General features: G+C 37.8%; 3 protein-coding genes and 1 pseudogene across 11 annotated transcripts; 2 read left to right on the top strand and 2 right to left on the bottom strand.

Annotated features, from left to right (window-relative positions):
• Nucleotides 1–1,275: 1,275 nt before the first annotated feature.
• LOC103703855 (transcription factor BHLH3-like) lies at nt 1,276–3,416 on the bottom strand (annotated as a pseudogene). Its single transcript, XR_015987801.2, has 4 exons — nt 2,383–3,416; nt 2,027–2,200; nt 1,777–1,944; nt 1,276–1,696 (listed from the first exon to the last, which is right to left on the bottom strand). The product of XR_015987801.2 is annotated as a transcription factor BHLH3-like (transcript).
• A 4,057-nt stretch (nt 3,417–7,473) lies between these two features.
• On the top strand, nt 7,474–21,129 carry LOC103703831 (exosome complex component RRP4 homolog). 2 transcript variants are annotated; one of them, XM_039126867.3, is made up of 8 exons: nt 7,474–7,611; nt 12,307–12,494; nt 13,116–13,217; nt 13,744–13,789; nt 13,963–14,052; nt 15,559–15,624; nt 16,689–16,757; nt 20,576–21,129. In XM_039126867.3, exons 2-8 carry the CDS (start codon nt 12,340–12,342, stop codon nt 21,026–21,028), a joined length of 981 nt encoding a protein of 326 aa, XP_038982795.3. In that variant the 5' UTR covers nt 7,474–7,611; nt 12,307–12,339; the 3' UTR covers nt 21,029–21,129. The 2 variants fall into 2 exon arrangements, with proteins under 2 accessions (XP_038982795.3, XP_088579296.2); XM_088723170.2 differs by lacking the exon at nt 16,689–16,757.
• A 5,027-nt stretch (nt 21,130–26,156) lies between these two features.
• LOC103703854 (Zn-dependent exopeptidases superfamily protein) lies at nt 26,157–47,637 on the top strand. 3 transcript variants are annotated; one of them, XM_039126868.3, is made up of 14 exons: nt 26,157–26,402; nt 27,959–28,271; nt 32,991–33,229; nt 35,423–35,579; nt 36,474–36,551; nt 36,762–36,836; nt 37,638–37,757; nt 41,574–41,738; nt 42,511–43,036; nt 43,119–43,275; nt 43,490–43,599; nt 44,295–44,407; nt 45,972–46,329; nt 47,050–47,637. In XM_039126868.3, exons 2-14 carry the CDS (start codon nt 27,960–27,962, stop codon nt 47,373–47,375), a joined length of 2,736 nt encoding a protein of 911 aa, XP_038982796.3. In that variant the 5' UTR covers nt 26,157–26,402; nt 27,959; the 3' UTR covers nt 47,376–47,637. The 3 variants fall into 3 exon arrangements, with proteins under 3 accessions (XP_038982796.3, XP_088579291.2, XP_088579290.2); XM_088723165.2 differs by having other exon boundaries at nt 26,210–26,402; nt 32,991–33,188; XM_088723164.2 differs by lacking the exon at nt 32,991–33,229 and having other exon boundaries at nt 26,210–26,402.
• A 745-nt stretch (nt 47,638–48,382) lies between these two features.
• Nucleotides 48,383–71,032, bottom strand: LOC120110893 (uncharacterized). 5 transcript variants are annotated; one of them, XM_088723166.2, is made up of 18 exons: nt 70,766–70,898; nt 68,974–69,198; nt 68,627–68,693; nt 66,775–66,958; nt 66,067–66,119; nt 65,677–65,765; nt 62,864–63,100; nt 62,440–62,504; nt 59,149–59,209; nt 58,936–59,053; nt 58,778–58,859; nt 58,616–58,688; nt 58,480–58,541; nt 51,344–51,502; nt 50,646–50,800; nt 50,067–50,163; nt 48,966–49,043; nt 48,383–48,885 (listed from the first exon to the last, which is right to left on the bottom strand). In XM_088723166.2, the coding sequence occupies exons 1-18, from the start codon at nt 70,773–70,775 to the stop codon at nt 48,778–48,780; spliced, it is 1,923 nt and encodes a 640-aa protein (XP_088579292.1). In that variant the 5' UTR covers nt 70,776–70,898; the 3' UTR covers nt 48,383–48,777. The 5 variants fall into 5 exon arrangements, with proteins under 5 accessions (XP_088579292.1, XP_038982764.1, XP_088579294.1 ...); XM_039126836.3 differs by having other exon boundaries at nt 51,344–51,439; XM_088723168.2 differs by having other exon boundaries at nt 68,948–69,198; nt 70,766–70,853.
• Nucleotides 71,033–71,812: the final 780 nt, after the last annotated feature.

The following is a 71,812-nucleotide window of genomic DNA, read 5'->3' as shown; positions in this document are numbered from 1 at the left end:
GGTGAATTTAAAATTTCAAGATGTTTCTTGAGAAACTTTATTACCTTTAGTAATTCCTGAGAATACACCAACATTCCAGGAGTCAAAGGTTAAAATTTCCTAGTAACTTGGCTACAAGAAGCAGAACAAATTATGTTCATAACCTATAACAATAGTAGAAATTCAAGGTCATAGTACTTTTCAGAATTTTGTAGTGTTCAACAAACATACAAGTAAGTTGGCTTAATCTATTATCTATTCCTTTAATTAATTCAAAGCAACTTGACTCCATGGTGTATTTAAGAAATACTAAAGATGTTGGAAGTTGCGCAGAAGCTTAATGTTGATGTAATGAATGTAACCTCTCTAAGATCTACTGTACATAATATGGACAAAGACTATAAGTTGTGCTACCAAAGAAAGAGAACCTTGAAACATAAAAAATTTGTACGTCTTTCAATTTAAGCCATGTTATGTCCAAAAGGTTGAAGATGTCAAGAAAATCCATTGTAGAGTAATACAACTAGGAGTTCCCTTACAACTTGCTAACTCAACTAAAACAATAAACTAACTTCATTATTCAAGAAGAATCTCCTCTCAGCACAGGAATCAGGCAATAAAACAGCAGAATCCTGTTAGAAAAGTAACTTTTGATGGTCTACTCAAAAGAATTAAATGCCTAAAAGTAAACAATCATCTATCTGTTTTCTTGTTCATTAACTTGCATATCAATGCCTACCACTGGATTCTCATTTCTTTTCATGCTCCAGTTACTAGCAAGCACTTAACTTATCTCACATCTATGTTGTATAGGCCTCAAGAAACCACACTGTTTGAGTAAAAAAAATCTTTGCTTACTTCCAAACACACTAGAGTACATGTCTATATGACTGGAATTTCATATATTTGTAGCATCATATTCCCATATGGTTACTTCAAAACACCTATTCGACACCGATATACAACTGTCATAGATCTAATGTTTTCATGTCAGTTTCCGATCAATTAGCACATGATGGTTGGATTTAAATGGTGAATCAAGTACAAAACATTTGGCTCTTGTGTTTTACAGATTCAAGCCCACATGTTCCCAACCATACCTGTAAGAGCAAGCAAATGATAGATTGGTGTGAGAGAATGATCAGATAAGAACTCCTTCAGTCTTCTGCTTCTTTACTCTGCAAATCTATTACCCTTGCTTGATTAAAAGGTGATGAAGGTGAATGCATAGTAGTTGGCTTGCACCAATGTGTAGTTTATGGATTCTTAATGAATGAATGGACTTGCAATCAGCCATTTCATGAAACTTGAAGTTCTTTTGATTTAAGAAGAATATAAACTGAAAGCATTTGTTGACCAAAATAAACAGGAAGCATCTTACATTTTTGCATGTCTTGATGAAACTCTATGTTCAACTACGGTCATTATTGGTTGCTAGAGCCTGGAGGCTTTTTAACTACACACATAACTCTAACCATCCCAAATGACAATCTTATCAGTAGTCTTCCACTCACTGAAGCAAAGATGTCAATCTTTAATGTAATACCTCTCAAACTCATCAACTTCCGGCTCGAAATCTTCTTAAAATCATCGAAATGGTGGAATATGTCCCACATATTGTCCCTCTCTCCTAAACACACTTCCCTCCATAGCCAGCAGTCCTGAGCAATGCTTGCTTAATCTCTTCAGAGCCTATGATTGCCCTCTTCTCCTTGTCCTAACCAATCACAAGAGAAATAGACAGATTAGTCATAGTATACTAGCTTAACAGAAACAATCTGATGTTAGCCCTCTTACTTCTGAGCAACAAGCATGCATTCCAAAATCATTGAAGCAGCTGGCAACACACCGTCGGATCTCTAGCCCCAGAGCCTCCAAAGTATTCATTGTAGACAGCAACAAACCCGGCTTTGCCGCACAGCAAATCTCTATCCGAGTGTTCCCTTCTCTCCGTTCGACATCGAACTGCACATGCATTCATACTTCAAACACAGAGCCAGGGCTCAGACTAAATTGCACAGAAGATCAGTTTAAAAGACTGGTTAACTTGGGACTTAGGAGAGTTTCTTTGCAACATCTCATTGGGGTTGATCCCATTGAAGGTGTCCAGTAGATTCAGCTGATCGCTACCAACTTTAATCACTTCTTGCAAGCTCTTGATCCTTTCCAAAAGCTCTTTCACATAGTCAATGGTGTCTCCAAGGATGGATGTCCTGTCCATCTAGCAACATACGCTAGTATAAGCATGCATCAAAGTTCTTGCAGAATTAGAAGACTAGGAAAACAAACAAAGTCGGAGAGATCTAACCAAAAATAAAAAATAAAATAAAGATAAGAAAACTATATTGTGATGTTCAAATTAAATTTCTATTGGATAGAGAAACAAGGGTCTCAATGCCACACCTAGCTGATCTTAGGAACAATGGATCTTAGCAGTGAAAGCCGGTCATTAAGTCGCTTCCTTCGTCGCCTCTCTGCAATTAGATTCTTCGACAGCAAGCCCGCCACCTTCTTCAGCCGGCCATGCTTCCTCCCCACACAAGGTCCTGCACCACCAAAGACTGAAGAAGTATGGACAGTTTGCCTTGGCTCTACCTTGCAGATGCTCTGCTCCCCGTACAAAGTGCTATGGTTTTCTTCATGGATCACACCAATCTCTTCATTATCTTGAGCTGAGAGAGAAATGGGGCTATGTGTCATCATGGTGCATGAAGGCTGAAAATCTGGTGCTGATGGCAAAAAGCCACTACCAAATGGGCAGTAGACTTCACTCAGGCAATCGAAGTTTGGCTCAGCTTGAAAGGATAGCCCTTCGAATGGAGCGCAATTTGGTGAAGCTGGGCTTGAGGATTCTGGGAAGCAATCAGTTCCCCCTTCAGTGGAGAAGAGGAGCTCATGTAATTCCTGGGAGAGGTGTCCCATGTCTCCCTCCTTGGAGCAAAAAGCTCTTCTAAGAGACTTTGCTCATCAAGCCCCATCTCTTCCACCCTCTCTCGCCTCAAACACAGCAAAGGAAGGATGATAGCATGAAGTTGCACCAACCTAAGGAATAATAAATAAAACCTCAAGGAACAATTATTCCTTATAATGAATAAAATAAAGAATGTATCAAGGTATGTTGGATGCATTAGAAGCTATAGAGCCAGAGATGGGAATGGAATCTCCTCTTTCTTTAATCTCTCTCTCTCTCTCTCTCTCTCTCTCTCTCTCTCTCTCTCTCTCTTCTTCTCTCTCTCTATACCTCCCTATGTCAATGATTCGATATCTTTTCTCGCTGATATGAGCACTCCTAAGGCCACCATATTTAATTCCCATGCCCTGAAAGCTTTGTCCCACAAATCTGTCGGAACTCAGAAGGACGGGGCAAGAATATGCTTAAAAGTTTAATCAATAGTTGTCACGGCAGCCTAAATAGAGTACTGCTGAGAGGAAGGAGCCTCTTGTCTTGGTTGGCTCTGGGACCACTTCTCATTCCTCAATGCAAGCTCTCTCGGCCTTGTTCCTTGGCTTAGCTTAAAAGGGAAGTAGATGACAATTGCTATAGTGCTCTAAGTCTTATCTTCGATTGTGCCCATTAAATAAAACTATATGCTTTCTGATTTCTCAGGGTCTCTATCTTGCAAGAAACAGAATTAATTCATGGCTGCTAGATGCATAGGCCCACTGAGATATTCGAATCTCGGTGTCGAATATACTTACAGCATTGCACTCACACTACGTATAAGCAGGTACTTGGTAGATGAAGATGGATGACTATTTGGCTCATATTGATGTTATAACTGAGATACATGCTGTAATGTTACTGATCCTTCTTGATAGCAGGTCGCATCATGGACGTACTCTATAGTTTCTGCTGAACATTAACAAGAAAAAAATAGATAACATGCCGTACCCTGCCTTATCCCATAATCTATTCTTCATCTTCACACACTTTTTATTTGTTTATTTGTTGCTAGTTAAGGCCCTTAGGTCACAATGCATTAAATAAACCTACTTGCGGCACATTATGTGGAGTTTTCAGCTATCAATTAACACAATTCCTGTGAATGTTTGAACCACTCAATGAATGTAACCAATTGTAATTTCAGCATTTTCTTGGAATGCAGAGAAGTTGCTGTTTTAATATGACCAAAGGCAGGGCCAGTGAAAACATTATGAAGATGACCCAACAACCTTGATGGTCACTGACAATTTTTTGGACTTCTTGCTTGACCATTTCTGCTATTTTAGCCAGTAAAACGATGTTTTGGAAGTCTTGCTGGAACCAATAAAAGAACTACTGAATTTCACGGCAACAATTAATCATTTTGGCAAAAAGAATTAAGCAAAAGTTGAAGTAACCTGTCCACAATGAAAAGGTCCTACAGATACCATTTTACTTGTTCCATCTCCATTGTTTCTCGCTCCCGACTTGTTGGTTTTATTGTGTAATTCTGAGCCCTAAACAGTCTTCATAATCTCCTTGGGGTGCTGTAATGAGAACCACATCATCCACTTAAAAAAATATTTATAGTTCTGTTTGATGCATGAACACTCCATACTAGAAAAACCATAAACACAAGTCCATGAGCCCTACCAATCCCTTGCAAATATTTAATCTTTGCAAGTTTTTTTTTATACTTTTTAAACGACGTGCTACTCCGGCCATGTCCTGACACGACTGTCAATGCCTTACCGTTCCCAAGAACGGACTTCACCGCGCACCACAATCAATCTCTAGCTACGCGCCACTCCCTCTCATGATGAGAATGGGCTATACCCTGCCACGGCTGTCAAACGCCTTATTGTTTCCAAGAATGGACTCTGCCACGTGCCATAATCAAACTTTGGTTGTGCGCCACTCCCACTCATGAATCATGATGGGAACGGGCCATACCTCCGCCACCTAAGTACCCCTATCGGGACTATAAAGAACCCCAACAGGTAACGCCTATGGGATTTTTGGGCTGGATCTACAAAACTCCATACTAACTTGATCGTCGGAGGGCTCTCACCAGAAACACCGATGAGGCTTTGTGCAAGTACATTGTCGGTCGCAGGAGGTGGCTCTCTCTGTCTTCCTCTGCACTCTGGAAGCTTCCCCTACTCCTCCGGCGTGGTCACCCTCGGGCTAGATTTGAACCACAACACATACAAATAACCATTCTATTAAAAAGTGCTACAGCATAATCATCAAAATAACTATTCTATTTTCAAAATAACTTTAAACATAGAAAATAAAAATAATAACACCAAACATATATTCTACTCAATTTTATAGTTTTACTTTTAAAAGAAGAAAATAAATAAAAGTGATGCCAAATGACCCTAAGTTTTAAATTCTTCTTTTTGTACAATTACAAAGGCCTTCCATGTGGCTGATCATGGCAGCTTAGTGCATTGGGAGTCCTCCTCATATTTATTTTTAAAATATTATTTTAACAGATGCCAGTGGTTATATTTACTCTAGGGCTCTCTATAGCGGCCATTCAACCAAAAAAATAAAAAAAAATCAGTCATGCTCGAAATTAAAGATAAGAACAGTGCATCTGCATTTGCTAAACTACTTCATAAACTTGCTTGATGTATCTCAGTAATGTATTGTTGTCATCATCGTTTTTTTTTTTAATTCGGAATTAAGGAAATGTTACCATCAAGCTTATTTTTTATATTTTCAAATATCAGTGTCCAAAAATAGGATGCACTCATGAAAGCCAAGTTTTTTTCTTTGTTTTCTTGTCTCTATGATCACTCGAACGTGTGCATGGATGCTAAAGGTGAAACCTAGTGCTGGGCTCCTTAGGCTTCTTGGTGACCTTAAGATTCTATAAGTAACCAAAATTTATTCAGCGAATAATAGATGTGGAACTAAATACATGCCTGCATGAGTCCTCATATACTCTTCTCATTTAAGCCTTGGTGTTCTTATCAGGCTAAGAATTTAAATCGATTCAAATCTAATCACAAGCACTACAATCGGCCTGTGATCAGCCCTAATGGATCTTGTTTAAGCTCTGATGTCCTCGTCAGGATAATGATTCAATTTCATTCAAATCTAATCACAAGCACCACGATAGGTCTGTGGTCAGGTTCAATGGATCCATGCTGCAGTCCTAATGGACCAATGCTGCAGTATCCTCTAGTCCACATAGGTTATGGGCCGAGTCCGTTCTAATATCATTTGTCATAACTCGGGATTTTCTCAATCCTATATAAGTACCCAAGATCTACTCAGCGAATAATTAATGTGGGACTAAATACATGTCCGTATGAATCCTCACATAAATAGTTTGCAAGATTAGTGACAGCTTATGCCTAAAGATCTCAAATTTGTAATCCGACAGCGTTGGCTCTGCTAGGATTTACATGCAAGACTTAGGTGACATAAAATTAAAACACTACTAGATCAACAGGTTATTGACTCAAGACCTGGGATTTTAATGGCGATAAGGGCAAAAGGTCCTTTAACCCATAGGATTTGCTTTTCTCATGGGGTAGTTCTATATACACCCCCCCTATTGCTCAGGACACCCCCCAAAAACCAAAAAAAAAATACCCAAACTAACCTTTAGTGTAATTACCATATTGCCCTTGAAATTTTCTCATACACCCCCCTTCCTCCTCCTCCGTTTCGTTTTGAAAAGAAAAAAAAAAAAACCCCTCAAACCCCCCTTAAACCCCTCGATCCATTTACATCGTTTAGGCGATCTTTGAAGGAGATTTAAGCCCCATTCGAAGCATGGACAAGCAACTAGTGATTTGGGACGAAGAATCGGCCGCAAAGGTACGTGTTCCATCTTGTTTCGAATTTTTTTTTTTTTTTCACGGTTCGTGCTCCGTTCGGCACTGGATCGCCGAACAAAAGGCTTCTGTTCGGCTGAACAGTGCCGAACAGAAGCCTTCTGTTCGGCTGAACAGTGCCGAACAGAAGCCTTCTGTTCGGCAACCCTCAACCGAACAGATCTGTTCGGCTGCACAGTGCCGAACAGAAGGCTTCTGTCCGGCACTGTTCAGCCGAACAGAAGCCTTTTGTTCGGCGATCCAGTGCCGAACGGAGCACGAACCGTGAAAAAAAAAAAATTTCGGGAGAAGCCGGCGAGGTGGTTCTGGGAGAAGCCGGCGAGGTGGTCGGAGATCGGGAGAATGCCAGCGACGAGAGGGAGAAGGAGGAACGGGAGGGTTTTGGGCGTTGGCGAGGTGTTTTGGAGGGGAAGAGCGGGATGGGGGGGGGGTTTGGGGGGTGTAGAGAGCAATTTAGGTGAGGGGGTGGGGAGGGTGGGGGGTAATTTAGGAATTTTTAATTTTTTAGGGGTGTCCTTAGCAAATGGGGGGGTGTAGAGAGTATTTAATTTTTTTTTAATTTTTGGGGGGTGTCCTGAGCAATAGGGGGGTGTATATAGAACCACCCTTTCTCATGCTATTGAAAGCCCCAGTTAAAGGGGCCCGTTCGAACCCAGTTTTATTGCCCGAACAGGCTAGTTTTTTTTTTGAATATAAAAACAACGTCCATTTCACAGTGGGATCTCGATCGACTGCTTTCATTCTCTCTAGCTCCGACGCTGCGGCGCTCCTTCTTCCTTCACGGTGCGGAGGGAAGGCGGTCAACAAACGACCGCGGAAGACGGCCGGCGCCGCCCCGGCGCCATCCATCAGGTGTGCGCGCTCTCTCTCTCCCTCTCTCATATTTACTCATTTGCTTCATTCCCTCCACTCCTTTTGCTTCCCTTGTGAAGTCCCCGCTGCCGTCTTCCGATGCGTTGCTGGGAGGATGTCAACTTCCAATTCTTTTTCTTTTTTCTTTTTTTCTTTATCCGCTAAACTTCGTACCCAATCACAGGTTTGTCAGTCCTTCTTTCTTTTCAAATATTCTTCTTCTTCTTCTCTCCTTTGTTTTTTCGTCTCCCCCAAGCTTTCCCTGGTGGAATCGTAATACCCACCTGTTGCCCTGGAACTATAACGATGCATAGTGACGCCGTTTACATGTTGGTACAAATGACGAACTCTTTTCTTGCTTGAAAGCTGTCGACTTTTCCCTTTTTTCGGTGTTAGTTATTCTCTAAATGCCTCTGAGTTGATGCTTCAGTGACTTGAAGAACCCTAACATGCATTAACATGTCCCATGCCCCTTTTTTGTTTTAGTAAATGGCTAGCTCTCATCTTGCTCAGAATCATGACGTGGTCTGATTCTGACCTAATTGCAATTGGTTCTCACCATCGCTCGACTCTCCATGAATAACTCCGATTCTATCTCTTCCCACCTCCCTTATATATATTTAACTTGTTCAATGAATCAGTGCCGTTAGTTAAGTTTGTTTATTACCTTATTATGAATCAGCTCTTTAATTGATGAGTTATGATGTATGAGAGAAAACCCCAATGTAGTGTTTATTACCTTATTATGAATCAGCTCTTTAATTGATGAGTTATGATATATGAGAGAAAACCCCAATGTAGTTCAATGAATTGAAACTATTTTACCTAAACTAATTCGGTTAGGACTCTCCATTCACAGTGATGCAATGATATTTTTGCATTATTATAATACCATGTAATAATAAAGATTAAAGAGTAGTAAAAGTATATAAGAAAAATGCTAACAACTATCATTCTTTATATTTTTTCTGCATATATTTATAATCTTAATTTACTTTTCTCATATACAAATAATTAACAATTAATATATTTATTATGTCGTCATGATGTCGTGGTTCAATTCCAGGTGACCTAACGGTCGAATCGGTGACCTGTGACCCTGTTTCTTTCCAGGGTTTGATCAATGGCCTAGGTTTTAAAACATTGGATTATCAATAATAGGAGGGCCCATGATTGCACGGCTGATGTTAGAGTTTTGTATCATGCTGTTAAAAATGTTGATCTTGACGATATTAGTAGGATTTCGAAATCCAAATTTGTGTCTCCTGAAGCGGTATTTGGAATGCTTGATTATTGCTTTGTCAAAATCTCAAAGGGTTTGGTTGATAAGATTTTGAAGAGGTTTAGCGGTGACTGGATTCCAACATATGGTTTCTTCATATGTCCTGGTACTAAAATAGGCTATAGACATTCTTTTGACTCTTAGGACATGATGGTTGGCATCTAGAAAAATGAAAGTGCTTTGATGTGATGTGGGGATTGATTGTTGAGATGGTTTGGCTTGGGGTTTCATCTCACTATCAATGATGATAAAAGTGACAAGAAGGCTTGCTAGAGCCTTTAGATAGAATTAAGCCATAAAGACCTTTCATAACATAGAGAAATTCTGTGTTAAAAAAGATGCTTTAGCCATGAATGTAGTCTTGGATCCCTTGCGTATGGAGACGACTGTTAAGGACACGTATGATGCCTTTCTAGAGCTAAGGAATGAGATACATATCAATCCAGGTAGGTTTAATGCTGAGCGGTGCAAAGCACGAAAATCCGAAGAGGCTCAATGGACTATGGAGGAGATGAAAGAATTTTGTTTTTATCCTTGTGTGACCACATATACTAGTCTGATTGAATTGTGTTTCATGGAGAAAATTTTTTGAATGGATGATGCTATTCTTGATGAGATGCATGCCCTTGGATGTCCTCGGAATGTTGTGACTTATACCATAGTAACGCAAAGGAAACCCTCAAAACTTTTTGAAGGTTTTTGACAAGATGACGAGGGTTGGTTTCACACCCGAGGCTTCATTGATTCATATACTAGGTAGAGCAAGCTGATGCCAATCATATGTGAGGTGATCTGCAAGAGTGGAATTTCTCCAAACAGAACTAAATAGAAGACCCTGATTTCTGCTGCCCGTGTCACTCCCAAGAAGGGAGTGCTTTGAAGTTGCTTCTGAAAATGGAAGAAAGCTCATGCAAGCCTGACATTAAACACCCCCTACTGAAACTATGTTGTACTAAAAATTGGATGAGGATCCTCTTATATTTGTGGGCACATGTGTTTAAACAAGGACATTAGCCTTGACTTTGAGACCTATTGTTTAAAAAGGACAATAGCCTGCACTTCGAGACCTACCTTGTTTTGGCACATGGGCTATGTTAGAATAAAAAAAATTAGAGCATCCTGCTTGTTTTTTGAGATAATGGTGTCAAAATTCTTTCTTCCTAAATTTTAAAACAAATACAAAATTCAAAGTTGTTAAAGGTGCACCTAAGGTGCAAAGCGCACCAAGGCTGCAACCTTAGCACCTTGCCTTCCTTGAGGTGAGTGACTTTACTTAGACACAGAAAAAACACGTACTTTCTGTGCCTTGAAGTGAAGCCCTGGCGCAAAAAGCCATGCCTTTGTTCTTTTTAATCTCAGCAATCCATTATGTTGCTATGATTAAAATCATGGGGCTTACGTGGTCAAAAAGAGAGGAGGGGCAATAAAGTTATATGACTTAAGGAAATAAGCGAACGGGAGAGATATGCAAATGGAGACCAATATACAGATCTAAGCATAGATTTAGGATACTTGAAACAGAATATCTTAAGCATCAGGAAGGATATATATAGATGAAATCAATTATAAAGTATTTATATATTATTTCTGAACATCTTATCATGTATGAAAATGTACTCAATTTTTTCTTACCCCGTCATTAATGGTGAAAAAGAAGAGCTCAAAGGGGTTCCTCAAGCAGTGCTTGACTAGAAGTGCATATAAATTCACGGAAGCTAATAAAAGATTCCATGAGCTTTGCAAGATGACTGCTGCCACAAAATAGCTGCACCAAATAATGAAGGTCAATTCAGAAGTTAAGTAAACTCATTTATGATCATCTTTCTATTGGAAATTGCAATTGCTACCAAATCTACACATTGTAGTGAGAAGTGACCATTAATTTAATAGCTAAACTACATTAAACCATATTGAAGCAACAAATTTCTGGCATGAGATGAAATATGCAATTTCCAGTAAATGAAGTAATGAGAGTCTTATATAACAAGAGATGCTGAAGAATTTATTTTTATTTTCCAGCAAATGATAATTAAACTTAGGACGAAGAAAAAAGAGTAAAAGGACTAGTGACTTTTTTGAATGCTTAATATGTGAATTAAAAAAAACTTAGAATCAGAAAAATGATTCATCAAACCAAGACTACCACAGAGCTATCAATGCGTGGTAAAGGGTACCCAAGAAACCCAAGTTAGACTAGTTTCATGTTATACCGACCTATACCACTTGGTTTCTAATGATGATTGGGCAGGAGAAAAGGGTCTCCCGAACCTATGTCGGTACATGAGCTATACTGCATTTTTCTTGGCATACCATATCATATTGGCGGGGTACTGGTATGATACCTTGTATTGTTATAGCAAACCTTGGTTTGGTTGCAGGAAATTATTTGGAAAACTTTTTTTCCTTGAAAAATCTGAAAACATTTGAGTTAATTTTTTGTACAGTATTTGTATAACAGTTATAAAGGTTATTATAATTGATGTCAGTAGGCTTTGCTGTAATTGTTCTAACTATTTTACTTTTTCACTTGTACCACCCTTCACTGCTAATTTTTTTGAATAGATGTCACACATGTTCCTCCAACTAAATTTAGAGTTTGTACCAAAAAGCTAAATGTTGGGTTTTGCTAGGGTTTTCCTCCTCTCCCTTGGCTTCTGTTACTTTTAGGTTTTCACCTCCTTCCTCTTTCTTCCTTTTCTCTCTATAACTGGGATTTCTACAGCTGTCATGGGGCCTCTCCACATCCCTAGGTTGTTGATCCAAGAACTGGCTGACTTGAGGCTCCCCTTTCTGCTAAACTTCTCCGCTTCTTTTGCTATGAGTGGAAACCTTTCAGAATCCCCTGCTTCCGTTCTTTAAATTTTATTATCTTTTAACTGACTTTAATATAAAGCAGACATTATGAGCTTCTCACAAGCACCCCTTCCCTTGAATTCTTCATGGCCTTCTTTATCATTCTTCTCAAATATAAAAGAGATTAAATTGATTTTCTTTTCTTTTAGTATTCATATGTTTCCATTTATTGCATATGGTTGCTAATTTGTGCAAGATTTGCTAGCATCAATGCTAAGTATGTTTTATTGATTGAATAGTCTACATGGATTTGTGGTCTGTACTTTTTCCATTTTTTGAAACTTTCACATAATATGAGAAGCTAATCTCGCCAACACTTCCAGGGCAGTGTTTTGGTTATTACCATCAAAAGGCATGCTTCTTGCTAGCTAAGGAGCGAGTTATGAGCTTTACTTCTCCTTTGTTGTTTTGGCCTTCTTTTGTATTCTAGATGCTGTATCAACATCCTTCAAGTTAGAATTTATTATTAGCTGCACTTGGGATCTTAATGAGCAACCCTGTTAGCCATTTGAAGCAGTTTGCCTTACATATTGAAGGACTAAAGGTCTGTCATTGTGCAGAGGGAGTTGAAAGGAATCAAAGAATTTTTGAAAATGAGAGATTTGCAGCTGTCACTTAACCAAACCCAGAGGGTAAGGCTGCAGGTGGCTCTCCAGCAGCTTCAGGACCTTGCTTCTCAAGCTGCTGCTTATTCCTCGGTCACCATTGCTGACACAATCCTTGTCAACAATGAAGACGGTATTCTCAAGTAAGATAAGAAGCCACAATTTTCTTTTCTTTTCTTTCCTCCTTCTTACACCCAATGGTTTATTTTCATCCTCTTTTTAATTTCATTTTCATTATCTTTTGTTTTAGGAAAGAATTTTGTGAAGCAGGTTTCTGATATTAATTTTATACTTCTTCTACTGTTGTATCCTTTATGCTTCTATTTTTGCTTTTGTCTGTTATGATTTTCTTGGACATTTTTTGGTCCTTTTTCTTAGTCTTTATACAAACTAATGGAAACCAAGCAAGAGAAGTTTCTCCTCATGTTAGGTTTCTTGCATATGATCATTTTGTATATGTTGTTTGCGTTTTCTGGTGTGTTTGTATGACTATTTCTTGTGTTATTTTCTCTTTGCTCTATCTTTTGTCTTAATTCATTCTTGGAATGACTTGGCACACGATGTGGATCTTTTGTTATTAACTTAATATCTTTAATATGGGCAACCTGAATAGTATTTCCTTTCTTATCTTTCAACTTTTTTTACCTATCCGTACTGTTTTCCTTTTTAGTTCCACCTTGGTAGTGCTATCCGACTCACACTATTTTTTCTTAATATATTGACTTTAAATCTCATCGTTGCCTTCATCTCCATGATACGATCAGGGGGCATGGGACGTCAGAACTTGATGGTCAAGTGGTTGCCACTTTGTGTGGTGTGGTGGAGCGAGTAAATAAACTGGTTTATGTACGTGCTCTAAGAGCCAGGTACTCATACATCCATGCCCTTTAGTATCAGTTTCAAATATATTCTTTCTGTGTTTTCTAAAATTGGTTTAGGTTTCAAAATATGGAATGTGCACCAATCTCGGTGGTCAACATGTTCGAAAAAGCTACAAAATTACGTGATTTTTTTTTTCTTGAAGCTTCATATGCCTAAAGCTGAGTTCTTATTTGAATCTAATAATAGCTGCCGAACCACTTTATTAATTAGCTGATTTGATGACTTTGAGAGTTTCATCTCAAAATTTACTCAGCATATTGGCTGAGATAAGCTCCTTTCAATTTGTTGACTAAATTAATTTTCTTCTCAAAATTTGTGAGATATGTTGTTAAAATTCTCCCTAAACCAAATAATTCCAATAATCCTTAAGTGCTATCCTATCTCTCATTTTGAGTCATATACTTTGGGAACTAGTCGAATCATCTATCCCTTTTTATCTACATATATTATGATAACTCCGAACCTTGAAACTTCATTAGGCCTCATGAGACTGAATGCTTGTTTTTGCAGGTACAAGCCAGAGGTTGGAGATATTATCGTTGGCCGTGTCATTGAGGTCTCCTTTTTATGCTATTTCTAGTTTTCTCCCCTATTAATAAATTGAAACAATGTGCTGTTGATTTCTGTGTCATTGTTGTTGATTCATGCAAATTGCCTCCTAAGGTCTTTGTTGATTCATTATGTTCTGTTTATGCTTTGACTGATTGTTTCATTTTTTGCTTTTTCAAGATCGCTTTTAAACGTTGGAGATTGGAGATTAATTTCAGTCAAGATGCAGTATTGATGCTTTCATCTATGAATTTGCCAGATGGTATCCAGGTAAAAATGACATCTTATTTTATTTTTCATGAATCAAAAAATAAGCCTTTCTAAGAATGTCCATGTAAAATTCATGACATGGGACAGATGCTTTATAACAAGAAAGTTGGAAACTATTAGTTAAAAGTTTAGTCGCATTCGACATGTTTGAGAAATCAAACTCAAATATAGGTAATTCATGCTACTTAGTGTGATGATTTAGCTGATTTTATTAATTATTTTAAAGTCATGAAGTTAGAAACTCTGCAGACAACTCTTATTTTATCTTGCCCTTGATTTTCAAGTTCTGAGGTGGGTGAGAATTAGAAACTCTTATTTATTTTGGTGTATGACTTGCTGAAGATTCCTCTACCCTCAGAAGTAATAACAACGATATAACTCTCTCTAAAATTGTGTTTTCTCAAAAAAAAACTCTGAGAATGTTGACCAGCTTAACAATTCCTAACAGCTCCATACTTTTTCTGTCTACCCATGTTGTAGAATATAATTTATGGCTTGAGTTTATGGTGATTTCTCATGAGATATCTGTGGCAAGATTTATGTAATAATTTCGTATTAAAGGAAATGACAAACAAATTTGTTTTGTCGTGTTCTGTGCTTGTAGTGTGTTGTCCCTCCATTTCAGTATGTCTACATCATTAAAATTTTTAATCTGGAGCTCATGAACTGTTTAATAGCCTCACCTAGGAAAAATTCTAAATACAATTTTTGAACACTGAAGGTTGTGGAAAATGCTAATAAAGAAAAAAATTTGCAGATTAGAGTTGTTATATAAAAAGGAAGATTGAATTAAAGTCGGCCATCATGTTTTATGTTTGTTGTTTAAAAGATCATCCAAGATGGACATATTAATAGTTTTATCCTGTGGTTAGAATAATCAGGCAATTCAGTTGCCTACCAATATCACTGGCTTTTACAAGCCACAAAAAAGAATGCACAAATACACAAAAGTTCAAAACTTCTTAACCTGTAAGGAAAATTGTGTAAGTGCGTAAATTGTTGTCTGAAGATGAGACCTATTTTTCATCATTGTTATTATTTTCTTTTGGAGAAAAAGGATTAGAATCATTGAAATGAAATAATTATGAAGAGTACATGAATCTGATAATATATTTCAATATGATGACTCAATTATTAAGGAAATTTTAGGTCATTCTAGGTGAGTTGATGGATGTTGACTGCGATAACAATTGCTATATTTGCTAATCTTTTCTTATGAACGAGCTGTGTTTGCTCATTGGTGATGTATTGCAGAGTTCCAGGTAAGCAAATTGCATCTACCATGTCATTGCATTAAAGAGATGACTGTTGTTAGTTGATAATGAATTCCATCTTTATTTACCTTGTACTATTGCACTCTATGAGTTTTTCTTTTTCTGAGTCACTGCCTATTTTTTATTACTTCTTGAGGTCAGTTAGTCTTGTTGATTGCATTGAAATTATATCTGGCCTTTATGGTTGCCTGGTGCTGATATTTGTTATTATATTTTTGTGTGTAACTGCTAGAGGCGGAGAACTGCTGTTGATGAACTCAACATGCGTAGTATCTTTGAAGAAAATGACGTAATTTGTGTAAGTATTTATGCCCTTTGCTTGCTATGCAAATTTTGCAAAATTGTTTCTTTTAAGTTATTTTACAGCATTTTTATACAGAATTGTTCCATATGCTTGAAGAAAAGAAGCACACTTGGATCAATTATGTGATTGAGAACGTGATATTTTTGGATTGGTCTACGATGATATTTAGAGTGCTAGCATTGCTGAACAGTTGAGGTTTTGCTTTCTTTAGTATTTGATGCTATTATTTTTTCCCTACTGGGATATTAGCAACTTAAACAGAGTTTACTTCAATAGAATCAACCCTTTGATTTCATAAGTTACTTCTAATGCAAATATGCTAAAAAAGTCGAAACAAGACATTGCAATAATTAAGCCATTATGGTACTTTAGAATCATGCTGCTTTGATTATGGAGCAGTATCAAATACACTCAACCATCAGAAGACACTCTACTAGCACCATTCCGTGTCACCCATCCTACTATAGTTATATATTCTTTTGTTCATCTTAAAAGATGCATTGTACCAAAATGATCATCTCCTGGCTGTTAATTTTGACTAAGTTTTTATTTTCTCTTGTATTTCTAATAAAGTTACATCCCATATACTTCCTTTCATTATTAGAGAATTTAATACGTTTTAATTTTTGAAGGATTTATTTCTATAGTCAATGTGGCATTCAACTTGATTCTCTGTTGTGTAACAACCGTACACACACCATAGGACCTTCTCTTGCATGGGAACAAGGAAGCCTACAATATACAAATATAAGGTTGAACTTTATGGGTCAGAAAACTAGGAATGCAGGAGTGAACTAGCCTGATCTCATCTCTTAGCAGGTTACTATGTCTACATTCGGGTCCTGGATTTGAATGGGTTAATATCTAGATTCCTATATCCTAAGCCAACTGCATGAACTGCAACCATATGCACGGACATCTTACAGATGTTTCATTGCAGAATATTGTTGGACTATCAGTGTCAAGATTTGCTATTAGCTTTTGGTGTTGCTGGTAATCAGTATGATCAATGGTAGTTGATTGTTTGCTTTTTTTCATTGTTCATATATAACTCTCAGGCTGAAGTTCGTGGCTTCCAGCATGATGGAAGTTTGCACCTTCAAGCTAGAAGCCAAAAGTATGGAAAGGTATATTGTCCTTTAATATTCCTGTTTTCCCCTACAAAGCTTAAAAGTTTTAAATAGAAATACGTTTGGAATATGACCTAACTCTTTGAAAAATTAAATCACAACATCAGAAAAATGGCACATTCTTATTTGACCAGTGCAGAATGATTTACTATGTTCACATGTTTTGTGGGAAACACATGTTAAACAAGGATGGGTTATTGGTATATTTTCTTTTCTGAGACAGAATAATGCTTGTTGCGGTGTTGCTTTTGATATAAAGTTAAGGAGGATTCATAGAGCTTGTTCCATATAGTTATGAGGAGGCTGTTAATTATTTGTTTAATTATTTTTCTCTTAAGAATAAAAGAGATTAGGACTGACGAACTACTATGTTTGGTGAGAGAACTGGGTTAATTTGGTTAATGTGATTTTGAAGGGAAATGCTAATCAATCAGGATAGTGGCGGTACCCATTTACTAGAGTAAATGTGATGTATATAAATATATAATCACACTGATTATACATAGTTAATTTATGAGCCATATTATGTGGCTGAACAAAATGGATGATTTGACAATGATTCTAAAAATGACGGTAATCTCAGAGAACCTGTGGATTTATGCCAAGAAAGTTAATGATGCAGATTATCATCAACTTGAATGTTTGATACCAATACCAAACGTTGGGCACCAATGCCAAGTGAGGTTCAAGAACTTGGTTTTGGTTTAGTCTTCAGGTGATGCGCATTAACGTTTGAAACTTCTGTGGTTTCTATTGTTTCCAAAAATAAGAAAAGTTTACAAGACAATAAAGAAAACATCACACCATTTTTGAGTTGTTACATTGTTTGTGACATTTTGTGTATTTTCTGGTGGATTCATGCTAGCAAAAGAACTTTTGAAAATCAATACAATGAAAAAAATACTATGTTTCACATTATTGTTGAGTGTAACTTACCATTTTATTATTTGATAAATGACCATCTGCATGTCTATGAGATCTAGGGTCTGAGGTGTTCAATCTTGTGTGAAAAAGGTCTACTTTTATCTATATTCTTCTAGAACTCAACATCAAAATAATTCGAATATTCTCAAAACTTGCAAAACTGTGAGCTAAATCTTTAAAAAATGCTTACTACAATTCAAGGAAATGAAAAATAGCACAGTAGCCCATTTATAGATGTATTTGAACCTATAAGTCAGTTCTGGATGAAAAATACAAAACAATTAAGTTTTGGACTGGTTGTTGCCAAAACCAAAATGCTTGGTTTCAATTTCAAATTTACAACTAAACACTGAAAAGGGCCAGGTGTCTAGGTAACCTAAACTTTACTATTCTTCAACAACAACTAAAAGATGAGGTGAAGCACTGGGAAGATTATACAAATATATAAAAATGTATATCTCAATATAATCAAATTACTAGACTATGTTAACCATAGAAGATGCTTTTTATTAGATTAAATTTCACTTATGCTTTATAACGATAATGAAAGAAAAAAGTTGTGACACTTCACTATAAGTATCAAAATATTGAAATCAGTATTGTTACGCACAAGAAATTAACAATTTTTCATTGGAGTGCCCTTAAATAGGATACTCTAAAAAGCCAAGCCAAATGCCAAACTTCTTTCTGATATGAGTTGGATACTTCTGTTCTAGAGAACTTAGGATCCTTGTTCTTGTCCTGTCCAGGTGTCTAGAAATGTCAGCACTCCATACAATTCTAAAGATTGAAGTGTCTATATAAGACGGATGATGAGTAACAAGAAAGGATTTTGGTGGTCACTAAGAAAGGAAGGTGTGCATAGGTGGTGAATTTCAGTTGTTCATTACAGGGGTATTTGGATGCTCCAAGCTCTGCCTAATGCTTACCTATAATTTGTGCGGAGACGGTCCCAAGCCTGGATAAAGAAGGGTTGCGGTAGTGTTGACACCTAGTATAAAACTATAGCCACATCATATGAGATTGAATTCTAAGAAAACTATTGGGGCATTCTCTATTAGCAATATGCTCCATCGGATCCCGGGTTTGCTGAAAAGTGGGCAAGGGTTAACTAGGATATTCCTTAGAAGCGACATGTTAGTTACATCGGTACACGGATGTGATAAGAAGTAAGCAAGGGTTCTCACATTTTAATAGATAGATGTGGGTAAAGAAATTAGTCTAGGAAAGTAGGATATGTTTAGCAACTTGGAATATAGGATCCTTGATAAGAAAATTGTTGAAACTAGTAGGTACAATAGTTAGGAGGAGAGTTAGCATAGCTTGCTTGCAAGAGACAAAACGAAGGAAGTTGGTAAGGTAGGTGATAAACTTTGGATACAGGGAAAGATAGGAATAAAAATGGAGTAGAAATTATTGTAGATAAGAATAAAAGATGAGGTTATAGATATTAAGAGAGTAGGAGGTAGAATAATCTCGATAAAATTGGTGTTATTTGAGGAGTCTATTAATATCATTAATGCTTATTCTTCTCAAGTAGGACTGGATGACGCGACAAAGCAACGCTTTTGAGAGGACATGGATGGATTAGTTTAAGAGATTTCTAGTGGAGAAAAGATATTTATTGGAGGAAATTTGAATGGACATATGAGGAAATATAATGTAGGTTTTTAGAGGAAATTTGAATGGACATATGAGGAAATATAATGTAGGTTTTAAGAGGATGCATGGAGGGTACAACTTCGAAGATATAAACAAAGAATGAAATGCTATTTTGGAGTTTGCAATGGCATATGACTTAGTATTAGCTAACACCTGCTTTAACAAGGAATCTTATATGATAACTTTTAAAAATATGCATTATACTAGTCAGATAGATTTCTTCCTAACTAGAAAAATTAATTAAGTTTCATGTAAAGATTGTAAGGTTATAAAGGATAAGAGTTTGACCACCCAACATAGATTGGTAGTTTTGGATGTATATATTAGAAAATGGAAGAGAATAACTAAAGAAATAAGAATTCAAGGATAGATGATAGAATTTGCAAGGAGAGAAACAAATGGTTAAGGATAGAATGTTGAAGGAAGGAAAATAGAATCTATATGGAAAAATTAATACCATGTAGGAAGACATGACTAGCAGTATTAAGAAAGTGGTTCTAAAGATATTAGGAGAATCCAAGGGAAAAGAGGCATCCGATAAGGAATCTTGGTGGTGGAATGAGAAAGTTCAGTTGGCGGTTAAGGCTAAAAGAAAGTGTTATAGATGATTACTAATATGTAGAAATAGAGAAATGTATGAAAGCTATTAGATGGCTAAGAGAGAAGTTAAGAAGGCAGTACCAAAGGTTAGTTTTAAAGCAGATAAAGAGTTATATCATAGGTCAGAAACTGATGGGGAGAGATATTTATAAGATTGCAAGACTAAGAAAAAAGTAAACTGGAGATTTGACATAGGTTAAATACATCAAAAAAAAAATGTAATCATGGCGCAATTTGCAACACACGGGTCTATAATAATTGCGCACACCAAGGAATTCCCATTTTTCAATGAGTCTTGGTTTATTTTTCTAGTCTTTCATGTCTAGCATTGAAAAACTATACACTTCCTTTATGTTTGAGATCTCTAGATATGCTAGCATTACTATAGATACATGACATTGTTTCTGTCTGCCTTTGGATGCATGAAACTCTTGTACCATGTTTAGACAGTATTCTGCCAAGTTTGCTGAAAAGTTATTAATTTTACTTTAATCTAAGTAATCCATGATAATTCTAATAATTGTATCTTTATCACTTATTTTTCTTTTGGTTGAACACTGTGTTGTCAATAGATTCTCTTGGAATAAAATTTAATATCCAATGGTTTGGCGATGGCTTTCTTTTGGCAGCTTGAGAGGGGTCAATTGCTTACGGTCCCAGCATATTTAGTGAAGCGGCGTAAGCAACACTTCCACCATCTGGAGCAATATGGCGTCGACTTGATTCTTGGATGCAATGGCTTCGTTTGGGTGGGTGAGCACTTGAAAACTGGAGAGCATGACATGCTTGACGACCAAGAAAAGAGACCAGAAATTAGCAAATCCAATAAGATTGATGAAGAAGAGCAAGAGCGGACTTTCACTCCTCTGGAAGTAAGACAGCACATATGTGGGATTGCCAATGCTGTCCGTTTGCTATCTGCTCTGGGCTTCATTCTAACAGTTGAAGCAATCAAAGACACCACCGAAGCTGGTGTCTCTTCAAATATCGAGATAAAAGACATGCTAGGACCAGAATTTTATGTCCAGATTGTAGAGAGAGAGGTCCAACGCAGAATATCATTGTTAAGGAAGAAGGGCTGAGTGCAGGTTGAGACTCATGCACTGGATTTCAGCTGATTCCTCCCATAGGAAGGACACATTCCCTATAATAATGAATACATTCCCTACAGATCTTTTGCATGCAACTTTCCTTTCTCTAATTGTTTGTTATGATTCGGATAGCAGTTCCTTATGATTCGGAATAGAGATTCTTTCATCTCATACCCCTATAATAGTGGTAAAGGGCTTTGAGCACCTTCCATGAATGGGACGGAGAAAGAGACCTTTTCAACTTGAAGCTTTCTGCTCTATATGGAGTTCTATTGATAAGAAGTGCTTTGATGAAATTGAGAGAATTGGACATATTTCTTCACCATGGATTATGCATACTGGGGAGGGTGGGATGCTGTTGTTTTGTAGCATCAAATTTTACGCTGAAAACCAGAAGGCCAACAAATTAATCAACTTGAGTGAACAGGTGTTCTTGTCCCAACAATTATTTGGATTCATTGTCCATCTACCATTTTTGTCACAGCTACCATCCATTGATTATTAGCTAATGAATGCATTTAATTCTTACCAAAAAGAATTGAATGTGCTCTACATGGAGTTCTATTGGAAAAAAGTGCTTTGATGAAATGGAGAGAACTGGATAAGTTTCTTTTCACTATGGAATATCTATACTGGGGATGGTGGGATGCTGATGTTTTCTAGCATCAAATTTTAAGCTGAAATCCAGCAAGTCTGACTAATTTAACCAACCTGAGCGACCAGGTGGATTCTCCTCACAACTATTATCTGGATTCATGGTCCATGTACTATTTCTGTCTCAGCTACCATCCATGATCCATTAACGATTAGCTAATGAATGCATTTAATTCCTACCAAAAATAATAGCATGCATTTAATGTCGCACTATTACGCCCAATGGGACAGGTGGACGAGCATCTTTGGCAATGTGTCAAGTTTCGTGCCATGTGAATACTTTTATTTTAATAAATATACCTTTCTATTTCAAAAAAAAAAATGAATATCCTTCTATGCTCACCCACTTATGCACAAAATAAATAGAATCCTACAATGTTGAATTACCATGGGATATCATAGTACTCAAGATACAAGATGAAGTAGCATTCTGCAAACATCCTAGCATCTCGACCGGCATATTCTGAGAAGTCGTTTGTCTCAATTATTAAAATGGAGTGGCGCATCTCATTTTATAAAAAAATAGAATAGTCTTATCTCACGAGATTTAAAATTTTCTGCATTTGTTGCTTGACTCGTCAAGCCTTTGGTGTGGCAGTCAGTTCTCCTGCTCGGGTCATTACGGATTTGAAGAGGTCACTTGACTCGCTGAGCCTTCGGCATGATGGCTGGTTCTCCTCCTCGGGTCATTATGGATCTAAAAAGGTTGCTTGACTTACTGAGTTTTCGGCGTGGTGACCGGTTCTCCTGCTTGGATCATTATTGACTTGAAGAGGTCGCTTGATTCGCCGAGCCTTTGGTACAGCGGCTGATTTCCTGCTTGGGTCATTATGGACTCGAAAAGGTTGTTTGACTCGTCGAGCTTTCAGCGCAGTGGCTGATTCTCCTGTATGAGTCATTACGGACCTGAAAAGGTCGCTTGCTTGTTGAGCTTTCGACGCGGCGATCGGTTCTTCTACTCGGGTCATTATAGACCTAAAAAGATCGTTTGACTTGCCGAGCCTTCGAAATGGTGGCTGATTCTGCTGCTCGGGTCATTATGGACCTGAAAAGGTCACTTGACTCGCTGTGCCTTCGGTGCGGTGGTCGGTTTTTCTGCTCGGGTCATTATAAACCTGAAAAGGTAGCTTAACTCGTGGAGCCTTCGACGTAACGGCCGGTTCTTCTGCTTGGGTCATTATGAACTTGAAAACGTCGCTTGACTTATTGAGCCTTTGGCGTGGCAGCCGGTTCTTTTACTCAGGTCATTATGGACTTGAAGAGGTCGCTTAACTCGCTGAGTCTTTGGTGCGGCGGTCGGTTTCCTACTTGGGTTATTATGGACCTAAAGAAGTTGCGTGACTTGCCGAGCCTTAGGTGTGGTAGCCAGTACTCCTATTCGAATCATTATGGATATGAAAAGGTCGCTTGACTCGCCGAGCCTTTGGCGCTGTGGCCGATTCTCCTACTTGGGTAATTATGGACCTGAAAAGGTCGCTTGACTCACCGAGCTTTCCGTGTGACAGTCAGTTCTCCTCATCTTGATAGTATGCTCCCCCAGGTATCTCTAGGGTTGGCTCTTAGAGGAAATCTGAGTAGGCTCGGTCTTGAGAAGGCCCCGGGCGTCCTCTGGGTGTCTCTGTTTTTGGGGCACTAGCGTCCTCGGGGTGTTCCATGTTGAACTCAACTGTCTCAAAGACAAACAAAACGAGAGAATTTTTATTGATAATGAGTTCAGGCTACAATGAACCTTATTGATGATAGGAGCGAAGGTTGTCGTAGCTCTAAATCTGTGGGATTGGGGCACCATCGAGGTCCCCTAATTTTTACGCCGAAGGCTTCTAGTGGTTGGGTTCTGAGATTTGGAGTAAAGCACCTTATACTTGGTCACGTTACCCAAGGTGGAGAATTCATACTGGAGGGAGTACTCCGTGATTGCTCTGCTAGGGGTGCCAAGCGTGGGAGCAACCCCACTACTCCCCGGACTCAACGACCCATCCACACGCATGACTCATGGCCGCTCCATGGTCCTCCTATTGTGAAGTTTGGTTGCCCGAGGCACTGCTGATGATGGTGCTGATAACACCGGCCATCAGGCGGTTGTTGATTTGTTCTGGGGTCGGAGGATTAGAGCCAGGACGAGCGCCCCTTGGTCAACTAGGTGCGCATGTACTAGTCTAGCCACCCGCACCAGATAAGTGCTTCGATTTCATCCTTGAGCTGGGCATACTCCTCGGTGTCATGGTCGTGATCCTGGTGGAAGCGACATTGTTTCTTCTTGCCCATCTTGGTTACTAGGCTCCTCATCGGATACGAAGGGTGTAGGTAGCCTCGACCCGCGATCTCCATGAGATTTGGGCCCCCAGGGCGGTGATGGGGATATACTTCTCAATTTATGAGAAGAGCTCCTGGGCCGCCGTAGGCTCTTCTCGCGTCGAGGTGAGACACTTCGACACTCTTTTCGCCCCTCGTGATCCCGTTTGGCCCTTGGGGAGGTCTTCCGCCCGTAGATTTGTGGAGGAAAGCCATGGCTTCTTCAGCGTTGGCATACTTGTTGGCTTGTACCAATATTTTAGCGAAGTTGTCGGGGAAGCGCTTTTCTAGGGAGAAGAGGAAGGTCAATGGCTGGAGACCGCTCTTCATCGCAGACATTAAGACTGATTGGTCCAAGTTGTCGACCTCCAACATCGCCGCATTGAAGCAGCCGATGTATTTTTTGAGGGATTTCTCCTCTCTCTACTTGATGTCGAGCAGTGCGTTCGAGCCGCGGTGTCGTCTTCAATAGGAGACGAAGTGCGCTGTGAAGAGGTGGGCGAGATGGTGGATGGATTCGAGCCAAAGATCGAAGAATCAGAATTGGGCTGCTTTGTGGAGGGTCGCAGAGAATGCCTTGCAAAGTACGACGTCATTGGCTCCGTCCAGCATCATGAGAGCCTTGAAGCTCTCGAGGTAGTCTAAGAGATTCGAGGTGCCATCATATGGTTCCACCTGCGGCATCTTGAACCAAGGTAGGATTGGCTCCTCCATGATCTGCTGGAAAAAGGGGGACTTTGAGAAGAAGTTAAAATCGTTGCCGGCCCTCGGAGCCTGTTCTTTACGGGCTTGAATTTGCCGGCCCATTTACTTGATCCTCCTATAGAGGTCGGCTCCCTGTTGGGATGGGGACTCTACGAGGCGGGCGAGTAAGAGGCTCTGAACGGAATCCCAACCAAAATGGGGACTAGGAGCGCATCGTCTCCCATTTTGGCTAGGGATGCTTCGTCGAGAGTGTCGACTCTGACGTGACCGCTCGAGATTCTAGTCCTGGGGGCGATGGTTGATCAGACACGTGTGGCGCGCTGGTGACTTGGAGTGGGGGCCAGGCTGGTTGAATTCTGGTCGGGTTGGCCCCAATTATGCTACTGCCTGCTGCAGGCCCGAGACCGCCATGGTTAACGCCCGTACCTGCTAAGTGAGTAGGTTGAACTGCTCCTTGTCTACAAGCACAGGGAGATATTCCTGTGGAGCAAGTTTGGGGCTCTGTAACGACGATCGAAAAGTCGGAGCATGGCGTTGCGAAGCACGCGACACGCTACGGGTTCTCCGCGACTTCATGCCAGTCATTCTCCTTTTGATTAAGGTTGATGTGGCAGGCGGTAGGACCTTTCCTCTATTACCAATCTGTTGTTGTCGTATCCAGACCAAGATAGGAGCGCAGCTCAAATGGCCTTAAAGGTCGGCTGGAGACGGGTTGAGTAGGTTGGTTGAGGCATTGAGCGTTGAACTCCTTCGCTGGGTGGCCTGCAAGAAGTCCACTTTCTGAAGAATTTCTGGCAAGGATCCTCCGATGTCTAAGTCAGAACAACGAGACAATAGTAAAGAAGGAAGAGATTTTAGCAGAGTGAAGACTCAGTGAGAAGGGCAGCGTATTGCACACCTTAGGTCCCTTGGGTTGTTTTCCTTATATAGGAGAGCTAGCCTTGTCGTTATTTAGGTCGATGTGACGTGCATAATGCTAGGCAGCATAGGTCAGTCCATATGGACAAAGTGCGGTGCAGGTCTTACGCCGGACGTGGGGCTGCCATGATCACAAACTGTTAAGACTATCGGTTAGTTGGGCTGTTAATTGTTCTTCGCGGCCGGTGACTCCTCGGTTGGAGCCGAAGTCATTCACCAGGCTTTATGTCCGAGGATAGGAAGGTCGGTGAGGCTAGAGTCAGTAAGGCCCGAGATCGAGATATCCAATATTTTTTCTATCAATAATAATAATAATAATAATAATAGACTCAGAATTATAAATTTCAAAGCAAAATGGTGGAGAAGGTAACATGCATTTCCTCGGTAAACTTCTAGTTGTCCATAAAGGTCGATCGCTAAAATGATCGCTTTGATTGGCCCAAAACTGCGTACGTTGCACCATCTGCGGGCCATGGGCTGCCGGTAAGATATCGCATGGAACGTTTTTGTTTGTAATTATTAACCGGACAAGTGCCTGACCGACTGACCTAGGGAAGATCTCCGCACAAAAAGCCAGACGCGAATAAGGTCGTAACTTTTGGTGGTTGGGTCGGTTCGGAGGGTTTTTATTTATTATTTCTGTCGGGAGTTTCAGCATAGGAGAGGGAACACCTCTTAACTCTCGGCCCCTTTTGCTATCGGCCCCTTTTGGAGATTAGGGTATAAAACCATTAGAGCAGAGGCGACAAAGAAAGTGGCTGCTATTGCTGTTTGAGCGTCAGAGAGTGGAAAAAAGGTACGCACTCCGCCTCGTCTTGGCTCCAATTCTATTTTTCTTCTTTGTATTATACTCAATTCCGTTGTGATCGCAGCTTCTTTTCGTTTAATTTCTACGTATCATCTTTCTAATTCTGTCACCGTGACCATCGTTTCTGTTCTGTTTTGTTGTTACCGTTTTACAAGAAACGGATTTTCTTTGTTTCTTTTTTTTCTTTTCGCGATAAAAGGATTGTAGGGCTGCAACTTGATCTTGATTATGTGATGCTCTTCTTGATTTATTTGTCGTGCCAAAAAGTTTGTTGTTATTATGATGTTCTTCTTATTTATTTGGACTAAAGATTGTAGCCGTGTCTCAAATTAGCATACTTCACAGTTTATGCGACGCGATCCACAGGATAATTCTTGATAACATCGTCTTCTTCTTTTTCTTCTTCTTCTTTTCCTTAAGATTTTAGAAGGGTGAGGATGAAGATGAAGAATTCATTACTAGCTGTTTATATGTCCTTACTGTTTTAGTGTATTGAGTCAAGGCTTGATGGTTATATTTTATCTTTGAATAGTCAGGTTTAGTTGTCAAATAAGATATAGGCAGCAGGTTTCTTAACCCTCTTTACATAGTTTTGTTTTTCAGAAATGGTATGATCCTAAAAGCTTTCAATAGCTGAATGTAAGTTCAAAGCCTGTATAAATATTTAGTTAGGAAAATGTTTATAATTGTCATTTAGATCAAAAAGGATGAGAATTATATTGGAAGTCTAGATCTGAAATCATAAACACATGCATGCATTCATGCATGCATAAATACGTATACAGATAACCAGTGATTTTTACTCTTCTGCACAAGGTCTAATGATTTAAAAACAACGGTGTCCCATCTAAATTGAATATCCAAACCATTGAATGTGATCTACACCGTGAGAAAAAAATACGCAAAAACCAAAAATCATGTGTCTTGGTAGTTCTTAGCCGAACAATCAGATGGATGCAAAAGATGAACGATTTTAGTAGCATAATACTATGTTTTGCTATGAAGTAATCATCATGATCTCCCGAGTTCTGATTTACCTACATTTTGAGATGTTCAGATTGCCACTAATGAAGTAGATATTCATTTATTTGCCTCATCATGTATTTTAGCACATTAGCCCGATTGACACTGTTCATTTTTTACCCATTTGATACATTTGTTTTAGATCTCCAAGATATGTTTTTTATTTTTGCTTTCTAGGCATTTTTAGATGTGTAAATCTTCAATTTGGATGCTCCATTGTTGATTTTTGAATCTTTAAACCTTTTACTAAAGATTTAACTTTTAGTGTACGGTCTAACCTGGATATATATATATATATATTAACTTTCAAAAATTTACAGAACCTTACGCATTTGTTTTTTTTAGATAATCGGGTGCTTGATTATGTCAATTTTTACTCGATGTTTCATTCTATGCACCAATGATCCCTAGGCATCATTATAAAAATTTCATTATTCAAACACACATATATGCAACCGCAATGAATTTTGTGTAATGCCTATGCTTGATAATTGCTTTATTTCTCTGTATTTATTTTGTAGGATGCGTCGGAGACCCAACACCACTCTCTCGACAGCTAAACCATCTGGCAATGATGAAAAACCATCTTCAAGAGAAGTTGAAGATCAAAGACCGAAACGGTCAGCATTTTTGTGGCTGGCATTATTTGTCTTCCTCCTCAATGGCTCATGGGCAGTCTACCATTTTCAATTTGAGAAGCTCCCTTTGCCTCTCAGTACCGAGAAGGCAGGTAAACGTGGCTTCTCAGAAGCATCAGCAATGGAGCATGTCAAGTATTTGACAAAATTTGGTCCTCATCCTGTTGGTTCAGATGCTCTTGATCTTGCATTGCAGGTTCATATACACATTTTCATGTCTCTATATAGTTGCATTTTTTTCCCAGTTTTATGTTATTCTTTTTGCAGTCTTTATGGTTAATTGTCATACATCATGAATGCTCTGCATCTTTATATTTGTATCATATAATCCTGACTTTAAAACCTTCCTTTGATGGACTGATTTTGATGTTTCTTGATTGATTTTTGGTAGTTGTGAAACATCGCTGCACTAAAAATGTGATTTGCTGAGTGAAACGCATGCAAAGCACTTTGATTTTGTGTCTAGTGATAAATGGAAATTTGATTGAAAGTAATAGTAAATATTCTGTTTCTTTGGATGTTTAGGGCATATATCCATTTGCCCTTGTGCAAATGGATGCTGCTATTTAACATCAGGACAAAGTACATAAGTATATAAAACACAATTAATGGTTAAGCACCAGGCCAAAAATTTTGCATTTTAGAACATCTAGTGATGGCAGTCATAAAATTAAGAACTTGATGGTGACCAAAATCCAAGCAGGTAGGAGTCAGTGATAGCAGAATCTAATTCAAAATTCATGGCATGCTTTTGGATAGAAGTGTATTACTGTTCCAACTAACAGTGCTAGGGATTTGTCTGATGTATTAGTTGCTTGATCATGAAAATATCACGTTTGGGCATCAAATCAAGGGCATTGTGCATTGTTGGCAATTTAATGTAGCATGAGTACTTCTAAGAGGTCAAAGGTAATTAAGTAATTATATGTGTATTTGGATATTAATTTTTGAATTGGATTCTCAGCCTATTTTTAGGGGAATTTCTGATGAGTTTTATGTCATTACTGATTTTTGTAGATTTCCATAGAAATTTTGTCATGTAAAATAATTCTTTTGTTTGTTATTCCCTGAAGTCCAACTTGAGTGTCATAAACTTTTCAAAATATGCCATTTTTGTCTATATTTGGTGAAACAAATTCAGTTCAAAAAAGATCATATTTAGAGATGCTATGAAGGTGTTTTTGAACATATACAATCTCCTCGAGATCTAGGAGTTAAAAATTCGAACTTTAAAAAATTTCAAGCAATTTTTTCCATGGTACCAACTTTAGCATGGATGTATGGGAAATGAGAACATAAGGTTCAGTGGAAGGAATTATAAATTTAGGATAATTGTGCAAGTAAGGTCTGTCGGACTGACTGTACCGACGTACTGGTGGCATTGGTACGATACCGTTTGGAATCGGTACCGAACCGGAGACATATTGGGAAAAAAAAAGCGCGTTCGCGCGTGGAAGCGAAAAAAAAGAAAACAATGCGTCCCCGCGCGGGCTGCCAACCCGCATGGGTGCGCTACCCCATGCGGAGAATCGTGCGCGGGCGCGATTCCTTGTTGGGGAACGCAATTCCTTGCGCGGCGAATCGCGCGCCCGCTCTCGCGTCTGCGTACGATTTTCAAAAAAAAAAAAACTACGCGTCCGCGCGTGTCCGCGGACGCATTAAATGCCACTCTGTGGCATTAAATGGCCCACGCGCGCGCGGGGAAAATAAGTTTGGGCCGGTGCGAACCAAGCCGGTACGCACCAGGATAAGTACCATATCGGTACAAGCTGAACCGACTGGTTCCGGTCGGTTTAGAATACCTTCTGTGCAAGTCTAAAATTTTTGATGTTAACTTGACAACTTGATTTGGAACATATGATTCAGTTTACAATCAAGGGTGGAATATCTTCGATATCCAGCCTTGTCTTTGCTCCCGCTTTTTTCTCTATCCTTGACTTGACAACTTGATGCTAATTCCTCTATCCTTCTTTTTCTTGTGATTCCATTGTTGTTAACATGGCTGGCCTAATGGGGGAAGCAGTGATCCTTCCACACTATACAAATCTCATTTCTTTTCACTGCAATTTGGTATTGCTAACAAGGGCAATCAAAGTTGGCCATCGCTGACCCAACAGTTTGTCATCGCTAGATGAGTGTTATCAACAATTAAGATTGGAAGAACAAATCATGTGTGGCTTTCTTTTCAGTCTTCCTCTTCTTCTTCATTGAGTATCCACCTTCGGGATCTAGCCTCACGTTGGCTGACCCTGAGTACCCAATGCATCAGCACCTCTGCCAAGTTTTTAGACCAAAATCTTGGTGCAATAGTTGCATGGATATGAGATGGTCGGGGTTTTGACAATTTCTATGAATCATCGGGTATTTGGGATTTGGACAAAAGTATTCAGGACTCACTTGGTTCGTGGGAAGATTTTTTTGTTATTGAATGTTTTTCTTGGGAAGCTAATGCCTGGGTATATGATGGCTGGAAAAGTGATTTTTGCATGTTTGGTTGACCATGGGAAGACACATTCTAAAGTGGCTTATTTTTGGTTGAGTATCAACTTTCCTAAAAAAGTTGTATAAAATATCTATTATGCCCTTAATAAAGGGAAAGGCCTTACCCATTTTATCTAAATGCTTAAGGGCACTTTTGAAAAAAAAATACCCTAATTCTCAGCTCGTGGGACTTGACTTTTCCATGGCCCACATGGATTTTTTTCCCATAAAATATGGGAATCTTATTCTCGTGGGAAGACTACCTTCCTATCTCTCTTTTTTGCAAACTCCAACCAAACATGAGGTATTTCTCTATTTTTTAGTTGACCATACTTCCCCCCCTTCTTCTCGTGAACCAAACGAGTCCTTAAGAATTTTAAGAAAAGAAAATCTAAGGTGTAGTTTAACCATGATTGAATAGTTGACCTGAGGCCTGACCTTAAATGTTTGTTTTTATGATATGATGCGCCAAAGAATAATTCTATTGTCTATTCTTTTTTGTTTTTCCTTTTCATTCCTTTTTGCTCTAAATAATCAAGCTTATTCTTTGATAGTCTTTGAACATTGTAACTTGTTCTTTTTCCCCTTTCTTTCACATTATTTTGTATTACTATATGTAAGGGTGGACCTTGGTGCAATGGTAAGGGTATTTTATTATGATTTAGACGTCATGAATTTAGAACATGGAAACAACCTCTTCGCACGCCGGGGCAAGACTTTATACATTTGATCCTTCCTAGACCTCGTAGTGGCAAGAGTTGATGCACCGGTGCGCCTTTTTTCCTATATCGGTGCCCTCCACTCCCTTCCTTCCTCACTCTCTCTTAGAGTCAGTTATAATGTTACAACTTGCATTGACTAAAGAATAGCTTTGTTTGGATAAGTCTCTATATTGAATTGCTTACCATTTTAAAAATCAATGGAGAGTTTAGTCCTAGCTGTCAATTCCTTTCTTGATCTAAAGGTTTTAAGTTATAAATATTTTGTGGTGCTCTGGGTATCAATGACAATATGGCACTGCTACCACATAGTAGGAGCAAGGAAGGGCGAACCATGTTGAACCAGCCGGTTTGGAGCTTACTGAACTGGATCGGTTGGCTACTGACATGGTTCGAGCTATCCTTTCGGTTTGTCAATAGAAAGTCCTCGCCCGCTGCCTTTTCACTCGATTCACAACCCTTGCCGTGCTTGCGACCTCGCCTCTCTACCGTGCTAGCGAACGTCGCCTTCCCCTGCACTCAGATCTTAATGCTTCTCACCCTCCCCCCACCAATGACAAGGTGTACGCGTCTGCCCTTTCTCCCTCTCTCTCTCACACAAGGTTAGGGTTAGGGTTAGGGTTTCGAGCCCCCACCTCCAACGGAACCCTCTCTTTCTCCTTCTCTCCCTCCCTCTCCCTCCCCTCCCATCTCTTCTCAATCTCCCCCCTTCTCTTTCTACTGCTGTCTTTGTTTCAGAATAGGGGAGAGTGGTTTCATCGTCCTTTCAATCCACCTCGTTGGGTCTTTCTTTTTTGTTTTGGAAGGGTTCAAGATCTCGAAACAAATACCATACCATACCCAACAGCGGATCAAGAAGGGAATTCAAAAGTGGGGCCATACAAAAATAAAAAAGAAAATTCAAATTTTGAATTGAAGTCGGCAGACCATAAGCCGACTTCAATTCAAAATAAAAAAAGAGGCTGAAATGTCTCCGGCACAGTACGATACGAACCTGTATCGTATCATGTTGGTCGTCAATCGGTACGGAGAACCTTGATCAGGAGCTTATGAGGATTGGACTAGGTACCTAAGTCTATATGGCCTTGTATCCAAATAGGCCTGGGAGCTTTAACCCGCACACTCCGCACCCCTTCTCTCTCTCTCTCTCTCTGTTGTTTTTTTTTTTTTTTTGGGGGGGGGGGAGGGGTGGTGTGCTGTGTGTTTTGCATGAGTATGCTTCTGTGTGTCACAACATGCTCCATGTATGTCAAAACAAAGACAGAAATATAGATAAAGATGATTGGAAATTTTCTCTTTTTTTTTCCTTTAATTATATCTGAAGAGAAATTAGGGACATATTACATAGTACTACCCAGTATTAAATGCTGTTTTGTTCCTCTATCCTATTGTTTCCAAGTTAGTGTTACATTCTAATATCCACTAAAGCTTCATGTTCATTATGGATGTTGAGGATGGTATCCTTACTCAACTTTTGTATGTATCAATTTTTGAATGTCATTTGTCTTTTAGCAGTTGATGTATTGATATCACTAACAGTTTGTAGTGTCACAAGCCTCACATCCATGTCTACATTTAGTTATGCTGGGTTGACGTTAGCTGTACTAGGGAATAACCTACCCATGCCATTTGTTTTCTATATGTAAATCTGCTTTTATCTCATGCTCTTGCATTTCTCATCCATAAACTTTTCTTTTGACATGCTTTTGTCATAGTATGTGTTTGCAGCATCAGAAAAGATCAAGGAAACAGCTCACTGGGAGGTTGATGTTCGAGTGGATTTCTTCCATGCAAAGATTGGTGCAAGTCGTCTTGCCAGTGGTCTTTTTAAGGGCAAGACACATGTCTATTCAGATCTGAAACATGTAGTCTTGAGAATCTTGCCTAAGTATTTACCAGAAGCGGAAGAAAATGTGATTCTCGTTTCTTCTCATATTGACACAGTTTTTGCAACGTATGTTTCTAATCTATGTTTATTTTGGTAATTTTTACTTGTAAAACAATGATGAGATAAACCCCAGGTAGTAGGATAAGGAAAAGGGCAAATGACAAAATGGATAAAAGGAAAAGAAGGGCAGGAATAAATGAATGAGAAGTGCAGCATATTAGATGTAGAAGTGTTGTGTCATTGACATTCAAGATGGCATGTATGTATCTGTTTGGTCATTGTCAATATTGGCTAATTTTATGATCGAAAATTTCTATTATCTCTTTTCTTTTTTGAACTGCCAAGTTTGGACATATGTGTCTGAGATCAGTGACCTTCCATGTGAATAACTTTGAATTGTTACTACTTTTGAAGATAGTATTAGAAAGCTTTAGAATTCTGGTGAAAGTTGGGCAACCATGCTGTCACCAACATAGGGTGCTGAAGTGGTGATACTGGCTCCTCGCGAGTTTATTTGAAATGGCAATTAGTTTACTCTTTTTGGCATCCCCAAATCTTAGCATATACTAGCTTTCTTATGACGAAATTTGGTTAAGGTGTTATTTAAGCCAGGTGATGATGAATATTTTTGGCTTCTTTTAGTGCTCTTACCATCTTCTATTGGGTAAGATTATTTCACTTCATCTTGATGGTATCATCTTCTCTATTGGGAAAATTTCCTGATAACACTGCATCTATTATCTTCATCAGTCATTGTCATTGCCTATGTTGCATCGTGATATGTATCAAGGATAAGATTGTGCCAATGTATGCTTTCTTGAATTTTAAGCAACTCCCATCTACATATATTCTAAATGTCTGTCTGCATGAAAATTATGGACAGCAAGACTATATGCTTTATTTACTTGTGCAGGTACAAAGCAAAAAAAAAAAATAACAAACTTCCCATGTGAGGGTTTTCGTTTTTGCAATACTGTACCTGATTGATTGGCAGAGAACCTTTTTCGAGTTCCAGTGTTGTCAATTATGCAAACATTATTTGTTGTTCTACTCCTAACTCTTGCTTTATCCTTCAAAAATGTCACATTGCACCTGCACATCTGAGACGTATGGTCTTCCATATGAGGCAATAGTGATAATATTGTTAGACATTGCAAAATTGATGGTGCTGGAAGTTAGTGTAGAGCATCCTATTATTTACAATGTTGGATGCTCCTAAACCGGTGTAATTGGTCCCCTACAAGTATCTTCACAAAGTGGATATTCTATGTGCTTTTTGTGGTTGAAGTTCTCTGGATGCACTTCCTTTCATTCTTCCATACAAACGTTTGGTTAAAACAGTATATCAGCCATGTGCATGCAAATCGTCAGGCTTATGAAGTGTTTTTCTAAATCTCTAATATCCTTTTAAGTGTTTTTTTGGGTTAAATCATGATAATATCTGAATTTCCATTGTTGAAAATTCCTCATATCTCTATGAATTTTATCATGACCATCTTGCAAGATGATCTTTAACCACACTTGCCTATCTTGAATCATCATGTCTGTGCATGTGTGCACATGCATATGCAGTTTTTCATTAGTGTATGCTTCCTCTAGTTTTTTCAGTCTATGTCCATTTTTTCAAGAATGTTGCAAAACATTTATGCACATGTTTATGTGCTTGCATTACTTAAGCAGGTGGAAAGATACATATTTATAACTTTATCCTCTAGCAATTCTCTACTTAGCATTCATGCATTAAGTAATCATGCCTTCTTGGAGTAGATAATCATAATTTGGATGTTCTGGATTCATTTGAATAGATAATGTGAGTACTTCATGGGTACAAATTTCATCACGTTACGTGCAATATATAGATACAATTTTAGGAGTTTGAGAAACTATCAAGTTACCAGTAAATAACAGCCTAAAGAACATGTAAAGGGTATTTCTGCATTCATAAAACTGAGCAAGTAATGATTTATGCAAATTTTAGGCAAACATGGAAATCTTGCTTAAAGTCAAGTGTATGTGGAAGTTCCGAAATTATTTGATACATGTATGTATAAAGATGACTAATGAATCATATGGATCTGAACTGTATCTTTCACGTCAGACCTCGAGTCTATCTTAATAAGTTATCAATTGCTGTTAACAGGAGCCCACGCTGCATTGTTGGGAAGTCGCCATAAATACAAGAAAGATCACATTATTTATGCTTTCTTAATATGGTTTTCAAACATAAAAAATGGTTGTTATACATGTAATCATTTTTAGGGAAGGAGCCGGCGACTGCAGTTCATGTGTAGGTGTGATGTTGGAGCTTGCTCGAGGGATATCTCAATGGGCTCATGGATTTAAGAACGGTGTCATCTTCGTTTTTAATACTGGAGAGGAAGAAGGTCTTAATGGTGCTCACAGCTTTATTACACAGGTTTGCCAGCTAACTTAATATACTTCATGCGAATTCTCCAATTCTATGTACAAAGATACTAGGTTTGTTAGACCTTATTCTGTTATTCTTTTGCTTGCGGTACTCTGACCATGTTCCTGTCCAGATCAGATGTTATGCAGTCAGTAGCTTGCTGCCCTAATGGATGATTGCAGACTTTTTCCATTTTTGCTCACCCCAGAAACTATTGTAATCATCTATCTTTTAATGCTAAAGTTGATCCAGTATAGGTTGCTATTGTCAGCTTTAGAGAAATTGCTTTTACTCAATTATTAGTCAAGTCGTGTCTTGGAAATCAGCATCATCTCACTTCCATCACTGAAATAGTTAGTTTGGTGTCTCATATTGGTTCAAATTCAATCTTCCAAATTGTATGCAACTCCAGCATTTGACATGTTTTTAGTGTATCACTCTTCATCCAACATGTTTTTGTTTATCACTTTATATCCATGACTATGAGCTTTGATCCTTTTCCTGTTTATAGGAGATATGTGCTGGGAAAAGTTCATTCACAAAGAAGATTGTCACTAAAAGAATTCAAAGGACATCATTGACCTCTTCCATTGATCGCTTTTTTATATTTCCTTTTCTTTAGCTTTGGTTGGACTTAATGTTTTCTAGAGGCTCAAGCTAATTCGCTGCATCATGCTGATTTCTTGTAACAGTGATGGCTATACTATCAAACTTCTTTTCTGCATTCTGGTTTAACATCTTAATGCTGATGGGAACTTGTGAATCTTTTAGAAACATTAAGTATCAAAATTCTCACAAATGATTTGCTTGCGAACATTTTTTTTAAAAAACTTTTAATACTGTTGTTTTCTTTCTTAAACTACCTTATATATCACATTCTACAGCTAATGTATGTTGATGCAGCATCCATGGAGTAGAGCAATTCGTTTTGTAATTGATTTGGAGGCTATGGGGATTGGGGGGAAGTCTAGCTTATTTCAGGTATGGTAACTGAGAGTATGCTACTTATGAATTCATCATTTGGAAATCAATGCCACGTATCTTTTCTAGCTTATCATTTTGAACTATGAAATGCTGACTGCTCTCTGCTTATTCTCACCAACTGGTTAACTAGACTGAATTCTTTTAGATGTGTAATCTAGCATGGTTTTTGTTAGTTATTGATAGGATTATATCTGCTATCATTGATAGGGTGGCTCTGCTCCCTGGGCTATTGAAACTTTTGCCAAGGTAGCAAAATACCCATCTGGTCAAATCATCGCACAGGTTAGTTTTCTTGCTTTCCATATGTAGATGCCCTTTTTTCATCTTTTTTCCCTGATATGTATGGCTTATGATCTCTTTGCGAAATCATTATTTCCAAAATAGCCTTCTGATGCTCTGCTTTTAATAGGCTGCAGCTTGTAACATCATGATAGATGATTTTGAAGATCCCTCAGACTTGCCTACTTTGTTGTGTTAAACTATTTTTATAGGTTTGTGAATGGGTGTCACCAAATGTTGTCTTAGTAATATTATTCCTGTTTGATAGTGTGTTGGTTAATTAGCTAAAAATCCAGCACAATACATAGACTTGAAAAGCAGAAAGAACCTTTTGAGCATATGTTATTGCAAATATAAAAGGCTAATTTCAGAATAGCAACTGGAGAACTTAGTATTGATGTTGGCTTAATAATGCTTCCAGTAACTGAGATTAATAGATTTCCTACAAATTGTGAAAGGGCATAAGTGGAGCTCAAAGCATATGAAGTAATTCACTTAGGCTAGTAGTCCTAAGGTTTCACTGGCCATGCAATTAAAAACAGAACATGAAGAAAGAATGATTCATGGCCATGACCATTGCAAGACTTTAAGGCAAAATATATCTGAGAAATATAAGAATAAAAAGATTCAAACTATTTTAGATGAACAGGAAGATACTTTTCAGTGTATTCTTAAATTTTTCTTATTTTTCTTATCTAGAATGTTGTACTGTGAGAATATTTTCTTTGTCCCCCCTGTTTGGAACCTGCTATTTACTTCCCCTTTGCTTGTCCGAAGAAAATTGAAGTGATTATAGTTCTACAGGATCTCTTTCTCTCTGGAGCTGTAAAATCTGCAACAGATCTTCAAGTGTATCAAGAAGTTGCTGGTCTATCTGGACTTGATTTTGCATATTCAGATGCTACTGCAGTTTATCACACGAAGGTGTGTATTGGCCATGATACTGTATTTAACATTATTGACTCATAAGTCATAACCCAACTTCTGAAAAGTCAATTTTTTTTCTAGGAGTGCTGGAATAGAACTAACAATGACAAGTTATTTTTGATTGCATGGTCTACCTAGTAATAACAAAATTCCGGACATGGTATCAGGACATTGTCGTTATAATTAGATAAAAAGATGAGTACTCCTAAATTTCTTGGTGAACTTGGTAGGTCATTGTCGTTATAATTGTGCTTAATTATTTTTTTAACAATGTTGGATCTTATTCATTAAGGTCATTAGAAAGAGGTCAATATTAGCACCAATTTTCAATTCCATGCAAGTTACTTGCATTTGTTGTTTCTTTTCTTCTTCCACCAATGTGATTAGATTAGAAATGTGCAGCTGGAGATCTAATAAAATGCTCAGTAAGTTGTACATAATGTATCTTGCCTAATATGCAAGGTTTTATTACTTTGAACAAAGGATGATCCAAGTTGAATAGTTTTAAGCAGATATAGAATGTGTTGTTCAGTTATTCTACATAGGCTGGATGTGTACAATCAGTAACATGATCATCTGCATGCTTTCTTTTCTGAAATCATGCATGCAGTTTTTGGAATAATTTGGTCATGGAAACCATTATTAAGGCATGATGAGCATATGTTCCTAGCTGTGGGTTGACCAATTCACCCAGATCATGGCAAATGAATTAGTTGGAATTTTGAAGTATAAAGTGAAATATTTATATAGTGGAAATTAGAGCTAGAGAACATGGTGATCAATTTAAACACAAGCAAGATGATTGTTGATATTTAAAACAAATACTGATTGATTAAAAGAAAGGTGGAGGGTTGGAATCCCTGTCCTTGAAAAGAAGATAAAGAACATCCTATACCTTGCATGCCTTGAGCACCTCTTGTACTAGTCAATTGAAAATAAGATGGCCTGCAATCATGTAGTATAAGGTACTCAAATCTTGTGTCGGACAAAAGGCGGTCATTTATTCGTTGATCACATCACAGTTACATCTTCTGTGGGACACTACGATATATATGCGCCCTTTTTTCCTAAGACTCAAAAGGAGCATTTCAGTTTTCTCCACCCTTTTGAACACCACAGCATCAAGATGTGGGGCATGATGGCAGGCGTTTTGTGCCATTCTTTGTAACTTGAATACCTCAAGTAGTATTTAGGTTTTTTCCCCTCTTGACCACTTCAGTATCAGCTAGTAGAGTTTCTATACTTTTCCTGCTCATACTTTAGGTGTGACAGTCATACAAAGCAGGATGACTTTAAAGCACATCAGGATACAAGTAGCATGCGAAAAGGGAATAATTTTTAATCATTTTAGTGTTGATCCACAGACAGGTCTATATTGGGAATAAAGGAAAAATGAAAAATCTTATCGCACTTCATTTGAAGCTCAAGTCATGGGATTTCTGAAGCTATCGGTGTTCCAATCAGTGGCTTTGGGAAGTCTCTGTTCAATCTCTGGTTACTTGAAGCTTTTTTCCATGTATCCAATATGCATGAGCAGTTATGCGCTGCCTCCATTTGCTGGAATCGGGATAGTTGAGAACAAAATAGTGAAAAGGTATGTAACACTTGGGATCTGCCGAACAGGTAGGGCCAAATTCTGAAGAAAGCTCAAAAGCATTGTTTATGAGCCTGCATGGACCGAAGAACCACTAACAAAGTTCTTAGTGCCAATCAGCTGGTTCGGGACTTTCATCTTTACCTTGGTGCTGCCAAGGCTTGCCTCGAAGTAGACCTTCAGAAATCATGCAACTATTGAAAGATATATAAAGGGGAGTCCAGTTCTGAGGGCTCTCAAATCAATGAATTTTACCTTATTTTTGCATGCATACATGTATATATGTATATGTGTGTGTATGTGTGTGTCTATATGTATGTATGTATACACACACACACACAGAGAATATATATAGAGAGAAAGACTTGAATTACACACTAAATGTGCAAACATTTGACTCCAAAATTAATGATAGGCCATTTAAATTAAAGTTCAGGACTTTTATTTTTGCTCTACGCCATTAAGCCTAGAAATAAAATTTTTTACCTTTTGGATACGTCTCTATACTATGCAGCAGAAGGGTACAAAAACGGATGGTATCAATTATGCTAGTGTTTGAAATATGTAGTAGGGCATTTAATTTGAATTTTACTTTGTTAATCATATTCTGAATATTTTAGAACATGTATAGATGGGACATCACTAGGGTACAAACTACAATGCTTAGATCATAGCAACATGTTCTACTGTGTTATTAAAGCTATCTATTTTTTGCATCTGCTTGATGAATAGGTTAGAAACCATTAAAACATATGATTTTTGGTTTCTATGAATTTTGAATATTGTAGATCATTGTCAATGGTGTGGGTCTCTAATTTGGAGTGCCATCCATTGATTTTGATTTATTAAGTCTTCTTCCTAAGATTTAATGTTCTGTAGTCCAATGCCATATAGTGTTTGATTATATAGTAAACATTAGATGATTTAGATCTTTGGTAAATGATTTCCAAAACCAATGATGGTCATCCAAATCAGAGGTACACACTGATGATCTTGATCTATACATCTAAAATTGCTTACAAGTTAAAAATACATCTTTTAAGGATCTCTAACCCAAGGTTAAGTACCTACCGGCTGGTAGGGGCAAACTGTACTGACCCGATGCGGTATTTCTATGGTATGAGGGCTTGGTGTGCTCTGTACAAAGGTTTATGTTGTTTTTCTGACTGCACCAGTGTACCATATATCAGTATGGGGGCATTACGATTACCATACCATATTGGTGAGATGCTGGTATGGGGCCTATTATTGAGACTCAAAATATTGCTGCGGCCTATATGCACACACATAAGCACATATGATTGCTAGCTACTTGTGCATCCAGATTACAAGCTTGATGGAGCCAAACATGATGATCTTGGTGAAATCAAGCTTGGTTTGTTTATTGAGTCATCCTCTATCAAGTTGAATTTTGAGCTGAACACAAGTTGCTATGAATGTCTCCATGATTCATCATTCTGTGTATGCCTCAATGGAGGACGTTATGCTAGCTCTTTGCTCGCGCTTGCTGCCGATTCCCCAGCAGGGAATCACGCTTGCGTGCGGTTCCAGGGCAGCCCGCGTGGGCCATTTAATGCCACAGAGTGGCATTTTGTAGCATTTAACATGTCCGCGTGTTATTTTTTTCGCGTCCGCGGACTTCGCTGCTCTGTTGGCCGATTCCAATTAGTACCGTACCGGTACGGGTGCCCGCCGGTACGTTAGTATGGGCGGCATGGCAGACCTTGATCTGGCCATAAACATAACTTTTTCACAATTAATAAGTCCATGTCAATCTGGTAAGATTTTGGAATTATCACCTAGAACCTAGTGACCAGACTAATTGTAAACTCTCCAGGCATCAAATTTCTCAGTCAGTGCTATGTTTTCAACATTTTCAATTGATGAAAAGAAAGTTTAACTACTTCTGATCCAGTGTAATAATTATGGTAACTGTCAGATCTCTTATAGTTGCCTATCTAGCTTATAGACTAAATTTTCTTTTATATAATTCTTATTTAGCACTAGAACCTGTGTAGGTGTTGCAGTAGAAGATACAACAAAGCATTTTCTAGTAATATAATTCACAATAGAGTGCAAAGTTTATTAGGCGATTTCCTAATTATTGCAATGGTCTTTTTGGTAAAGTTTTTTTTTGGTATGCAAATAAATTATTTGTGGTGTATACATGGATAAGTAAGATTGAACTATTAACTAGCTTTAAGATGTTATCAATGCAGAATGACAAATTAAAACTTCTGAAGCCAGGATCTCTTCAACATCTTGGAGAAAATATGCTGGCATTTTTGCTTCATACTGCTAGGTCATCGAGATTTCAGAAAGAAGCAGAAGTGGAGAGGGAAGGAGGCACCGGTCAAACCCAGGCTATCTATTTTGATGTTCTGGTATTTTAAAAATGAAGACTTTACAAAGCTTTATCTTCTAGTATTTGACAGGAGTGTTCTTTAAGTGCATTCATTTTATGAAATTATGGCTTCAAGGCAAGGCTGACTGTTCTTCTATCTGAGCTTCACTTTGTTAGTTGCATAAACAATTATATTCTATTTAGCACAAACTATGAAGATGCTCAATGTAGGTAGGCTAGGAAAATTCTGCCATACATGAAAAAGAAACTCCTGCAATAATACCTCAGAAGATGCATAACCTCTTGAAAATCTAGGCATAGGAAAAACATTCTCAGACTGAAATTTTGGCATTGGTCCATAAATTATGCAGAGGGTGCCCGAATTAAAATTTCCGAAATACTAGTTAACTACTATCTAGACATTGACATCAAGTCAAAGCAAGAAAAAACAACAAGAAGAAGAAGAACACAAGATAACCATAAGAAAGTTGAAACATATCTAAAGGCCATCTGTGTGAAACAATTTATTGGCAAGTGGAGACTTTGAACTCCTAAATGATATGTTTCTAGGTTGAAGAATGAGACAGCTCCTTGTCTTACAATTTGATGTTTGGAAGAAATTCCAGGTGTAAACAAGCTGCAGGCAATCATGCATTATTGCATAATACTAAAGTTGAGATCGCACACATGACTTAGTTTTACATTCTTATAATAATTTTAGCAAATAACAGGGCATATGCTATTTGAAGTCAAGTAATTTGTCTGAATATTTATTCTATGTTCAATATTTAATTTGGCGATCAATTTTGCAGGGCAAGTACATGGTTGTATACACCCAACGCTTTGCAAGCATGCTTCATAACTCAGTGATACTGCAGTCGCTTCTAATATGGATAACATCATTGCTTATGGGTGGTTATCCTGGCGCTATATCATTTGGATTGTCATGTTTGAGCATAGTTCTCATGTGGATATTTTCCCTTAGCTTAACAATTCTAGTTGCATTTATCATACCTCTTATGTCTACCTCTCCTGTTCCATATATTGCATATCCATGGTTAGTCATTGGCTTGTTTGGCGCACCTGCAATACTTGGGGCATTAACTGGCCAACATGTGGGTTTTTTCTTTCTTAAGAAATATCTGCGTCATGTTTATAAGAAGAGAGTGCCCAGGCTATCTCACAATGTTCAAGAAAATTTAATAGAGTGGGAGGCTGAAAGGTGGCTTTTTAAATCTGGTTTTATTCAATGGCTAATCCTTCTCGTTGTGGGAAACTTTTTTAAGGTTGGGTCTTCCTTCTTAGCACTCATTTGGCTAGTTTCACCTGCTTTTGCCTGTAAGTTAAGAACCTCCTTCAGCTACTTATGATTTTGATATTCACTGTCTTTATACATTGTAACTTGCTCTCATTTGCCTAGATGGTCTTATGGAGGCAACACTGTCTCCTTCGCGGTTACCAAAGCAGCTCAAAATTATTACTTTAATTCTGGGTTTGGCCATGCCTGTTTTAGTCTCTGCTGGTATGATTATTCGGTTGGTAGGGACCATAATTGGGGTTTTTGCCCGGTTTGAAAGGTAGAGTTACATCCTTTCTGTGTATTTTATTAAGCTAATACAATTGTCTACTATTTACTAATGTGGATGCATAATTAGTTGAACGTTGTTTCTTGGAGCTTTTGTTGTAACCATAATATCCTTGTGCCAATCCTATCATGCATTGATTTTTGATGAGGTCAGAAGACTTCTGTAACTCATTGTATGTTTAAGCTGACTTTGGATTGGAATGCAGGAGCCCTGGAAGTGCACCTGATTGGCTTGGGAGTCTGATAGTTGCTATATTCAGTGCTGCTGTTGTTTGTCTTATGCTGGTTTACCTTCTTTCCTACATTCATCTTTCAGGTCCTCAAATTTTCTCATTAAACTAAAATTGTCTCATGCCAGTTGATTTTATTAAAACTAATTGTATTAACTTGTTTGCATCCGACATGCTAAAAGTAATTTTTCTTCTTCTTCTTCTTCTTCCTTGTTAGATAACATATCTTCCATAGTAGCATGCTCTCTATACAATGGCCTTGAAGGGTGAATCAAATTTTATTCAGAATATTATGCTGTCTCACCCTTTTTTTTTTCTTACCTAGCATGGCCTTCGTGCCTTGATGACCTCTTCTTTTTAGAAGGAATAAACAACGACATGAAGACCGTTTAATGATCTACACCTGATATAATATATATATTGAGAATAACCCCTCTATTTTTGGCTAGAAAGTCCCTTTTTTCTTGATGCATTCTTGTTCTTACCACTTCATGATCTGAGAAGTAATGTTAGTATCTATTGGTTCGCCGTCTCGGTACCGGACCTCGTACTGGTGCCATACTAGCAGAGCATCGGTACGGTACAATATGGTATATAATTTTTTCGACATACCGAGTACTGGTACCGAACCAATATGGTACGATACGCCCCATGCCATCCAGTTCGGGCCGGTACGATGGATTGCATTCCACTGTAATATCTAGTCCACCTTTAGCTATTTTACTGCAAAGTTCTGACTTTGTTTGGTGCAGAACTCCTAAACTATGAAAAGTGTTTGTAGGTGCAAAAGGATTGGTTATTTTTGCAATGTGTACACTGCTTGCTCTCACACTTACTGCCGTATCAAGTGGCATTTTCCCAGCATTTACAGAGGACATCTCTCGGGCTGTCAATGTAAGTCACTTTTGGCAATTCAATCACCTGTTTGTGGTAGAATAGACATCACACTCAGCTGTTTTCATGGAAATCCTGTATTTTCGCAATAATATTGTCTTAGACATTATCTATGAAAGGTAAAGAATATTTTAGTGAAAAATTAAAAGAGAAGCACTTAGTAGGGACAACTTGATCCATGAAGAACAGAATTCAAATTGTGTTTCATGAACCACTTATCCCTTTCAACCCTACCCATAGCTAGATGGTCCGACACTTTGCTAGCACAATGGGAGAGACAATGATTATCTCATAAACCCAAGAAACAATACCCCTCTAATTTTGGCTACCAAATACTATATTTTCTAAGATGCATTTAACTCTCATAGCCTGAATGACTTGTAGAATCACCTTCCAATATAACATTATATTATAAACCAGTTTGTTATCAAATAGGAGTTTGTTCTCAAAAGGATGTACGTCAGCTTTATTTAAACTTTTGTTTCCAATAGGTTTAGGGAACAAAATCTCATTTCTAAGTTCTTCTCTCTCCTAAACATTCAGAATTCCTGGTGAACAAGTTAATTGACACAAAATCAAGCTTAATTATTTAACTAGATTGACTATTTTGATCTTGTGTCAATCATAAAATGGTGAGATGGATCCATCATCTATCTTTGTTCTTTATACTGCAGTGATCAAAAATGTCAAAATTAACTATGAAGATCAAGGAGAACCAAAATTGCATGGTGTAATTACTCAAGGTGATGGATAATAAAGTTGGTGCTCGGTGTCATTATCTCATATTGCACAGCAGAAGCGAACATTGATATAGGTGGATTATTACATGAGGCGAGGAATAGCCTCATCCCCCCTCTTTTTCTATTTTGTATTTAGTGGAACTACTTGAAGGGCTACTTTTAGAAAGCCTTAGAGAGTCAATCTGGTTGCTGCAGGCTTTATTTAAAATCTTACAAATCTATGTATTCCAAGAAAAAAAATCATGGATTGAGGGTTTATGCCACTAATGAGTGCCTCCACATCCATCAAAGCCCATTTTGCGCATATATTATTCGTGCATCCCTTGACTTCATCTAAGATGACTTTAACCATGATAACCTATTGACTCCTTAGGGCTTGTCGAGAGCTTTATGATAGATCAATTTGACTTCATGGTTATAAACTGAAGACTCTAGAATGTAATATCAAATATTTGAATGGTCGAATGCCAGGAATGAGGGGAAAGCAGTGAAACAGTGGACAGCACAGAACTGTTAGAATGAAACTTTTACATAGTCTATTCCAAAAAGAAGGTTTCCTTTAAGTTGTTTTTCTTATATATCCGTTGATAGATACTCTTACATGAGAAAATTATGTACAGATGTTATTAGCATTTACTACCATGAGTTCTACAGACTTCCAGATTTATACTCAACTAGTGTTAATGAATTTTTTTGTTATTTTTATTAATAAGGTAATTTTTTCTCGAGAGTGCACATTTACATAACCAACTGTACCTTTTCTCACTTTTTGATTAAATTTCAGGAGATTCTCATTGCTATGATTTCTTTTTTACATGACTCAGGTTGTGCATGTTGTTGACGCAACAGGAAGATATGGAAACCAAGACCCAGCATCATTTGTTTCTTTATTTTCTGCAACTCCTGGTAAACTGACAAAGGAAGTTGAAAATCTGAAAAATGAAGAATTTGCATGTGGAAAGAACAAGACTCTCGATTTTGTTACCTTTACCGTAAATTATGGCTGTTGGAGTTCCAAGGATAGTAATAATGGATGGAGTAAATTGGACATTCCAGAACTCCATGTTGAAAGTGATTCTATGTCAGATATTAGAAAAACAAGGGTTTTGATTGATACTAAACTGGCTACACGTTGGTCGCTTGCAGTCAATAGAGAAGAAATCAGTGACTTCACATTTGAAGGTGAGAAATATGAAATAAACAATAGGATCTGTTGGTTTTCTTGTTGGGGTGTGCATGAAAATAAATGCGAGGTTTGGTATCTGCCAGGAGTATCCTTGAATCTGACATTCTGAACCTGTACCAACTCAGCATGCAGAAACAACAGTGGAAATATTAAATATTTTTTATTCAAAATTCTAAAAATAAGTGAAACTACACAAACCATCCAAGAAAAAATATATATAAGAAAAGAAAATGCAAGTAACAACTTGAAGATAGAACTTCGTCCTCCTCTTTATCCTCTATCTTTTTATGTGTGTGCATGTTACAGGTATTGTGGGTGAAGTTCACTTGAAGAAACTACTTAAAAAGCATGAAGTCAAGTAATTGAATAAAATTCTCATAGAAAATTATTTTGGAAAAAGATTAAATGTTAACGCCTTCTGTCTCCTGACTAACACTCGATGGTGCTAGACTGCAATTTTGCAGGGCTTCATTTTTTGTAATTGGTTCACTAGTGCATGTACAAAAAAAAATTGATGGTTCAGACTTGAATGTCTGTTGAGCGGTGGTACACTGATGAATTCTTTCTTGGTATTGTATTCAGTTGATGTGACCGAATAAGTATTCCAGTGTATAATAATTATTCTATGAAACTAGTCCTTTGAGATTATGAACTTCTAGAAGTTTTAGCAATTTTACTGTTTTAAAATCACCTTCCGGTTGTTCTCTGCATGACAGTCGATTCAGAAGAACTGGTTCCATCGGGTCACAAGAGCATGGTTGATGGATGGCATATCATCCAGTTTTCAGGTGGCAAGAACTCACCAACAAAATTCCACTTGAATCTTTTCTGGTCAACCAATACTATTCATCCTTCGCAAAAGGCGTACAAACAAGCAGAGGATACTGCTTCTCTCCTATTAAAACTGAGGACAGATGTAAACATGGTGACACCAAAAGTAGAGAGGGTGCTTCAGAAGCTTCCACATTGGTGTTCCCTCTTCGGTAAATCCACTTCACCATATACATTGGCTTTCTTGACTGCTCTTCCTGTTCAATTTTAGTCAGACTTGATGCTATAAGTTCCACTTGGAGGGATGTTTGAAGATGAAAATGTGCAGTCCATTTCCTAACTCAGTTCATGGTTATATCGTCGTAAAATTTTGACAGTCGTATTGAGCTGCAAGCTGCTTATTTATAGTCTGTACCGTCTCTTTCCAATTGAGCTGTATTTGTTAGTATGTCTAATGATACTGTATGCTGTTGGCTTACATTGAAGTATATTTTCAATGAAATAAATATGGTTATTCTGCAGCAGTTTAATAATAACATTGCTTGATGGTTATGGTTATGATCCTCGTTATTCTCCAATGAGGACGCAGAATGTTTGGTGGTAAAACAGAATTATTTCATGGTTTTAAATATCAGAGATTTTGGAATTAGATGTCACTTTTCTTCCTAATTCAAATAATTTTTATTGTTTTTAATTCACGTATTTTTTTTATAATTAAGATTGCATTTGGAAGCGGAAAAGAGCAGTCATTTAACTGGGCTATGGCATTCCTCTTCAGCCAAGTTCATTGGAACATTAGGTTAAACCACTTTTTCAGAAAGGTGAAACAGATATTTCTTTAAAGTTAACATGGCCTTTTGCCTTTTAAATCTATTTAACTCACTTTAACACAGGACTGGAGTAATTTATTCTAGAGTAATGGGTAGTATGCTTACCCATTTTGTTCAGGGTTAACTAATTTTGTTCCCAAACGCAGAGAATTACCAAACAGCAATTAGCAGCTCACCGGGCTAATTCACTGCTAAGCTGGTAGGCCTGGTCCAACCAATATATTTTTTTTTCCTGGGAGAGGCCTGGGCTTAAAGAGAGCAGAATGACAGTGATCTGGAAGTGATTGGCGGAGTATAAGGGAAATAGGTCGGACCTGAGCTAAGGTTTTCCAACATTTACATCTCCTGTTTTGGAGAGTAAGTTATGGGTCTTTGGTTGGGGTTGGGCTGATTTTGATATCCTGGTCCCATGGTTTATTTAAAATCACAACTATAAGTTTGGTACCTATGAGAGACAAACTATTCTTCTGCAGCTGTGCTGTGAAGAACATCATATATTCAAAGATACTTTGGGACGCAGAGGATTATTTCTCAGCAACATGCCAACTAATCTCATGTAACACCAGAATGTTTCTGGATTTCCCTGTACCCTCCAGGCCCCTACAGACAACACAATGACATTGTTTTGTTGCTTGCACTAAAGATTCACCCAACCCTCATGGCATATATATATATATATATGTGTGTGTGCGTGTGTGTAACAAGAACAGAAGCTCGAGCAACGAGGCCTCACTCGCATCAAAATGTCATCTTGTTTCTGCAACAAGCTATCATGGAGCAAGCACTGTGTTTCCAGCCATCTCAGCGTAGAGATAAAATGGCTTCATTTTAGTGAAAAAATCTCTACTTCTGCACAAACTTGTCTAGTGCTGATGTGTCCAGGGCTGCAAACTCCTTAACAGCAGACAGAACGGCAAGCCCCAACTTCACAGCATCCTCATTGCTTGGTGCCTGTGGAAACACATTTAGATGGTGAGCATTCTAAAGATCAATAGTCCATATTGCCAAGTCCAGCATAAGGTAGGGCTTACCTCAATGTTGAGGGGCAGAACTGGATCATGAAGTGAGAGCCTCAGCAGGAACCAACCACCATGGCCTGAGACCCTAACCTGTATGAGCATCATGAAGCGACAATATTATTATCATTATTATTTCCAAATATATAGTTTTACAACCTGAAGAATGTTAAGCAATTTTCTGGTTGTATTTGCACGACTGTTTTCATAATCCACTCAAGATTCTAGTCCAGAATACCATAACATTGCTGAATGAGGTTGATCTGTGAAAGATAAAGGTTGCTATCAGAGCATGAATCAACCAAAAAAGTATCTTCAGGACAAAATGCCTAAATTCTCCATCGTAAATCCAGCAAGAATGGTTAATCTGACGAGGAAAGCAACCATGTGAATGCTTGTCAATGATCCATGAATCCTAAATATAGTTAATTTACTTAAGTTTTCAAGGGCACAAGCTGATATGTGAAAAACATGCCGACTTCAAGAACCACACAAGCTTAATTTAACGAGGTCCATAGGATCATGACCATGAGAAATGAATATACGAAAGGGCCTGATTGGGAAATCCAGCAGGAAACGAATATACAACAAAGGGCCTGATTGGGAAATCCAGCAGGATTGGACTACATTTCCTGCTGGATTCATGGATTAGGCAGCTTATTTGGGTATGACCATATTAATCCAACATCCCTTCAGCTAAAATCCTATGAGAGGGAAAAAAGAGGACCTCCATGGGTACTTTTTTTCCCCTTCTTTCTACAGACCAACAGACCCACAATCTGGGATATAGGATAGGACTTGAGCGGACCCCTAGAAGACTGCAGGCTAGAGGGGCAACAAGCCCAATTCCTGCAGGAATATATCCTGAATATCCAAACAGGCCCTAAAAGAATTACCAACCAAACTAACTTGTGCAAATCATATGAATGGTGAGTCTCACTGTTCATATGATGAAGAGTTTGATATCAACGGATGGAGAATGAGAAAGATACAATAGTCCTGGGCATTTAGTGACTTAATTTATTTCAGATATAGCAGCCAGTATTTCTTAAAAACCACAAATTCAAAAAATACCTCACATTGTTAGCAAAAAAAAGAAAAAGAAAATGGACATACGCCTTCGTAATTGATGGGTGCTTTTTTCAACTTTGGATCTGAGCTAGTTGTATTCTCCAAATGTTTTAGCACTACTTCTCCATAATCGCGAAAAGACCTGGAAGAAGCACCAAAACAAGAAACTTTAGATCCTTTACTCTTACGATAATACACATTTTGAGCTATAGAATTATAACCTGAACTATTTATAAAAATTTTAGAAGCATATTTAGCAAAATAGTACTCAGATTTTTTAGTCTGAAAAGTTCATATCTTTCAAACATTAACCTGCTAGAATTGAAGGATAAGATTTTCCACCCTTCTGATAAATCGAAATTGCAACCATTTAATAACTAAGCATTATTTTTATCATTGTTCAGCTTATTCAGTACAGAGATTAACTGGTAACTTTCAGGGAAAAAAGTCACATTCTCCTAAATTCTAACAAGAGAGGACCAGAATGAAAAGAAACATATCAAAAGCACTAGTAAGAATCTTGGTTCTATCGAGAAAGGGGCATCCAGAATACAAGTTTTCAGCCATTTCCTATTAAAGAAGAAAAGAGGGGGAAAACACATTCGAAATTACTGTCTGACATACCCTCCTTTAAGGTCTGCATGGTTCTGATCAATCTTCAATCTTAGTTCCACTGCTACAGCAGCTTCCTCCAGGCCCTCTATCAAGTCAGTCAGAACTTTGCTACCACTACCTGAACCAGAAGCTCTGGCAGAGGCAAGTTTGTTTAAGAGTTTGACCTGCAGAAAATGGCAAATCATACAAAAGAGAAGGGGAAATAGCATTTGCAAGAGCGCCAATAAATCCATTGTCTGCTGGTCGGGTTCCATGTGGAAAGAGGCATCTAAAGATCATTCAAATAAGTGATACAAGAAATGTAGAATGGACATGATAGATTATGCTTACACATGGTCGATTGTGTGCATACATGAGTAAATGATAGAAGAAACAGTTACTGGAATTGAAGCCTAATTGGCTGGCCTTGTTTCATGGATATGGCTCAATTTTACAGATTTGAAGCAACAAGTTAAAGTATTTTTCTATGTCCAGCTCTCAGCCTGATGCCAACCCTTCTGTGAGATGATGCAAGCCAACAAGGTTCTGGCAAGAGAGGGATCAGAAATAACTAGGGCCAACTGATGGGAATGACCTTAAGGTCATGCAGCTTATGCTCAGGAACCAGGGTGCAAGTCAAACAGAATTTAACAAAAGACATGTCAATATGGGGACGGGTAACTGCAAGGCATAAATAAAAATTCCACAGCAAACTCTGAGATACCTACCATGAGGTATGCTCCATCATCAAGCCAATGATTCTCCTTCAAAGCTCCATGGCCACTAGTTTCAATGGCCAAATGTGACTCTTCGCCAATAGAATTCTGCCACAGTTTTATGTTCAGTAAGATCCTGCTGTCGCAGTGATGGTTTAATGGGCTTTGATTCTTTTAGGGAAAAAAAATACAAATGAAAAATATGTCATAGTTCAAAGTAAAATGAATTGCATGCTGACTCAAGGAAACATAGGAAGCAAAGTTTTTTATGTGGCCTGAATCATCAGTTATGCACAATATATATCCCGAGAATTCAATATCAAACAAAACAGTTTTAGGAATCCTCTATTCCGCTTTATGATACATAATTTTAATTCAATAATGCAGAAAAGAAAACATAAAGCAGCTCATGATCTTCACAGTATACTTTCTCATTTAAAAAACTACAGACTTAGGTTGCTAATAAGTGCAAGATTGTAGAGTCAACTTGGTTTTACTAATGTAAGGTAGACCTATGCATTTAAGGTCCAACTTGCTTGGCCTGATTTCAAGCAGGTAAACATAGGTTTTTGGGACGATCTAGCTACAGTGGCATGATGGTCTGTTATTTAACATCATAAAAAAATGCTATTATGTCAATAATATATTTATTCTTTATATTAAAACTCCCACCCCTTGCAAAATATATCCTCCCTTTTCCTCACTCCAGTCTGTTTCCCCGTCCATCAACCTCCTTAACATCCACCAATAACCCCACGCCTCTACACCTGTTCTCACCATCTATCTCACTTCCTTTGAAGGTCAATGAACACTAACTTGTGCCGGACTAGATATAGTCTCTCCCTCCCTCCCTCCCTAAAGAATACCCACCCTAAAGCATAATTATATTATTTATTATATTTTTTTAAAAAAACTTAAAAATAATCTATAAGTTAACAATACACTATAACAACAATTTTTGATAGCAAAATATCATAACGCAATATAATATAATATAATATAATATATTATTATTATTATTATTTTATAATATATTGAATAGTGTAGTATCATTATACTATAATCAAGGTCTGCCAAACCACCCTGTTTGGCCTATACCGAGCCAACCCAATGGGGGAGCGGGTGATTCACCTACTTTTTTTCGGAATCGGCTCCAAGTCGGCCAAAACCGATTCCGAACCGATAGGAACCGGCCAGAATCGGCCGTGAACTACCTGGACTCAATTCGAACTGGCCAGTTTCGTGTGGAACCAGTGCGAACCAGATGGTTCCCATCGAGTCGGATTGGTTCTGAATCGGTCCCCCTCGCTCTCTTATGTTTTAAAGGTTGGTTGGGAAGGCTTGAGAAGTCTCAACTTATCCGAATATTCCCCTCCTTTCCCACGGTGAAAAATATGCTGATTTAGTACGATTGAGAAGGATTCAACCCTAAATAAGGTATGTCTCCTTTTTCTCTATCTCATTTTCTCTTATTTTTTTGCACACAAAAAATATCTTAAAATTTGCAAAATATGAAGAGATCATGCCAAAAAAAATTAGTTTGGCTTGATATTATGATATGTTATAGATCTATGGATAATCTCCACAATGACATTAAATTTTTTAATTTTTAGATTATATATATTTTTTAAAAAAATTAAAAATATATATTTGGATTAAAAAATAATAAAATATAAAAAAGTCAAAAAAATAGAAGCATCTTTAGAGGAATGCAAGCTACTCTCCAACTAAATTCGATGTCTATTTATTTAAGTAGTCAGAGAGTGACATTGGTTGGAATTATGGCTAAACGCTTTCAGGTCGGCACCATTGGAAGTGCAAATGGTGTCACACAGAATTCAAGGAAAGAGCATCAGGTTGAAGCAGCATTTAGTTGGTAGTTACTCCGGCGTATCTATCCGAAAATGTCCATAGAAGGTTCAACAACTAATGAAGCACTTCACCTATTTCAAAGCAATGAAAGAGAGGATTTCCAAGAAGGCGCAGGTGGACCGCCGAGCGGCAGCAGGGGCGGCTCAATACATGTGGGGGCCTAAGGCGAATCCAATGAATGAGGCCTTTTTTTTAAATAATAATTTTTTTAATAAATATAAAATATTTAAAAAAATGATATGAAAATGGATAGCTATCAAGTACACTATTTCAACAAAGATACATGAATCTAACAAAGATAGGCAAAAAATCTTTTTAATTTAATATTATTTTTGAATGGAAATGCAGAAAAGTAATTATCCTAAAAAAAGGGCCATAAAACTGATTAAATAACTGAGATAATGCTTGGCAATATTGTTTATCATGTCAAACAAGAGTGGAATAGGAAAAGGTCATCCCATGGCACTTCATGATCAAGGTAAAGAAAAGAATTTGTCCAAAAAGGAGCTTCCCTATAAGAGAAAGTAGAGGCATTATGGGAAATTGACTCTATCTAATTAATAAAAGCCCCATCCCTCCATCTCCCCTTCAAGTGAGTACCCAAGCAGCAACCGCAACATCACAGCACAGCAGCCATTCAACCCCCTCCCTCCTTCTCTCTCTACCACCCAAGAGGGGAGAAGAAACGGAGAGGAGAAAATTAAAAGAATCTCCACCCTCCAAGAAGTCCATTTCCAATCCCCCTTTCTTCCTGATGGCCCAGCTGGATCAGGAGTAATGTGAGGGAAGGAAAACCAAGACCAAAACCAAACAAGAGAAGGGATGAAAGATAAGAGTGGCTTCAGGCGTCTATCAAACCAACCAAATCCCTCCTCTCTCTCTCTCTCTCTCTCCATCCAAAACAAAACTACCATCCCCAACTTCCTAAATTTCCCCTCTGCAAGCCAAGAAACTCTCCACCTCCCTTCCATCAAGGGGGAAGACTCGATATGGGGCCTTCGCTTCCTTTTGGTCACGATCAGACCCCCTCTCTCTCTCTCTCTCTCTCTCCACCTCCCGGGGGCCTTCCATTAGCCTGGGGCCTTAGGCGACCGCCTCGGTCGCCTAAGGCTCGGGCCGGCCTTGAGCGGCAGAGCCACCTTCCTATCACTCTAGAGAGTCAGAAGAGACATCCGCTCTAAATAACGAGGAGGTACAGATCTAAGCTGCCATTCAGACGAGCCTGGATGATCAGTGGCAACAGATAAGGTAGCCAGGCATAAGGCTCGATTTGGGCCTCATACCACGAGTCGGACTTCGGTTCTGCAAGTAACAGGGCAGATCCAGAGTTCAGGAGGACCTTCTCAGTTAGAGAGGTCGTCGGTAGAGACGGTAGCCATATTGCATCTATACTAAGAACTTTTGGTAGTAAAAAATAGTCCTCCAGAAAAATTCCACTAGGATCCACCATCCAGAATTTAGTTCCACTCCAGCAAGAATTCGAAGCAGCAAAGAGTTAACACAATGCTAAAGAAGGATAAGAAAAAGAATATGTGGCGAGCTATTGGATCCTAATTCCACTTCAACCACATTCCAGCGAATGTGGAAGACAATACATACTATAAGTTTGTCATTTTCTCTATACAGGTTGCTGGTCCTGGTATATATCCTTCAGGACTGAAGGATATCTACAATGAGCTTCTTGACAATAATAAGAATCTAGAGAAGTAAATTGCCTCATACAAGAGCAAGTGGCCCGCATATAGACTGATAGTGATGTGTGATGCTTGGACCGGTCCTACCAGATGGAGCATTATCAACTTTTTGACAAATTGTAATACGATGACTTCCTTCCATAAGTCGGTTGATGCTTCTGATCAGGTACATGACGTCATGTACATCCTCAGATTGATGGAGGAGGTGATTGATCAGGTAGGAGAAAAGAATGTTGTACAAATCATCACTGATAATGGGCCATAATATAAGACCGTTTGAAAGATCTTGATGGAGCAGCGGCCACATATTTTCTGGACCCTATATGCTAAGGTTCGCCGTACCGGTCCGGGTCGGCGTACTGGTGGCCGGCCGGACCAGTACGGTACCGGTCGGTATCGGTATCGTACCGGCCGGTTCGCAGAGCCAGACATTTTTTTTTTATTTGAAAGAAGTGGCCCGTGGGCCACTTCTTCCTTAAAACCACGCGCGTGGCGCTGTGGTTCTCAAAAAAAAAAACCCGGCTTTTTTTTTATTTGAAAGAAGTGGCCCGTGAGCCACTTCTTCCTTAAAACCACGCGCCGGCGCGTGGTTTTTAAAACCACGCGCCACGCGGTGGTTTTAAAAACCACAGCGCGTGCGCTGTGGTTCCCCAAAAAAAAAAACCCGGTTTTTTTTTTTTTTGAAAGAAGTGGCCCACGGGCCACTTCTTCCTTGAAACCACGCGCGGCGCGTGGTTTTTGCAACCACGCGCGGCGCGTGGTTTTTGCAACCACGCGCCGCGCGGTGGTTTTTGCAACCACGCGCCGCGCGGTGGTTTTTGCAACCACGCGCCGCGCGGTGGTTTTTGCAACCACGCGCCGCGCGGTGGTTTTTGCAAACCACAGCGCGAGGCGCTGTGGTTCCCCCCCCAAAAAAAAACCTTACCGGTGCAAACCGGCGAACCGGTACGAGGCCGATACCGGCCGGTTCGCAGATGAAAACCGAAAAATACCGGTTTTCATCTGTTTCCGGTACCGGTCAAGGACCGGACCGGTACGTACGGACCGGTACAGGCCGGTACGGCTTTCTTTGCTATATGCTGCACATTGCATCGACCTCATATTGATGGACATTTCAAAAATTCATAGGACGCAGCAGACAGTGAAAACAGCCCAAACCATCACCAGATATATTTATAACCATACATGAATCCTATCACTGATGAGGAGGTATAAAGGAAAGAGATTTTAAGACTAGGAGTGACACGGTTTGCTACCAACTATGTTGCACTTGATAGCCTTCTTAAGAGGAAAGCAACCCTATGTTAGATGTTTGTTAGTCCCAAGTGGCAGAAAAAGTAAATTTGTGAGGGCTAGACTAAGAGAAGCACTGTCAAGGATTTGGTAACGAGGCAGATATTTTGGTAGCAGGCCGAGAAGATAATGAAGGCTATCAAACCATTGTACGAAGTACTTCGGACCGTGAACAGCGAGAGGTAGCCCCAAATGGATTTCTTGTATCATATAAAGGGTAAAGATTCAAATCAAGGAGGCAAATCCGACGTATGTCCAGAAATACATCGATATCATTGAGCAGTGGTGAGACTACCAGATAGGTAGAAACTTGCATCCAGCAGGTAAGCAAGAATATTAAAAATTATACTACTCTTGTACTTGTATAATTTTACTACGATAATTACGAACTCTATCTACAACATACTATCTGAACTTGAGGTTTTAGTATACCGTAGCTGGATCGATATGGATGACGAACATCTGGCCACTTTGTGTAATATGATTTACAAGATGGAGGCTGATCCAAAAGTCGTGGCCCTATGTCTACAAGAGGTAAGTTAACGTAAGTGACATGTTAACTGACATCTTAAATTATTAACGTATTACAATCCAGTTCTTTTTCACAGACCAAAATATTTAGAGAGGGCACTGATAGTTTTAGAGTATTGACAGCTGTCGTAAGTAAGAAAATTATGAATCCGGATATATTACATATCAACGATAACTATTACATGGCATTAGATGATTACTAGAATGATACTATCTTATATATAATTTTTTTCAATATTTTTGCAGCTAATTGATGGATTCATTTTGGTTTGTCCGTAAGAAATCTTAAGCGGCTAGCTATCTGAAGCCTCTCCCAGAAGATCTTCTCGAGTGGATGTGAGCGCAACTGGTTCACCTTCGGCCTAATCTACAGCAAACAGAGAAATCGTCTGACACAAAAGTGCCTCAACGACCTTGTATATGTTCACTATAATCTAAAGTTGAGGTTGAAGTGCATTTAGAAAGAAGTAGAGCTAAAGTACACATATCCAATCTATAATGCTTTCATTGACGATGAGGATGATCGGATGACTTGTAGGATAGCAACAAAAGTCGGAGCTTGATGAGCGAGAATCGCCTCCATGACCGGCTAGTTTTGTAGCTAGTAAGGCTAGGATCGATATAGTGCAATAAGCAGATTGCAACATTCCACGCATCCTTCCAGCTGATCAACCATAGCTACAGGGGTCACTAAGGAGCCGGTCATCACATGACTTCTTATCTGAGACATCTTCTCAGAGATATGATCGAGAGATGCTTAGATGAGACTACCAAGCTATCCGGTTAACTCAGTCAGGAGGGTGACATCCATCCCCTAACATAGCCAGGCGGAGAGGCGCACGAAAGCTAAGCAGGCAGAGAGGCGCACGAAAGTAAGCAGGCAGAGAGGCGCACGAAAGTAAGCAAGCAGAAAGATGCACGAAGTGTAAGCAGACTGTTGCTCAGCACACAAAAAGAAAAAGAAAAGGCACATGCACATATCCGAGCAGCACTGAGAGGGACGAGGGGGCAACCATGTGCCACACGACAGAGCGCCACGGCAGGGAGCGGGCAAAACCAACAAACCCCCATGGAGAGTAGAGGAGGAGCTAGTTCACTAATATTCAGAGACCAGGAGTAGCAACGATGATAGTTCTGGTAGTCATAGATCTGCGAGCCAGAAAGGAAGTGGACACGAGACCACCGTTTATAAGACCACCGTTACTTCAAACAATCTACACAAATATTTTAGATAAGTCATGAATCTAGATATTTTCAGGTTTACTGAAAAATTATGTTTATTACTTTATAACATGTCATGCACTATTATAAACCAATATAGATCTATGTAGAGAAGAATTAGATAAAGTTGTCTATCTTAGTATGTTAGTCGCAGAACCTAAGGATAGCAAATTTTTGTGTCAATATGTGCCAAATTTCCAATTGTTGTCACAAAATGACAGAATATTCGTACTTTGCTGGCTCCACGCAAGCATGATTAGTTGATTACGATATCCATGCAAAGATTTTGTAGTATGATAATGGTTTTTTAACATTCTAAAAACTTGCTCAAACGAGCCATATGGCCATACATTCTCTATTTACTGAAGGTTTATCAAAGAAGCTTGTGCTATGAGAAGAAATGTGGTTAGCGGTCACATTGAGAAGAAGGCATCAAATCTTTGCACCAAGTTCTATCATTCAAACATCATCGCACACATTTAAAAAAAAATAAAAAAGCTCATAAGACATAATAGTGCTTAACAAGTTAAATGTTACCAAGCGAATTGCTTCATCAATGACATTTTTGTACCCTCTTTTGAACCGGTGATGCTTTCCTCCTATGAAATGACAAAAAAAAAACAGTAGTCTAACATCTTTATTATCTTAAGTCCCTGAGAAACTGACTACTTACCTAGTTTCTTTTCAATAAATGCGGTCAAGCCATCTGAAGTCACGCTGTCGGTAACAATAGTAGTTCCTGGATGCTACTTGCAAGATCACAATCATAGAAAAGTAAATGCCGCTGTCATAAACATTATTTGCCATATGAAATGTTCAAGAGAGAAAGACTTACTTCCTCAAGTACTAGAGCTGACATTAAAGCAATAAGTCTATTACGGTTGAGCTCACGACCGCTGGAATCTACTGCAGCAGATCTGCATAAACTATTTTAATAACGACCAAGTGTGCATTATGACAAACAGCAAGATAACATAAGATATGCATCGTCACCTGTCAACATCTGTATCAAATATGATACCTAAATCTGCTTTATTCTCCAGGACTGCCTGGGTTATTGCTTTCATTGCAGCTTTATCCTCAGGGTTGGGAACATGGTTTGGAAACATGCCTGATGCCCCAAAAAAATTAAACAACAAATTCGATGCATTTGAACCATTGCACCATGAGAAAAAGTATAGTCAGACAAATGCAGTCAGCTGTTACCATCTGGCTCCAAAAACTGACTGCCAGTAGTAACCGCACCCAAAGGTTCGAGTACCTTTCCCTGGTAAAAGCAGTTAAATGAGCCCACAAAACTAGAAATACATAATTACAACGCTAACTTATCCATGAATGGAACTATAATGATTTTGAATCCATCTATGGGATAGTGTTATGAACTTATGATACTAGGGAACACGAGCATACAGAAAAACCATCCAGAATCAAGAATGCACAGTTGTGAATGAACTGACTTTATTCACCTAAAAATGTATAATATGTATCTGTCAATAGATCAGCCTGAGGGAAAACCGCATAATTGGTTAATTCATTTTGTCTAAGGAAACATCCACCTTGCTAGCTTCTTTAGCAGAAATCTAGTACCATGTTTGTAGTAATGATTAGTTGTAACTTACTGCAATTTGTTTTGTGGTGATAGCAATAATGTTGGAGGCAAAGAAGCTGCATTATATCATAACTCACACATTGTATATTTGCTTATTGCATTGATATCACACGAATGATATAGTAGAATGATTAATTAATAAATCTTCTAGGAAGAGTCATTTGATTAAACAGATTTATCTATAGTTATTTGTATGTGTTAAATAAGATAAAGGGGGTTTACCAAGGTACGCTATAACGTACCGAATCGGACAGTACGAGGCATACCATACCATACTGTTTCGGTACCGATATATGGTATGGAGGGCATGCCGACACTTGGTACGCTGAACTGGCCTCTATACCGGGCATACCGGCATAGTAACTGAATAGCACCGATATGAGACCTAGTACCGAGATGGTATACCTTGGGATTTACAAAAACATAGTTGATTAGATCAGTCTTATAGCTTGATCCACATCATCACTCCTCACATTATAATTGATTCACATGAAAGAAAAACAATTTAAATATCAATCACACCTTTGAGAAGTGATTGATTAGTGGATTAGCAAAGGAAGAAATGGGTAACATGGTGTGATAGTTACTCGTGTTTGGCACATGCCTTGCACATGCTTTAATCAGGAGTTGCAGTTATAACTCTACACAGAAGCATCTGGAATATAGTTATAGAAAATACTGGAAAAAAGAAATTACGGGAAGGCCTCATATTCAGCTTACATCTTGGACTCTGAGCTTTCCTTCTATATATAAAGAGAGATAGTTATAAACTTAGTATTTCTTTGTTTTTCTTTTTTCTTGGAAAGAGGTGCACGTGGGAACTATAGATAGAGCTAAAGATACGATCTAGTAGACATATAAAGTGAAATACATGGTTATCTTTGATGCAAAAGACTATCCTCATCCTTTGCATGCAATGGGTCACTACTTAGGTGTCATGGTAAACACAAGTTTAGAGTTTCATGAATATTACATAGGGACTGTATACTTTGCAGTGGAATAATAGCTCCAAGAATTGAAGCACAATTGATGAACACTAATAATTGACAAGTGACGCTAGCTCTGTGGATGTGTTTTTAAAACTGCCTTCAATTTTTTCCGTCCATCAAATACACCATCCAATATAATGTTTAGTAGAAATGATGTCTTCACATAAAGTGTGGTGTTCGCATAAACACATTAAACAATTTATGTTTCAACATGCTAAATGGATAGTCATGTGACTGTCATATGCCCAGCAGATTTTTGAATCTTTACGTGGCTATACATGAAATTTTTAAGACTACCCCAAACTCTTCCAATCTAACCATCTTAAAATATAACACCTTTTGCTTTTGCTGTAGCAGCAGACAGTTTGTATACATTTTGAGTGCCCACGATAGAGAATTGTAACATCTTATGAGCTCATCTTTAAAATGAATACATTGTCCTCTTGGTATTATCCTGAAGAATGATTTCTTAGATTTCTTGGTACTCATTCCACACAGAATATATTTTCTTTCTACTCTTCCCTAACGCATTCCTATGCTGAGAAATAATCGCTCTCAACAACGAGGGCTTCACTCTAGTTGCTAGATACTCATCTAAACAAGCCTGTCATGTAGAAGAATTATTAACAACAATAACAGGGCAAACATTAGATGGATTCATGTATATGATAAAACTACAAATGACCTAAAAAATTTCAGTGTGGATGACAACAATATGGATTCTTGACTTGAAATGGCTGTGATGAAAATCTGAGATTGTATTTGAGCATGTCAACTCAAGAATTTGCTCTACCTCATTCTGATAATGATTTTTTTCCCCTTTATCACAAGCTATTTTCAGCCATCAAAATGAAAATGAAGTAGTTAATATTGAGGGCATTTAGTTTGTTACTCGGGCCATAATGCCTTTAGATATATAAGATCCGTGCAGAATGATGTTGAAGAAATCATTCTGTCAAATGCAAGAAAAAAGACGATATATATCATTATACAGAGGTGGTCTTTGGGTGCCTACAACCCACTTATATAGGCACTTGAACCTTGTATAGGTTGCCAGCTACCAAAAGCGAAGTAAAATGTGCTTTTTAAGAAAGTTGGTTGGAATATGAGAGTAGTCCTACAAATTTCAAGTATGGCTATGCAATGATTTGAAAAGCTATTAAGCATATGATACTCTACTTGTACACAGGTATCCATTCAATTGTGTTTATGAAAGCATCTACTCACCCTCATGAAGATATCACATACTATTGCAAAGAATGTATCACAACATACAAGATAACTTTAAAAGGGTAGCGTTAGAGGGTCCACAAAGTTGATCTCACAGTGTTTTTTGGAGAATCAAGTCAATAAATTCGATACATGTCTCACCAGACATTATAGTGATAATGATTGGAGATTACATAAGTGAATGATAACATATGTGATGTACAATTCTCACAACAAAGTTGCTCTTCTTTGTGCTATTTATCACTTCCTAATTAATCAGGGAACTAAAACAAAGTTTCCTTAATAGCATGGGCAAATTTACAACAACAATGATTTTGAGTGACAAATTTACATTGAAAAAAGAACTTCACAATGCACTAGAAGTTAATATTTATGTACTCACAGGAAACATTTTACTCATAATCACTGCATGGTTGTGTTGTAAATATAAGAAATTAACATCAAATGCTTAATACTTTGATGTCTTTCATCATCAGACAACAATCAAAAATACTTCCTGTGATGGTGAGTCTTCAGGGTCATTGTTTTGAATTTATTTCACTAATTAAAGCTAGCATCTTGTTGTTATTCTTGATTTAATTTTGGATTTCTTTTAGATACATGTTTTGCTTTGAATTTGTTTATCTTGAATTCTACATTTCTATATCTACACAAAGAACATGAAATTACCGCAAAAAAACCACCTGCTCCATTCCCTGCATCCACAATTATGCGAAATCTCTCCAGTGGTTTCTCTGAAAGTAAAGGTCAAAAAAAATCAGTAAATTAATGGAGGACATTTTCCATACGGATTTGTAATAAGTCCTTCCCATATATGTGATGCAACACACTTGTAGGCCCTCCCCTTTAATGATAAATTGATATTTTATGAAAATGGGGCCCTCCCCTAATGTATGCACCCCCCCCCCCCCCCCCCCCCCTTTCCAAACTCCCAAAAGAACGGGACAGGTTAGGGGAGGACAGTTGTAGATTAGTAATTCAGGAAGTATTATACACTGAATGAATATAATTTGGAAATCTGAGTTGTAGGCTGAAAATCAAACTGGCAAAGCAATTTTGCGCTAAATAGTTTAAAATATGAGAAAAAGCATACCCACGTTCCCTGCAGCTTTACGAACTGCAGCTACGAGATCAGCAGTATAAACTACCATGTAATCCACCTTACTAATAGCTGCATTTGCAGCTTCTTCTGATTCCTTCAGACTTGTATCTGTGACCTTCTCAAATATATTTGCAGCATGCTCCAAGATGTCTTTGATGTCAGCTTTTCCAAGTCCACCAGCATTAGTGAAAAACTTAAAGCCATTGCGATTGTAGGGAAGATGACTAGCTGTACACAACAAAATCATCTCAGTGAACCTGAGTACCAGCTGATAGAGGTTGCATAGCAAGATCTCTGGGCAAAAGTTAATTAGCGAGTATGAAGATATTATGAAATAAGATGATGAAAATTCCAAAGATAGTTTCATTTAAAAGGCTAGAGGCTTACATATCATATAAATTTTGATTAAACAGGATTAAAAATGGAGGAAGCCAAGAAAACTAGAGGGAATTCATAAAAAATGTTTTGATGAAACTCAAAGAGAATGAAATGCTCTAGGTAGGATTAGGACAAGAAGCAAGCCATGAAAAAACCAAACAAAACCCACAAAACAGTGACAGATCTCTCAACAATGATTATGATAAGCATGGTATGCCATACCACCCCGAACTCGACGGTATGGAGTGTACCGTACCATAACGATTCGGAACTGGTATCGGGTACGGATGGCGTACCGACACTCGGTATGCCAAAAAAACTTCATTCTATACCGTACCGATACTGTGCTAGTGTGGTACCGGTACAGGATCGGTTACCGAGACAGTGAACCTTAATGACAAGGTTCTTAAGAATCCCCCAAAACCTGAACATCAAGGATAGCCATGCAGTATGCTTTGAATGCAGGTAGTTAAACCTATTCAACTGGTCCTCAGCAATGTAATTCCTGAAAAATTTATGCCAACCCATGTGACAAGTTGTAAGATACTATATGCAGCCATTTGTTGCAGACCTAGTTTATTTAAGTTCTGAACCTGTGAAGCACTCACTACATGCCCCTTGGTGTGAGCCAGCTATTTCCCATTTGCATTTTATAAGCCCTGAGTAGATGCAATTTTGTTGGAAATCAAGGTTCAACTTGTGAACAGGATAACACCACACAACTCGAAAAGACAGTCAATTAGAGATTGAAGCTCTCTATAAAAGTCCCACCCACACTTAATACAAATAAATAGATTATATTATATCTGTCAAATGTCTCCAAAGAGACACCCCATGATGTCTTGAATTAATTAAATAAATTTTGGTTTCACTTTAATAATTTTGGTGGCTTCAGTAGCTTTGGCAGTTCAGATAAAGCACAGCAAAAAAAAAAAGAAAGCATTAAAAAAGAATCATTTAGTATGTTAAAAAAATAAAGTAAAATGTATTGTTTTCAACCTTTAATCATGGTTCCGTGCTGAAATAATGAAATAACGTGTATGTACATATAGGACGTAAGCATGCATAGGTGTATTTATGTATATAATTATTGAAAAAGATAAAAGATTTAACCATTGCATCACATATCATCTAACTCAATTTTTTGTTTAATGACAATTAGATACCAGAATCTAAATTTCTAACAGGTGTAAGCTCCAGGATGGAACGCATGGGATCCAGATGCCAGAATGTTAACACATGTTCAGAAAACTTGCAAATTTAAAGCTTAATCTTGGAAAATGCTTATCAAAATAATAAGAAATGAAGAAATGCCTAAAAAGCATCATGAATTGCTCATATGTACAATAAGTTTGGCCCAAAAGAAAAGTTTTGAAAGAAACTCTAAAGCTAAGGTTCTGGCTGAAACTGGAAATTTTCCATTTCAGTTTTAAAGTTTCAGCTCCCATGATCTAGAGAATAATTTAGCTCATTTAAAAATCAGGAATTATGATAGAATTGATCAAAGTTTTGGAGAATATTATTATGATAGTCATCACCATCAAAAAACATGAAAGAAAAAAATAAATAGAACAAAAATTCTTGCTTTACTGTATTTTGGAATAGACTCAACACAGAATATACACTTCCAGTGCATAAGGATGATAGGTCACACAACCATAACATGACACACGGAACAGTTTGGAACAGGTGGTCTCCATGCCATGTTACAAGGATTTCAAACTTGATTAGTATGAATAGTAAGAACCACAGTTTACTTGCATATTCCCCAGCAAAAAGGCATGGATGAATCTATGTGGCAACCATCCAAAATCTAGGAACGATTAAAAAGCTATAACATGACACACTGAACAGTTTGAAACAGGTGGTCTCCCTGCCATGTCACAAGGATCTCAAACTTGATTTGTATGAATAGTAGGAACCACGGTTGCATATTCCCCAGCCAAAAGGCATGGATGAAGCTGTATAGCAACCATCCAATCTAGGAACAATTAAGAAAGTATTACTCATATAAAACCTACATTGCTGTGAATTACAATGTATATATATATACAAGTCATCTGAAGTATATGAATTTTTCCTTAATCCTAAAGCCATTTGACAAAAATAAGAATTTTTCGAGATCTTCCCAAATTCTCTATTATTCTCCATATTTTCTTGGTTGGGCATTTTCTGTTGCATGATCCTCAAGAGGAAAAAGTAACTAAATAAACTCTAACATTGTTCTGATTTTCCCATGACTATCATGGGCCTGATGTTTTTTTACAACTTTCTGCCATACTGCTGCAATATCTAGATTCACAATTCACAACAAGCTTGAATGACAGTAAAATGAAAAGGTTTTATTCATGTCAGTTATGTCAGAATTACATGATATCAAACATTTAGGGTTTTCTTTTAAAAAAAGGAAAAAGATTAGAACATACCTGTTATCATTATGGACCCATCAACCGGACAAAGGAAATTCTCATCTTCTGTAAGTGTACTGTTGAACATTGCTGGTGTAGATGCCAATCTGCATGAAGAATTGGCACACATCAGTATGGCCTGTCTCATCTCTATTCTTCATTATATATTTTGAAGAATTATGTGAGAAGACATTGTTGTTTTTTAAGTGACAAATCAAGTCATAGATCACACATTTTCCTTAGAATCATACTTGATGATGCTAGAGCTTACTTTGCTTTTTAGGAATGCAGACAGAATGGATGCACCAGTTGATGAAGATTATTTGTATCTTATCATGGCTAAAAGTAGGCATCTAAATAAGAATAAATAATGGAGAGGTAAGATAGTATTTCAAGTTTTCAACTCACCCATACTGAATAACATCTACTCCAGTACTAGCAATTCCATGAGAAACTGCATCCTGGAAGTTGACAATTAAACTTCAGTAGTCAAACAATTATATCACAATTGATGAAGATTGAGTAGATTAAAATATGCTAAATACACTTAGTTTCTTAATGTTAAATAAATTGAACCTATAAGAGTATCATGCCCAAATAAGCTACTTTTTCATTATGAACAATTCTTTTCTTAATCTTTATACTTATTACTGTATAAACAAAATTGGGAAGAAAAATATATGCAGCACATAAACTCTGTGAATTGCCCATGACCAAACTGTCTATAAAAAATGGAGTGTGAGTATAAACTAACCCAAAAGAAAACGGGTTAAGAATGACAAATAGCAGGACAAAAAAGGAAGAAACACGGATTTAACTTAGCATTATATGAACAATTAGCAATGCTTCTTCAACATAGGCAGTGGATTAAGTCACTGATATATTTGCATGAAACAAAAGGTTAGAGCAATGCTTCTTCAAAATAGTCAGTGAATTAAGTCACTGATATATTTGCATGAAACATAAGGTGTATGTGGATGGCTTGCATGTCTTAGACTAATTGTAATTTTTGTATGTTGAGGAATAAATCTTTTGAACCTAAATATTCAAGCTGATATTATCTGCTAGAACTGAAGCATGCTCAAAAGGAAAGAAAGAAAAAAATCAGTCAATAACCTGTAATTTCTGAGCAGATATTCGTGAATCATGACCAACAGAAATTCTTAGGCGTTTTGATTCAGATGGTTTCTTTTTTTCCAATAACCATGCAGCAAAAGAAGCAGCTATAGCTTTTGTGACAGGTTCGGTAAGATTTACAGGTTCCCCCTCGACACCAGCAACAGCAACACCTCGAATATCGCTGTAAAAAAGAATAATAAAAAGATGATCTTAGCTAACTGAAGGCCAGAGATAAAAATTAACAAAGACAGAATGGACATCTTTCTAATCAACTTGTTAGTAGACAATGCAACTTATGACGGTGGAAAGAATAAACTATCTGCAGCTGCATCATGTATTTTTCCCATGAAAGTCTCAGTGTCAGGCCTGTTGCTTGCTTAAGAAGCAAAAGAAGTTAGTGACAAGGGGATCTAACTTCACAATATTTTTTGAGGAGACAAAAGATGGAAGTGAAGGGCCAAAAATTTACTCTAAGGCGCCTACGATGTTTCCTGGCAAACTTGAGTCAAGCAAATGGGTCAAGCTAACCCTCCTATATGCTGACCACTGTGGATTTCTTGGTTAAATAAAACATTTTTAGAAGGGAAAAAAATCTACAAGACATACTAACATTTATGCAATGCAGCTACATGAATAAAGAATTTGAATTATGAAGAAACCATTTTATCATCTCAGACCTAATACAAGTGTTCATTATCAAGTTATCAACACTTAAGTTACTCAACCAACATAAGTTAAACATTTTACATACTGATCTAAAGATGTAAAAATGTAGAGAACAATATAGTACATTTCAGAAAAAAACACAATCTAGAGATGATGTAATCTCAATACATGAAACAAATAAAGGTATTTACATTGACAACAAAGAAACAACTACTCCTTGAAAATATATCTTTTGAATTGGAAACCAGCTCCTGGAAGAAGCACTAACTTATCTACAATGCCATGGCACTTTAGTACCAACCTAGTTCACACCATGGTGATCAAGTTTTTAAATCCCATGGGATCGGGGTGTCTCGGTTTCTCCATGGAACAGGATGCCTCATTATCCCGCCATCTTGGCAATGGTACCGATCATGCATCCCAGTAGATATCCTCCATCTCTCTCCCCTTCTTTTTTCTTTTCTTTCTTTCTTTTTCATCCTTCTTTCTTTCCTTTTCTTCTTTGTTTTTCATCTTTCTTTCTTTCTTTTTCTTCTTTCTTTCCTTCCTCCCTTTCTTTTTCTTCTACCTTCCTTTCTTTCCTTTTCTTTTTGTCCCTTCCTTTATTTCTTTTTTTCTTTTTCTTCTTCTTTCTCTTTTCTTCTATCCTTTATTTCTTTTTCTTCTCCCTTCCTTTCATTCTCTCCTTTTTCTTCTTTCCATTCACTTTTACCTTTTCTTCATCTTTCCTTCCTTTTTTTTCCTCTTTCTTCTTCTCTCCCGGCATGGATGGGTTTCCTAATCCCAATCCCGTCTCAGTCCCATTATCTCATAAGAACGGGACGGGATGGCTAAGATGCCCCCCATCCGCCGGGACTTAAAACTTTGATGTTGATGTGGCACAGCATTACCACTTTTTCATAGTTCAGAGCAACTGGATAAAAGATAAAGCTAATTACCCCCATACACCCTGCAGGCGGCCAGATCCTCATTCTGTCTCTACCACAAATATGTAAGTAAACCATTTGCAGACTATTTCCAGTAAAAATTGTCATTGTCTGATTCAACAGGAATAACTTAAAGCAAATGAAGACAGTGTTCCTAACAGTCATAAATTTCGACTTAAATCACTTCAGTTGTATGGTTGGTATCTTGTAGGACTTGACATTATGATCTAATGATGTTAACAAAGCCAAAAATGTACCTTCCATTTTGAAGCTTGAGAAAGTCGACTTTCTTGAAGGATGAAACAGCACTAGTACATTGAGCAGCTGCAAGAAAAATTATAAAAAGAAAAATTAATAAAATCAAGGCAAGCAAAAGAAAGAGGAAATAGACACTGACCAACAAAAAATGCTTTATAAATAAAATTGTGCTGTCAGCGACTTGCACAACAAAAATTCTCCATTATAATAACAAAAATGAAAGAGAATTAAACATATATTCAAAGACAACTAAATGCAAAATAGTTCATTAAAGCACACTATTTTGAAGTTAGGAACTTAACATCACACTTTAGGTCAACCTGAATAGTGAGAGTCTAGAACAGACCATGGCAATGGATACTTGCTCGGTTCCCAAGATCAATCCTGTGTGTTGTTAAGGTATGCAACTGCATGGCTGACTTGTCAGGCCATGCTAATCTCCATCCCTGCAAGGGATGTGTACTGCGCATTCTAAGAGCACAAGAGTTACTGGAAAATCTGGTGTGTGATTGCCTATTCCAATGACAATGCTGTGCCAGAAATACATTTTGAGTAGAATTCCCTGATTTTGCTGCACGAAATTTGGAATTTTATTAGATCTATATCTTGCGTCACTTTAATCAAACATGTAACATGAAATGAGTGGTCATTACTCATGGATTAAACATTTAAGGTTTTTCAGCTGCATTTTTGATAATTACAGTGATTTCGCTGTTAAAACTTTAAAAGCCAATAATAGATAAGAACAGCAATAGAAATAAATTTGATGAATTAATATATAGAAGCTAATGTCTCCTGCAATAAACACTAAAACAACTCCACCAACCTTATGTCCGTTAAAAACGTCACAAACCATCATATTGGGCGATGTCTTATTCTATGATCAAACATCATTAACAGGGTTGCTAGGATGAAAGAAAGGATCTGTTAATTTCCAACAATTTCATACACAGAATCCGACAGATCAGCAGCCAAAATCTGTCTCTCTTAATTCATCCTTTTTTCTGATTAACTTTTTTCCAACAAGAAATACTACAAAGACTTTCTCTAAGGGCTTGAAATAAAAATTAAACCTCCAAAGGATCTGCCATTTAAAAGTTGACTCTAGACCCAGCCACCCAAAGTTACCTCCCAAAATAGAACTTAAGGCTACCTTCAGAAATGAAAGCTATATGATAATTTGAATAAAAGCTTATCCGGATGCTCTATGTACACTTCCAACCAACAAATTAAATTAAATTCAGATAACCCTATACATCAAGTTCAGGACTCCACTCATTATTGATTTGAATTAGCTCATCTATAGCTGTAAGATTTAAAAAGCCCTGCAGTTTTTTACTCCTTGCTTAGGGATAAATGGCTCGAACTCTTAGTTCCCATAATGGAAAAGAAGCTGCCATCCTAACCATCATACCACAAGACATAAACTCCAATTTAAACTGCACTTCGAATTACCATTCTCATGCAAAAGAACACTATATTTCCCCTAAGATAACAACTCAAATTAAAACTCCACAAGGAACCATAGCAACAGGACATCACTTGATTGACTGATCAAAAGCATATAAACCACCAAACTCAGGAAGAGTGTCCTACATATCATTCACATGCAAAGAAATTTCATCAAAGAATCCAGCGAATACAAATTTGTCCAATCTTTTTACAGCATAAAAACCTTTTCATCACTGTAAAAGTCGATCGAAGTATTATCAGGCTCGGCAGCGCCATAAGAAACCATAAACCCACAGGTTCTTGCACCGAATGAGGAGTTTCTACGGGTCCGAGCTAGTTTAAGCAGCCAAGATCCAAAATTTCCAGGATTTTACGCACGGCCAAGTCAAAAGAACTACTGCAACAGAATTTTTATATGAAAGAATAGAAATCCCTAAATCCGACAACAAATCGGGTCCAATAATTCGACTACTATCAAGAAGAATCGATCGAACAACAGAAAGCTGGCTCGGGCAGCCAAGGTTGCGAAAAATCTAAGGTTTTAAGCACGAATGGATCAGAATTACCCCATAGGATCTCCCTTTACAGACATTTGGTTAAAAAGAATTTGGAAATCCATTAAATCGAACTATAGAAATCCAGTTCATCATAATCGAAAGAGAAAGTGGAGGAGACGAGAGAGAAACCTGCCATCATATCCGACCGGAGGTGGAGGAATCGATTGTCTCGGACGGAGAAGACGAAGGAGAACGGCTAATGCGGAGGGTTGGACATAAAGAAGAACGGAGAGCACTCTGATGTAATATGCAAATTCGTTAGGGACTTAACGAAATAATTAATTATTTCCGATTCACCCATGGTAGTCAGGGCGATTGAATCGCCGGGAACTGGTTTAAAGTTGATACAGTGATTATATGGTCCAGATTGTAAAACAAGAAGGCACTGCTAGTAGCGCTTGGATTATTCATGATGAACAAGGTGGTATTCCCATTTTTAGATATTCTAAAGCTGTTTAATACAAGAGTATTACTTGCCAAACTAGTTAGCTAGATATAGGCCCATTTGGAAAAGCTGTTGGTAGTACAGCTTTTATAAAAAATTGTTTGTTGTTTAGTAACTACATTTATAAAGTATTGTGCTACTTTAATATATGTTTGATAAATAAACTGAGAAAGTACTTTTGGTATCACAAAATAACCATAAAGAATATTGCATAGTATTATACAACAGAGGATAATAAAATATAATATATATTAATACATAAATAGATGATATAGTATAAAATTACTGTAATGTAATATAATATGATTATAATATTGTAATATAATATTAGATAATATAGCATAATAATTTAATAAAATATTAAATTATTTAACATACCATATCAATGTATTATGATATAATGTAATATAATATTATATTTATAGTATAATACAATAATAAAGGTATAAAATATTATATTTATTAGCATAAATTAATTTTTTTATAATATAATAAATTTTCTACTTAGGTGATAAAATTGGTTAAACAATTATTAAAGAGATATTTTGTATAATTGTTATATTTTATTACGGGTATTTTGGTCAAAAAAATAGTTTTCCGACTGGAACTAAAAGTGATTTTTTGAAAAGCTCCAAAATGGAGCTTCTTCCAAAAAGCTATTTTTAGCTTTCTGAAAAAGCTAAAACAGGTACTCAAAATTTTTACCAAACACCCATATTTCATCTAAAAGT

Source organism: Phoenix dactylifera, chromosome 6, assembly GCF_051530095.1.
Source record: "Phoenix dactylifera cultivar Ajwa chromosome 6, Ajwa_hap1_PhDact_Kaust_v1.1, whole genome shotgun sequence".
NCBI lineage: Eukaryota > Viridiplantae > Streptophyta > Magnoliopsida > Arecales > Arecaceae > Phoenix > Phoenix dactylifera.
The sequence above is the reverse complement of the archived record's forward strand: the minus strand, read 5'-3'. Positions and strand labels throughout refer to the sequence as shown.

Bases quoted from the DNA above. Each gene is read 5' to 3' on its own strand.
- LOC103703831 (XM_039126867.3), top strand. From the start codon at position 12,340: ATGAGAGATTTGCAGCTGTCACTTAACCAAACCCAGAGGGTAAGGCTG. The intron at 13,218-13,743 runs GTACTCATACAT...TTGTTTTTGCAG, and splicing joins GTACGTGCTCTAAGAGCCAG to GTACAAGCCAGAGGTTGGAG. The intron at 13,790-13,962 runs GTCTCCTTTTTA...TGCTTTTTCAAG, and splicing joins TCGTTGGCCGTGTCATTGAG to ATCGCTTTTAAACGTTGGAG.
- LOC103703854 (XM_039126868.3), top strand. From the start codon at position 27,960: ATGCGTCGGAGACCCAACACCACTCTCTCGACAGCTAAACCATCTGGC. The intron at 44,408-45,971 runs GTAAGTCACTTT...TACATGACTCAG, and splicing joins ACATCTCTCGGGCTGTCAAT to GTTGTGCATGTTGTTGACGC. The intron at 46,330-47,049 runs GTGAGAAATATG...TCTGCATGACAG, and splicing joins CAGTGACTTCACATTTGAAG to TCGATTCAGAAGAACTGGTT.
- LOC120110893 (XM_088723166.2), bottom strand. The intron at 62,505-62,863 runs GTATGCTTTTTC...CTTTACTTTCAG, and splicing joins TAAAGCTGCAGGGAACGTGG to AGAAACCACTGGAGAGATTT. The intron at 59,210-62,439 runs GTAATTTCATGT...TGCTTTTACCAG, and splicing joins GAGCAGGTGGTTTTTTTGCG to GGAAAGGTACTCGAACCTTT.